The following is a 66,276-nucleotide window of genomic DNA, read 5'->3' as shown; positions in this document are numbered from 1 at the left end:
ATCTTCTTCTCCGAGGACTCATCTAAGAGAGTACAATGCTTGAAGCCAGGGACCATGTCTCCATCCTTGACTCCATCCTCCAGGATCTGTGCAGAGCGCCTCATTTAGCAGCCGTTTCACAAGCTGTCTACAACTACAGAAACACTAAAGTGAGTTAAGTATCTCATGGGCTTCAGAGACACCGTGCTAAGGAGCTGCAGGTGGAAAGGTGCTTGTAAAAGGGTAACACTTTTTACGGAGAAGGAAGTCTTTCCTTAATGAATAGATGGGATTTTGAGCAGCAGCAAAAATGGCAAAGATGTCATTGTACGGGCAGCGAAGTCAGAACACGTTCAGAGAGCAATGTCCATCAAAGTAAGAGGAATAATTAAAAGTATAATCATAACTTAGGTGGGTAACAAGAAAGGCCTGAACAAGAGCAGAAAAGGAAAGAAGGCAACAGATGTAAGAAAATCCAACCCCTGGTGAGCATCAGGCCAGCACTGGCAAGTCGAAAAGGCAAGAAATTCTACTTGGGAGGGTGGAAGGAGCTACGAACACAAGCAATTTGTAGGAAGCGAGTCACCTGCGAAGCTCTGCGCTGCCTTTTTGTCTACCACTAGGTTGAACATCCAACAGGAAGAGCAACTTTAAAAAAAAAATGGTTCAGGCTCTTAAATAAGTTAGACTTTAAAAATGTTTCATGATTCTACTTGGCCTCCCCTCCAAAAGTGGGGTGATTTATCGAGAAGAAAAGACAAGGGACTAGAAGATGTCTTTAGACCCATGAAGGAGAGACGAGAAGGGGAAACGGGCAGCGAGGCCAGGAGAGAGACCAGCGCAGAGTGTGATGCTCACTTCGTGTCTTGGCCTGACCTTGGAGAGTGGGTCCGGCGCCCCTTTGGTGTGACACTCATCCAGCATTGTGTGATCAGAGAGGGGTACACAAGGGAGCCACGCTGAAAAGAAGGACACCTTCGGCTACGTAGACAACTCTGCCTCTTTCCAATTATGTTCACACTCTTTCCTTTATTATTAATACTTTTTTTATAATTCTTGGGTAATGACCTTCCTGGTCCCACTTGACCTTGGGTTCCTTCTATCGACAGGGTTATGTTCCCACCTGGCCTACTCCGAACCTCAAGGCCTCTGATGACAAAAAAATTAGGTTTACATATATGAAGATACGAATTATCAAAAAAATAAAACAATGGGGTGTCTCTAAAGAACCCCTAAGAATAGAATATTTATGCCTCTGAGTGAGCACATGTGTGAATTGAATTTGCGAGACAATATAGGACAGTAGTTAAGTGCCTGAGCCCTACAGGCAGGTGGACCTTAGTTTGAAACCGAGCTCTGGCCCTCATTGGTTATGTAACCTTAATTGACAGCTCTCAACTTCAGTTTCTTGATCTGTAAAACAGGAGTAAATATGGTACCTACCTGTAATGAAGGTAGAGCATTTAGCCCTGTGCCTGGCACAGTAACAATGTAACTGATGGTAAAGCTTTTTTCTCACTGATTCTCAGTGTCTTTTATTCATTGTTGTCTGCTCTTCATGTACGGATTACGAGGTCCTAAAGAAGACTTGCATCTGACCTAAAATACAAGCCCTTCTTTTGGAAAATGATCTGTAGCGATACAGACTTTTCTTTTTATATATGGCTAAAGGCTATTCACTAATGAGCTATTAAGATTATTATAATGTTTACTAAATGTGATGCTTATATATTAAAATGAGCACATTCCTGAATTTTCTGATGACAAATCCAGTATTCTATTAATTTTATCTCTCATGGAGCATTTGACATCTTGCAAAGATCATGCATTCTATGCACAATGAATATTGGGTGTGTCTCTTTGTTATTTAAGATCTTTTTTGTCTTGTGTATTTTTCTCTTATACTGGGATATATATCTAGACTATTTTTTCCAGCTCTCGCTTGAGTTCGGTGTGGCTATGTGACTGAGTCTAGCCAAGGGGATGTGCTACATGCTACTCCCAGTCCTGGCTCATACGAACTTTCCATATGTGATCCTGCATGGTCTTTCCCCTTCCACTGACTCGATTCAGACAAGCATGATGACTGGCAGCCGCTGGAGCAGATGGCAGAGACAAAAGATGGAAGGAGTCTGGGACCCTGTATCACTTCTTGGAAGAGAGCCACCTGCTCTTCAGGATCACTCATTTTTGACCTTACTTAAGTGAGAAATAAAATTCTCTCTCTTTTGAGCCGCTATACATGTTGGGGTCTATTATTACAGCAGATGGCCTAACCTACTTAAAGCAGTTGGCATTTTGTAATTTGGTGGAAGGATACCACGATCTTAGTGTTGTTTTGAATCTGCTATGGTTTATGTTTTTTGGGAGAAGAGGAGTTGTTATAAATGTAAATTACTGTTAAATTAGCTTTCTTTTTATTTATATACCTATGTTCAATGGTGGACGAACCAGGCCATTTCTATACCATAAAAACCATGTTCTGATTTGAATAGTTGCTTTTTATTTAGAATTTTAAAAAATATTATTTAGGATATATCTACTTTTACCAATGACGTGCAACACAGAAATCGTAAGAACAAGTTAAAAAAAAACTAAGAATGTTCACAACATATTAGGTGAGGTCTGAGTTTGCAAGAACGAGTTTTTGTTACAATGATTAATATCAATATTATAAGTAAATTTGAGATACTAATGGCTTATAAGGCAATATCTAAAATAAAGATGTCCTCAACCCATGGATAAACAAACAGACTGCTTTTTGAAACTATATTTCTAATGACTAATATTTAAAAGCGCCATAGGAAAGAACATGATAATTCAAAATTTCTTCTATGGGTAAGTGGTTCCCACAAAATGGAATAATTTCTTCAAATTTGGAGGGAGGTAGGCTAAAGAATTGAGCAGAATACTTGAAAAGAAAGTACCAGAAACAAAAAAAGAAGTATACATGATATAAGGAAAATCAGTAGGGTTCTGTTAGAAGTCATAATGAATGAACTTTTACTTGAATAATCACATGGTTTATAATAAAAGCTTTTTTTAAAGGTTGTAATTACTGGCCATAACATATATTGTCCAACTCAAAATAAATGAAACTAAAGAGGTTTCTGAGCCTTTTATTTCAGAAATGGAACACATCATTGATTTTCACGTAACGGATTATTGTGAAAATAAATTACGAAATGGTCAGATGTGCTTCGCTTTCCATCTCTGAGCATCATTTTTGGAAAAGCTATTATTTATAGGAAAACATGACTAGTCTTCAGATGTGGAAAATATAGCTAAACGTAGTTTCTTGCATTACACATTTGTGTAAACAAAAATAAGCGGAACTCCATTACCCAGGTAAACCAGAGTGATAGCCTTTTCGACAGTGGTTGATCCCCTGCTGGGAACCCACGATCCTAGGAAGCAGGGACCATGTGCCTCAGTGACAATCAAAACACACTCCTCACTTCTCCTCTGGATCAATTGTTTCAGCTTTCCCTCCTTATCAAGCGAGGATAGTAAATCAATAAATCAAGGGAAAATCAATCAAATACTGCATGATTTGAGTTTTGACTTTGCTTCTTCTCTTTCTGCGAAGGCTTGAATGAAATTCTCCAAGCTCCAAGTAGAGTGTGCAGCCATGGCATGTGGCCTGAACCTGGGTGGCAGGTGTGTTCTGTCGACCTGGACAGCCATTGTTTTCTCAGGAGATTGTGGGGAGAAATCTGGACTGAGGCTTCTCTCAGAGCATGTACTGTTCTGTCACCAGGGGGCCAGCATCCTGCGTGGGCATGATCAAGTGAAGCTGTCGGAGGACTGCCATCCCCTTGCTGTGACGAGAAACTTCCTGCATTATTTCTTGTTTTACTCTCCCAAGGCTTAGCTACAGGTATGTACCTATCTGGCCCTTGTTGACATTTCGGTTTGTAACTCCCATGTAGAGGAATGGGGCTGGGGCAGGGTGGGAGTGATAAAAATATGAAGAAACAGAACAAAAATTTAAAAACTCTACAATTTAGATCTTCGTTCAAGAGAAAAAATGAGAATTGATGATGTCAGTACCACTTTAAAACAAATGCATTTATTTTAATGGATTTGATCATTCACAGCAGCTGGACTGAAAGACAAAAAAATAGCTTTTTAGTTGGCTTGGATTCCTTGCCAGACTGCATCTTTGTTGGATTTTCTTTTAATGATAAAAAGTACCAGATAAGGAGTCCTGAAACAAAGAAATAACAACTGTTAATTTACTATAAATCTGTTTATCCTTCTACCTAAACTATGTGTCATGGTCTTCCAGTCTTATTTAGTTAATCAAGGACAAATTGAAAAAGGTATACCTCTGGCTTGAAAATAATGATTTTGAAGTCTTCATGATGAATCTCTAAATTCTGAATTAAAATGTAGAAATCTTAAGTAGATAATAAATAAGCCAATGATTTATAAACCCTCTAAATAAACTCTTTGTAGTTCTTAATGTTGAAATAGCTGTATTTAGGTTTACGTTTCATACTCTTTATTTACACTGTTCTCTGCCGATCTCTCCGTTTTCATTAATTACCCCTAATGCTTCTTAAAATGATGGCATGACAGCCCTAAACGGAGTAAAAATAAAGTCTTTCAAATAAAAGCTGAGAATACAGGATATGTATGTATTGCATATTTTATGTTCTTTTCTTAACTATGACTATATAAGAACAACTGGGGATAAAAATACATTAAAAACAACAACAGTATTTTGATAGGACAGGATAAATATAATTAGCTCCTTAAGCTCATACTGTTCAATAAAAGAAAAAAAAATAGGATGAGACCATCATTTGAGAATTTTTGCTTTTTCCACTTAACTATCTTCTCTGTGCTCTTACCATTGGCGTATTTTGAAAGAAAAAAAACAGCTCAAAACAGTACAAAACAGCATCGACAGTGACTGCCTCCAGTGTGGCCTTTCTACCCATAGATGCTTGGGGCTCTAGTCAGGGCCTGTCTTCACCAGTTTTGGGAGAAGGTTTGGTTTGATTTAGGGAAATTTCAACTATCTTGGCCTGAAAAACTCTGCATTAGAAGAACAGCCCCTCCGGTCAGAAGTAGTCACTCCCTTCCATTTCTGGAAGAGAGAATTACCAAGATGGCAAAGGCCACACTCCTGGCCTTTTTGTGTTTTTCTTCCAATTGTTCGCTGTTTTGTTTCTGAATTGCCATGGACTGATTATTTGTGTATTTACTTATGTATACTCCTCCATGTTCAAGAAGAGTTAAGATGGTTAGACACATAACTTACTATGTATATTGCTAAAATTGTTCCATTTTATTATTATTTTAATATATGTTTAATTTACTTATTTAAATTAGTTTCAAACATACAGTATATTGATTAGACATCTCTATAGTTCATAAAACGACCCCCCCAATTGCTCCCTCCCTCCCCTGATCCCCCCCTACCTTGCCATCATATTAATGCTAACTGCCTTCCCTCTGCCATGCTCCCCATCCCTGTGAACCAACTATCAACTACTAATCTGTGTCTAATTTATAAGTTAAAGTTTCTTATAAGTATGTATGTACAGGAAAAAAACCACAGGATATACAGGGTTTGGTAGTATTTGCAGTTTCAGGCATCCGCTGGGGGCCTTGGAGGGTGTCCCCCACGGTTAAGGGGAGATGACTGGACTACAAGCCGAAGACTCTGATGGGCTGGCCGGAGGAGGAGAGTCCGCAAGGGGCTGTAGAAGCTACTCTCCACCGTTCATTCACACAACCAGATGTGTGACAGGAGGTGGGAAAGGGAACAAAACCCTAATGCTTTAAATATTGCTGCTTTTAAGGTGGAGGCTGAAACTAAATATTGAAAGGGGCCCCCTGAATATTTCTACCTTTCAATTATTCATGCGAGCTCGACCCAGCCAAAGGCCTGGGAAACTGGCAGCAAGCTGCACCCTAACTAGGCTGGAAGGATGAATGACGCCGGCGGAGGAGTTAGCTCTGGGTGTTTAAACTAAAAGGCAAACCATCCGTGCCCAGCCCAGCAGCCTGAGGGTTCTGGCCAGGGTCTTTTATAGCACCAGTGAGGCTGCAGCTTTGTGTCGCGAGCATCAGGCTCTGGAGCGGCTGGACATGAGGACTTTTCCTCTCCAGGACCCTGAAGGGACTACCAGCTCAGCGTGAGAGGGTACACAAAATGTCACCCTGTTGACATTAGTGACATTATACTCGTAATACTCAAATGCCACTGCGTGGCTCCAAGTACAATGTTTTACAGGGCCCTTTTCTACACCCTGTAAGCTGGAACTCTGCTCTCTCAGCCACTTCCGAGGAGTTTGGGAGCATGAAACAAGCTGTCCCTCGTGTTGGTGATAAGTACTGTCAAGATGAAGCAGAGCCAGTGAGGTCTGAGCTGCTGGCGTCCATTCAGACAGCAGGCTAAAGGGAAAGCCGTAGTCAAGCCCTTAGCCACTGTGGCAGCTGGTGTGAGTGAGAAACCAAAGGAGAGAAAGCTCTGCCCTCCCTCTCCCACCCCAGGAGATTTGAGGTCTGTATTTTCCCTCCCCCACCCCAAAAGCTGCTGGGTGAGAGTGGAGGGCGGGGATCAGCACAGTTGAGGAGATTGCCTCGCTGCCAAGGGAGCCCCCAATCAAAGGCCGTTTCATGGACCTGGGAGCCCGTGCTAGGGAGAGAGGTTACGGAGTTGGAGTGGAGAAAAGTGTCTTCAGGGTTATCCCTGTTCGGGGGGCTCAGCAGAGGTGCCCGAGGAGGGCCTTGGCTGAAGGTCTGTGATAGAGAGGCCTCCAGTGGAGGCCCCCCTGCGCCCGCAGTGCAGATGTGCATACGCGAGGCCCCCTGCAGGGGGAGGGGGAGGCGAGTCCTTGACCTCAAGTCCCTTAGCTTTTGCGGTGCCAAGTCCTCTGTGGGGAGGGCTCCCCTGTGAGGCTCACCAGGCGAAGCCTTTGCAATTGCTCCTGTTGGGCCTGAAAGGTCACACATGGGTTTTGGGCCCAGAGCCAGACTCCAGGTTCTCCCAGCTCAGCCACGAGCTGCTGCTCTGTGGGAAATGCCTGCTCGGTCCCGCTCCGGCCGCTCCTCCGGCATCAATGCTGGTTCTTCCCTGCCTGAGGGGAGTTGTCTCCTTGAGCTCTTGCTGCTCCTCCCCGCAGTCGACCCCCCGTACATTCCTCTGCACCCCTTGGGTAGGAAGAGTTCAAGTCTATTCCTTGGAAGGCCCCCTTTTCCTATGTAAAACACACGTAGTGTTGCAGATTAATATATGCGGACAAGGGGCCGCCAAATTCCGGAGTCTGCTCATCTAAGAAACATTGTAACATAGTTCTCCCTTATCCACGGGGATACCTTCCAAGACCCCCAGTGGATGCCTGAAACCAAGCATGGTACCGAATCCTATGTATATATTTTTTTTCTATACATACACACTTACGATAAAGTTTAATTCATAAATTAAGCATAAAAATAACTAAAAATAAAACAGAACAATACTAACAATATACCATAATAATAAGTGGATGTGTCTCTCTGTCAAACTGTCTTTCTGTACTATACTCACCCTTCTTGGGATGACGTGAGATGACGCAAGGCTCTGAGAAGAGATGAAGTGAGGTGAATGACGTCGGTGTTGGGACACGGCGTGAGGCTGCTGGCCTTCTGACGATGCGTCAGAGGAGGATCATCAGCCAGGACTTCAGCAGCATCGCCACGCTTGCTGTGACAGCTGGTCCGATAACCCAGACGGCCACTAATGGGCATGGAGTGTACACAGAGTGGACACACTGGACAAGGGGGTGATTTATGTCCCAGGAGGGATGGAGAGGACAGTGCGAGATTTCATCACACAACTCAGAATGGCACGAAATTTATAACTTATCAATGATTTATTTCTGGAATGTCCACTTACTAATTTCGGAACGTGGCTGTCCACAGGTAATGGTAACAGCAGGAAGTGAAACAGTGGACCCAGGGTGGGAGGTGGTGGCCGCTGTACCTGGTTTCTGTTCTGTCGCATCTCTGAAACTGCTCCCTCGAAGTCGATCAAATTTAGTGTCTTCTCAGTCTCTCCCCGTGTGCAAGCTGTGTGACTTTGGGCACGCTGAGCAACTTCTCTGAAGTTCACTTTTCTTCTCTGCCAAGTGAGAATAAAAATAACCTTTGTGGGTTTGTTGTGAGGATTTCGTGTGCATGTCTAAGAGCACCTGGAAAAAAGGCTGGCGAGGAGGAGGCGCCCAGTAAAGGTAGCGATGATCATGTGTACTATTACTAACATGATTAGTATGTTAATTGGTGGCGCGGCCGCTGTATCGCTTTCTTCCATTCTTTTATATTCACCAAGTGTAGGGATCCTCCAGGTTCCGCCATTAATCTGATTCTGCTTTCTCTGCGCACTCACTCTTTGGGCAATGTCTTCAACAATTTCCTAGGTGGCACCTTTTCTCTCTGTGTTGGTTGGATAGGAATCTCCATCCACTGAGCCTAATTTTTGCGTGTGCAGCTTAGCTGCCTGCTCCATGTCTCCACCCAAAAAGTCCAAAGCTAAATTCATTATTTTTTCCCCACATCCTAATAAACTCTCCCTCTGTTTTACTTTTCTCCGTTAACCAAAAAATTGTTATTCCTGTAACATGATCAAAACCCACATTCATTCGTTAATTTGTCTGATGTTATTCGGGCCCTGACAAAATCAGACAGCGTAATACCGAGTACCTCAAGGAACTTTGTAATACATTACAGTGATTCTCCAACTTTGCAGAGGGGGTAGAAAAACCGGTGGTATTTTTCTTTTTTCTTTTCTTTTCCTTTTTTTTTAAAGGCAGACTCTTGCACCCTACTCTAGACCTACTGAATTAGAATATTTAGGAGCAAGACCTGGGAATCTGTATTTTTTATTAAAGAATCTGCTTTAGTCTATGGCCATGTTACGCTGATCCCGTCTGATCTCGGAAATTAAGCAGGGTTGGGCCCCGTTAGTATTTGGATGGGAGGCCACCTAGGAAGACCAGGTGCTGCAGGTGTAAAAAAAAAGAAAAGGGATTGTAAGCTGAAAGGTCCTTGCAATCTGTGAGGTCAAACAATGGTTGCCTCGCCTGAAAAAGAAAAAATCTGCTTTGGATGTTTTGATATATAACAAGGTATGGGAACCTCTGATTTTCTGGAGAAGCTAAACAGACAAATAATTGGTTACAAGTACATGTAGTAATAACACTGTCAGATATCTATAGAAGTGGAAGAAGCATAAGGGAAGAACCACCTGAGCCTACCTGTGGGAAGTCTCACGTGGAAGGTACAGTATGGAGAGTAGAAAGAAATTCAAGGAACAGGATATAGCATGGGAATACAGGCAAGCTAAAGTGTTTGCAAATTCACAAGTAGTTCAGGACTAGTGGTGGATCGAAGTCAAGGGTTGTGATGTGCCAAGAATGCCGTGGGTAGCAAGAGACGGGTGGCAGCCTGAATGAGTGGTCTGCAGTGGCTTAAGTCACACCAGCGGTACTGGAGCTCAGACTGGCTTCCTTCGAATCCTGGCTCTATCCCTTACTTGACAGTTAAGGAATTTCGATTCTTCAGTTTCCTGAGCTGTACGAAATGGATGGCAGCAGTGCTTGCCACACAGGATGGTTCTGAGGATAAAGTAACACGTGAAGTGCTGAGAACGTGGTATTTGGTAACATTAGGTGTGACGACAGCCATCGGTGGCCATAGTGGGTGAGCACGTGGACGCTGGAGTCAGGCCATCTGGGGTGAAGTCCTGCTCCGCTCTTACCGACCGTGACTCTTCGGGCAGGTCTCTCCCACCCTCTATCCTTTACCACCCATATCTTACTGCTTGTGCCTATTCACACAAGTCATTTATAGCCTCGATCTCATTATCGAGTTTAACAAATATTTACTGAGCCCTTCATACAGACAAGACGGTATATCCTTCCCTTCCGTGTTTTTTTTTTTTAATGTACAAATAAAGGCAAATGCTTTAAGTTGAGATTTTAAAATATCCCAACATTTGTCCCAACTTTTCTTCCCAATCTCCTCTCCCACTCCTACTTTACTTATACTTTTAACCCAACAAAATCATGCTCTGTGTTTTAGTACCATCCAGCCTTTGCTCATTACAATATCCTATTACAGGAACACCCTCCCTAGGGGATATGTGTTGCTACCTTACCTGAGTATCCTTCAGAGCCCAGCTCAAATGCTAGGTCCTCCAGGAAGGCTTCCCTCGTCAGTCAACCCAGAATTGAACTAGAACCTCTATAACACCGTTCTAACCTCCATGAATGATGTCGTCACATAATGCTTTCATGAGAGTTATTTGCATCTATACTCATCATTCTATAACTCCTTGATAATAAAGCCTGGGTCTTATTCATTTTACATACTCTTCATATATATGCATAAACTGATGTATTCATTATCAGCTCTCTAGGATACCCTTCTGTATTAAGAACATGATAATCAAATTCGGAAGTTTTCTGCAGCTGACTTGGAAATTCTATCTGTATTTCACTTTTTCTCTAATCACATATTGTCTTCTCTTACTCGTTATTGCCATCTATTTTAAGACTAAATCTTCATAGTTTTCAGAGGAAAGGCGCTATTTAGGTATCTCCTAATTAAATGTGTGCTTTTTAGCTTTTAGAGAAGACAGGTGACTGGAAGGGTTTTGATGCTATTACATACTTAATAGGAAGTCATTATAAACAGTAACAACAACAGAATGTTCAAGAATTATGAAAACATCTGTGAACAAGAGGTAATTAAAGCAACCAAATGGATTAGAAAGCACCAGATCGTGACTTTTTGCAGAGAATTTGGTGCAAGTCTGAAGAAGTATACAAATTGAACCATCTGAAAATACATTTTTCTTCAAAATTGAAAGATAGCAATACAGGTATTTAAATTAAACCAAGAATGAATAAGCAACACACGGTGGCAACCATTTAAGCAGATAAAAGTTGTTTTGGTACAGTGCCTAGACACCTGAACAGAAAGATTGTTGAAATGATCATAGATTCATTACAGATTTAGCAGTTTATTACTGTGGAAATCCAATAGCAATGGTAATGAAATCAGCTTTATCACATACATAATAAGCAAATGTGGGAGTCAAGCTCACTTGACCTCATTAGAAATATGGATACAGATAGAAGTCTCTCTCTCTCTCTCTCTCTCTCCTTCTGCATTTTCTATAATAAACACGTTACACTACAATCAGAAAAAAATCAGAACAATTTCAACTCTAGCACTGCAGAAAACAAAAAAGCAAATGTAATTTGGAGGTGGTTACTCTTCGTTTTAGATTTACCCTTAATAAATGTTAGATGTTAATCGTTCAGGGACCCACAGAGTGGCACAGTGTTGAGACAGCAAATTAAAAGGGCAGGTACCTGCCTTAACTTCACCTTGCTGAGATTCTGACAGATGACTCCATTTCTGTATCCCTTACTCCAATCCTACCATTATTTTGGTTTGAATTTCTCCAGAACAATTTATATCCCTAAAATATTAATAAGTATATCAGTAAAGGTTCTGTTGTCATGGGTAAATGGAACTTACTCTGATCTCTGTGTTCACCTTCTAACTAGCTAGCACATTGCTAGGCATCAGGTACTCAATAGTTGGTAGGTAAATGAATGGTTTTCTCCTGCTCAACTGACTGAGTGAATGTACGAACAAAGATATATCTATATCAAGCCAAGTTTCTCCACAATACTGAAAGTTTGTGGCATTTCAGAATACAGCCTCGTAGTAAAAATTATAAGAAAGATTTGGTTAAAACCAGCTGCAGAAATTATATGGAAACCAGAAAAACCATCAAACAATTAATGGGTTAATGAGCTGATTTTAGGAAAAGTATAACAATTTGCTAAAATTATTATCTAGTTAATAAAAGTGCATGTAATAATTATTAATTCACAAGGGAAGAGTCAAGCTATATTTTTAAAACAATGATGCAATGAACTGATGTAAAGGAATGATAGGCTGCCACCAATATAGCCCATCGCCTCCACCTCTCATTTGCTAAAAACAACATTTGTTGATATCACTACTCCATTTCGCAGAAACATCTCAAAAATTGGGAAGCTGAGAAAAAGGCAAAAGGAGGAGTTTCACACAAAAGTGCGAATGCTTCCAGACGGGGTGTTCTTCCTTTTTGGCAAAAGCTCAGAGAACAGTTCAAGGTGGTAGGTGTTGGGGCCTGCAGGGTGCTCAAAAGTTGTCCACTGCAGCCTTTCATTCTGTGGATAAGGCTATTTCTGCCTGGAGAAGGCAATGTGCCAAAAGTCAAAGGAGAAGCCAGGGACACAGCTGCGGTCACTGCGGAGCCACACTCTCACTCCCAGCAGAAAGCTTTCCCTCCATCACCAAGCACGACCCCTGGGAAAACTGCTCAGGTTTTAGAGCTGCTGATGTTGAACTTGGGAAGAACCAGATCATTCCCGTTATAGCACCTGCAAAGTAACCAGAAGAGGCTCAAGATATAGACCAAAACATCCTGATTAAAACTTGGGGGACTGTCCTACCTCCTCGCACGTCTGGCCCTTTCTCCTGCATATTTACTCCTCTCGGTCCCAGCAAATTAGTCGCCAGGAGCCTAGCATGTCCCCACTCAGGGCATCTGCAGGGTTTGGTCCTTCATCTGAAAATACACCCTCCTTGGCCCTTTCTGGCTGACGCCACTGCTCTAGCTTCGTTCTAAGCGTTACTCTCTCAAAGAAAACTTCCCTGACCTACCTGACTGAGGGAAAGGTCTCCCTAGAAATCTCATTTAAAGCTATTATTGAAATAAATGACTTTACTATGTGTGGCAGTAGAGGACAGTATATTCTTTGGGTTCGCTTTGTATTAATCGTTTTATTGTTTACTTAATTTTTACTTTTATCAAAGTACATAGTAAAAAAAGTCAAAAGTTTCCACAAGACTTATGAAAAATGGCATCCTCTGTCCCTGGCCTCAGCTTCCCCATTTCATTTCTGCTCTCAGAGAAAACACTCTCAACTCTGCGCGCGCGCGTGTGTGTATGTATATTAAATCCATATTTCTTAATAACAAACTAATCCTGCTTTTTCTTGATTTTGAAAATTTAGCCATTGATTTCCTACTATGAGAAATGAGATTTTATCCACCTCATTCCATTCCTCTCTCACCCAGACACGATTCCTCTTCCCTCGTCTTCCCAGTGCATTCCTACCATAATTTCAGGTTAGGTGTTTTTGTTATTTTTATTTTGTAAATGTAACTCGCAGTGGAGCCACATGTTATAATGTTGTAACATTTTCTTTCTTAGATACCATATATTCATTTCATATAATTGTTGTGTTCTCTGATGTTAGTAATTGTCTTGTTTTCTCTTTGGCTTGATCTTTGAGGAACTTTTGCTAAGTTGTCTCTGAACTCTCCTGCATATGTGTCAGTTTCATCTGGTATGTGTGAGCACATCAGATGTTAGTTTCGTCTTTGGGGGACGGTTGTCCTCCCAGAACTGGTCATTTGCAAGCCAGAACTGGTCATTTGCAAGCTTACGCTGTCACTGTTGCCTGGGACTTCACTGTACCAGACCCTAGAATGCCCTCGTGCTCTGCTCCACTGTGGGGTCTCAGCTTTCAAGGTCTCTCTTTCAGAGTCCACAGATCAATCATCTGGACAACATCAAGATGAAGTAATATCAGTGACAAGAGCTACTGAGCCTCAAAGAATAAAGGCCTGTTTTTTTTTTTTTAATATCGAACATTTAATTGTATTTTGTGTTTTTAAAATCGTAATTGGTTTTTAATGCTATTTCATGTAAAATAAATTGTTCCTTTTAACATCTGTGAGTGACTATTTTCAGTTTTAATATATTGCCTTTCAAGAAGGTAGCAAGGGCAATTGAAGATATTATATGTTACATATATATATCGCAGTTAAATTATGCAGAAAAAAGTGCTTTTTCACTTTTGAAATTTCAGCTGTACGTAGAAAGGTTTGAGTAAAGCGGGTGACAGATTTGTAATGTGCTCAAGTGGAACAATTCATATGTTATTGTTTCTAAAATCAACAAGATGAAATCTGAAATGTTCAAGTAAGCACTTAAATACATGTAACTAGCAATCCCAAACAGAACCTTAGCCAAAATTTTTGTAAGATTGATAAGCTGATTCTAACAATTGTATAAAAATGCAGAGGATGAAGACTGGCAAAAACAACCCTAATAAAAAGAACAAAAAGAATCAGACTACCAGAAATCAAGACCTGTTATAAAGCTGTAGTAATCGAGACAGTGTGGTGTCTGTGCCTGGATAGACAAAGAGACCTGTACAGCAGAATGGGGAGTTCAGAATACATAAACACGTAGTCACCTGGTTTATGAAAAGGTGACCCTGAATTGCAGTCTTTCCAATAAATCGTGCTGGTGTAACTGGATATCCACATGGAAAAAAAAAGTCTCCTGACCCTTAGGTCATGTATCATACAAAAAAAAAAAAAAAAATCAATTCCAGTGGATTTAAAATCTAAATGTGAGAATAAAACAATAAAGCTCTTTTAAAAACCCACAGGAGGACATCTTTATAACTTTGGAGTAGGCAAAGATTTTTTTAAAACAATATGCATGAGAGTGCATTAAATAAAGGACTTTTGTTCATCAAAAGAAACTATTAAGAGAGTTCAAAGACAAACTACACATAGAAAAGAGATATTTACAATATGTATGTTTTAAAAGAAACACACCAATAAGAAAGAGACAATCAAATAAAAAAATGGCAGAAAGACTTGAATACGCACTTTACAAAAATATATTCTGATTACCAATAAGCACACGATAAGAAGATCAATATCATTATTAGGGTAATTAAAACCATAATGAGATTCCTATGCAAATCCACAAGAATGGCTACAAATGAAAAAGGCTTGCTGTTTGGTGAAGATGTGGAGAAATAGAAACCCTTGTGCATTGCTGGTGGGAATGTAAAATGGTACAGCTGCCATGGAAAATAATACAGTGGTAACTCAAAAAATTAAACATCGAATTACAATATGAGACAACCATTCCATTTCTGGGTATAAGCCTCAAAGAATTGAAAGCAAGGGCTTGAACAGGTATTTGCACACCAATGTTCCTAGCAGTATCGTTCAGAAAAGCCAAAAGATGGAAACAAGCAAAATGTCAATGAATAAATAGATAAACAAGTTATATGGTATACACCTACAATGCAATATTATTCAGCCTTAAAAAGGCATGAAAAATCTGATACATGCTACAACATGGATACACCTTAGAGACGTATGGTAAGTGAAATAAACCAAACGCAAAAGGACAAATATTATATTATTCCACTTACACGAGGTACCTAGAAGAGTCAAGTTCATGGAGAATGGAAAGTAGAATGGTGGTCGTCGGGGTTTGGGGGTTACCAGCATGGAGAGCAACCTTTTAAAACAGGTGCAGAGTTCCAGGTTAGGAAGATGAAGAAGTTCTAGAGACGGATGGTGGTGATGGGTGCACAAAAGGGTGAATGTGCTTATTGCTACTGAACTGTGGTACACTTAAAAATGGCTCGAATGGTAAATTTTACATTATGTATATTTTACCACAATAAAAAAATAAAGAGGCTGGTGGAGGAGGATGTGAAATGTGTAACTTCCAGTCTTTGCTGGTGGGTGCGTAAATTAATACAAATATTTCTGAAAACTCTTGTCAGTATCTACTGAAGCTGAGTATGCCTACCCTTGCCACCTGGGAATTTCATGCCTAGATGTATAGAGCCCATAGAAATTAGTACATATCTCAAAAACATGTACAGGACTGCTTGGCAATATAATTATTTCTAGCTAAACATGGAAACACCCAAATGTCCATCAATAGTACAACATAAATAAATTAAGATATATTGATCGTGACTGGCATTGTCATTTACAGGGTCTGGTGCAGAATGAAAATGCAGCTGCCTTGTTAAGAAATTATTAAGACTTTAGAGATGGCAATAGCAGAACATGAAACCAAGCAGGAAGCTATAATGGCACTGTGTTGGTGACATTCCCATGAAGCCTGCCCTGTTATTAATACACAGCAATACAAAGGAATGACCTATTGCTACATATAACAAATGGATGAATTTTGCAGATATACAGGGAGCAAAATAAGTCAGACACAAAAGAGAATACGCTATACAATTTCATTCATATGAAGATTAAGAATTGAGAAAATAATATACGATGATAGAATTTAGAGTGGCAGCTACTGCGGGGACATATTGAAAGGGAAGGGGTATGAGGGAGCTTCCTAGGGTGGTGGAAAGGTTCCATATCTTGATCAGGACTGTGGATACACAGATACGCATATGTGTAAAAACATAAATAACAATACTTAGAATATAAAAGCACCATATGGTGTGAGCTGCTCTGACTCTCCAGTCCTTTCATCCAGGCGTGGATCTGAATCTTGTGCTCGGACTCCTGTTTGGATGGATGTCATTGCATGGTCCCATGGCTCAGAGAGCAGCGGAAGAAGACCCTTCAAGCTCTCTAATTTATGGCCCCCGCATTCCCGTTGTTCACGACCAACACCCGCCATCCTGAGACGCTCCTCAGAGCCAGGGATAGCAGCAGTGCCAGTTCACATGCGACAGGTGCAGAAGTCTATCTAGGACACTTAGGTCATGAGCAAGAGTGCTTCATGTGACTAAATAGTCTATGTTGTAGTGTGCCATAGCTGTAGTTTGCCTTTGTTTTTGCAATACGGTATTTCAGAGGCCTTCCTTTTCCATTGCAATGTAATCGATAGGTTTACCATAAGGAAAGGAAAATATACATTTAGAAGGGAAACAATTTTTGTATTAAAAACAAAATAAAATTAGAACAAAATTTACTGTGGTACTAGAGGTCATTCAGTAAGCACATATTTTTAAAGGAAGTAAAATGGCATATACCCTTTTGACTAGTCTCTAGGCGTCTTAGATCATGATATACCTGCCTCATTAGATCTCATTAAAGAACCAAAATTAAGGTTTAGCCTGTAGAAGGAACTTACTCCTGATTCTGTCAAGAACAATTACATGTTTGCCCCAGAGAGGTGCACTGGGATAAAGTGCCAAGAGTTAGGAGCAGAAAAGTCCAGGTAACACAATCCTTCATCTTAAGGGCCTTTGGAAAGTTCGATTGGTAGCTCTCAGTGACAGGTATAAGTTGACAGCTTTATCACTTTTGTTCAGATAAGCTCAGTGCAGATTTCACCTTGATGTGTTCTTATTATCTCCGTACAGTATTCATGCCCGCTCATCCTATATCACTGTGAATATGTTTCTTCTCAATAAAATATAACTGCTAATTATTGAGTGACTTCTTTGTGGTTGGTATTTACATGATCTCACTTAATCATCAAATGAGCCATGTAAAGCAGGTTTCATCGACCCCATTTTAGAGCTGAGCCATTGAATTATTGGAACTGCAGTTTGCTGGCCACTGTTTTTATTCATAACCTCTTCTTGAAGACTTCTCTCATGTTCTGGCTCTCCCATGAGGATCTTATTTCCACTGCAGCCATTTCTCACATCCCATATATTCAAGGGTCTGGAGTAGGATTGCCAGATAAAATACAGGACTCCCAATTAGATTTTAATTTCAGATAAATAATGATTTTGTGTGTGTGTGTGTAAGTATGCCCATGTGATACTTGCAGTAATATTTAGTAATACTAAAAAGTTATCTGGTCTATGGCCATGCCACCCTGAACAAGCTCGATCCTGTCTGATCTCGGAAGCTAAGCAGGGTCGGTCCTGGTTAGTACTTGGATGGGAGACCACCTAGGAAGACCAGGTGCTATAGGCATAAAAAATAAAAAATAAGGGATTGTAAGCTGACAACATCCTTGCAATCTGTGAGGTCAACCAAGGGTTGCCTCGCCTAAAATAAAATAAGATAAAATAAAATAAAAATAAAAAAATAAAATAAAAGGTTATCTGAAATTCAAATTAAATTGGGCCTACTGTATTTTTGTGAAATCCGACAACCCTAGGTGAGCTAAGTGTCTCTCTGTGTGTTGTCTCCCCACACCATTTCTCCTTCCTTAGAACCTCTGGCAACTTTGAAAACACATGTCATCAGATTCCACTCTCTACTACCCACCCCTCCTCGCCGTTGTCTGTTACGCTTATGGTTACTTCTGTCAACTCACTAATCATTTCAGCACACGGTTCATTTTCTTCATCTGAATAATTATTTCCATTATACTTATATCCATGTAGATGATGCTTCAATACTCTTAATTCTGATTTCCTTTACCTTCTAATTTCAAACACTTTCTCTCCATCCCAATTCAAAAGGAGAAGAGTGTAGAGAGTTTTGTAGTGTTAAATAAGGTGGTTAGGAAGGCCTCACTGAGGAGATGACTTTGAAGGAAGCAAGAGACCCAGCTCTGTTGACATTTGAACAAAAGTTGTCCAGGAAGAGGAACTAGTAAGTGCAAAGGCCTTGAAGTAGATGCGTCCCAGGCTTGATTTGGAAAGTTTCTTGAGATCAGGGATCATATCTTATACTTGGTAGTGTTATTAATTGTGCCCAATAATATTTCCCAGGAATAACTGTAACATTTACAGAAGTATGACGATTCATAAAAGAGTAAAATAAGTGTTTAATAAATGAGAGGGGGCACATTGATAGAAGTTTATTAAAGATATCTAAAAATTAATTCCTGTCCTGTGCGAACTTTCAATCAAATGACAGCCTTTAGGATTCTGAACGATATGTAAACTAAAAGCATAAATTGAATAAGTAGTTAACATAATGTACGACCACAAAAGTGCATTTGAGAGGAGCAGTTTGAGGGGCACAACGAAAGTTTTACTAGGCTAGATATGCGAAGTATTTTCCCAAAGTTTTTACATTTTTCTCATTTGAATCCGGTCTTCCAAACATTACGGACTTAGAACAGTTTGTTCGCCTTACATCTTCTCTCCTACAAGCCAAATTTCTGCAGTTTTCATGACCTTTAGGTTTGTTTACTTTCAACTCTAAGAACCTTGAGAAATAGAGGTAGGGATAGTAAAGATTAGATTTCGTTTTTAGCTATTTCTTCAATAAAGCTTTATTGGGTGCCTGCCGAGTGAGAAAGCCCCAAACCGTAAAATTCTAGCGTCAAGAACAAAGCTCCACACGGTAAATATTTTGCAGGTTTCTGAAGAAGGTATGAATGAATAATAGAAGGAAGAGGCTAGTAGCTTCTCTGAGGCACCTGGATGGATACATGACTGAAGTATTGGAGCCAAATTTCCAATTTTGTTGAATAGTTCCTGGACTATCACACCGGGCGAGAACAAAGGGAAAATGCCCAAATACAACAATGACCATTAATAACCACATGACGCCGACGCGGCGGCTAATTCTGTCCGCACTAGGCTCCCGTAGTCCTCGCCGCCGTAAGTTGTTTACGTCGCGGCCGGTAGTGACGTCACGTGATTTGGAGCTCGCGGGAAGCCTTGTCTTCCCGTCTGGGTACCGGGCCGGCGCGCGCGCGGGACTTTCAAGCGTCGGATCCCGGGAGCTCGAGCCGATATGAGCCTCTGGGTGGACAAATACCGGCCCTGCTCCTTGGGACGGCTGGACTATCACAAGGAGCAGGCGGCCCAGCTGCGCAACCTGGTGAGTCTGCGGACGCGGCGCGGAGAGCAGGGGGCGGGGCGAGGCGGGAAGAGCGGCGGCCCCCAGCTCGCGGGGGTCGCGCCCCCGGGGGGCGGGGTGCGTGCCCCTGTCGCTTCAGAAGGTGACAGACGCCGTGGAAAGAAATAAAACAGGGAAGGGGCAAGAGTGTGCGGGCGAGGGTTGTGCTCGTAAAGAAGGAAAGGCCCACTAAGAATTGTTATCCGAGCCAAGTCTTGAATGAAGTGAGAAAGCCCTCGATAAATTTGGACGGAGTGAAACAGGCAGCGGGAACACCGAGTGCAGGATCCCTGAGGCAGGACTGCGCACAGACTTACAGGAGTCTCGGGGAGGCCGGTGTAGCTGGGTAATAGCGGGCCAGCGGGAAGAGTAATAGAAAACGGGGTGTATGGCGGGGCCTGGGTGCAGAGCCAGTAAATCCTATAGAGTGGGATGGGAAACCATTGGAGGGCTTGGAGTAGAGTAGGGACATCATCTGACTTTTTAACACACTTAAAGTTTTCTGGTATCATTATCACTTACGAGTAGGATATTGAGTTTATTAGTTTCTGATTCTGAAATAGGTTGTATTAGGTTTTCCTTGAGTTTAATTCCTTACGGAAGAATTGTCTCCTCCATCCTGATGCCTGTTTTTATGTTCTAGTTCCTAAAAGTGGCTAATGGCAATGTTTTATGAGAAGCAAATTGAATTTTGTAGAGAATGGAGAGGGAAGAAGGGTCTTGAGAAAAATCTAGCATCTGTGGAAGCCGTTTATCGACTCCTTTTAAGGACCTAAAAGTCCCATGTGCTGATGGAAGTGTTTTTGCTCAGCACTCTGGTCTTCCATTACCCACCATTTTCAGAACTACAGGTACTTTTAAGTACTTTTTTAAAAATGAAAAATAATGAAAAAGGGATTCCATCCTTTTATATGAAATTTATTACAAAAGTTGAGAGTGGTGTGAGATAGGTGTTTTTTTTCTCTTTAATTATTAGTATTCCATCTATGCTAATTTAAAATAAATCTATTACAGATATACACTTATAGACAAATTACATTTTCTCAATACCTTTCACTTCGATTTTCTTAGACATAGGATACATTTTATTTTACTTTCGATGGCTTTTTTTCAAAATAGAATGTGGAATACATGTTTTGTACAATTACTTAATATGTTGGTCTTATGTGTTAATAGATTTGCTTTGAACAAATGTTTGCCTGTTTGCTGTTGAATCTACTACTTAATGAAACTGAAACATTTAATTTTGATTTGAAGTTTTAAAAAAAGGCAGCAAATATTTGTGAAGTACATACTATTTTCCATGCACTGTATTAGGTGAATAGTTCCTTTCCTTGAGACTTTTTTTTCAGTGCCAGAGATAGATGAGTGTACAAAGTATTAAAATTTACAGTAATAAGCACTTCTGTTAAGGTACTTATTTCATTTTTTTCTTTAATTACTTTAAGAACTTTTGGTCCACGAGATACACCTGAGATGCAGACGTGTTCTCATCATCTTTATAGCCTTGGTATTACTGATTCCTAAAAAGGACTGATCATCAAACTCACCTGAGAAGCTTTTTGAACTCACACACACACTTGTACTGCAGTGCATCTCTGCCAGTGCCCTACTCCACCCCTTTGTTCTTGTAAGTGCACACACAGACAGGTTTCTAATTCTCTGTATTTGCACTTGCTGAAGGCTTTCTCTTGCTGACATAATGCCCCCCATCCGCTTTCCTAGTCAGGCTTCAACAAAGGATTGATGAGAAAATGGCTTATCAGACTCCAGCCTCCACACCCCTTGAGTGTGTTAATGCTGTCGTGTATTTTAACACTGACTTCGAGAGTATCCCCAGCAGGATCGAGGCCCAGGTGCCCAGAGTGGTATTTAAATTGATAATACATTTTGTCTTCCTTTCCTTGCAGAATTATCTGCAGAATTTTCCTTTACCTCCCAAATAAACCAAATACACTCAATTCTTATCAAAGGGACTATAGAAGACAGGCATTAATCTCAGTTATTGATTCATAATCTCATGGATGGGGTCCAGTTATCAATTAGTCTTTTAAGAAGTTCTCTAGGAGATTCTGACAGTCAGCCAGGTTTGGGAGTTCTTGCTTTCTAGCATATGGTGGTGTATTGCATTTACTATGCTAGGTGTATAATTATATAAAATTAATGCCAGGGAATAATCAACATTCCAGAGTTAATTTTAAAAACATCTGTTTATGTATACTCATATACACACACGTATTTGAAGTTTTACAGGCAGAGATGTAAAATATTGATACTTAAAAAGTAGTTTAATTCTACCTAGAACAGTTATGTGATTAGGGAAAATGCCTCGATCTTTTTTTTTCCAGGTGCAGTGTGGTGATTTTCCCCATCTGTTAGTTTATGGACCGTCAGGTGCTGGTAAAAAGACAAGAATTATGTGTATTCTACGTGAACTTTATGGTGTTGGAGTAGAAAAGCTGAGAATTGAACATCAGACCATCACAGTAAGCATTTCACTCTGAGGCCCATTCCAAATATTTATAGCACGGAATCTCAGTCCTCATCATCTGTGCGCACCCTCCCTCCCCCCACCCCACATTTCTGCCTCCTGTGTGATTTTAAGTGAGAATTTCACAGGTAATCCTGGTGCACAAGATTGAGAGCTACTGATTTATAGACTTAACTATTATAACCAGACCAAAGTCAGTTACATTTTAAAAGAAATATGAGCAACGGGAGATTCGAGATAAAATGAGAGTGGTTGGATTCATTTTAGATTACGTAGGAAACCAGTGGCTCAGCTGGAACTAGAACTCAAGTTTTTAAAATTCATTGTTTTCGGAGCAATAGTGGGTATAGAAAGAAAGGGATTGATTTGGAGGAAAATTTAAAATGTGGAATCAGGCTACTTATAAGGATTGGGCGGCTGACTGACTGGGAAAGAGGGCACGGAGCTCCAGGACGTTGAATGTTCTTGTGATCTTGCCCTGGCTGAGCTTCCAGCCTCATACCGAGCAGCGCACTTTCGTACTCTCCTCAGAGACCATGTTTAAGGTCTGCCTGGAATGCTTCCTCTCGGAGTGCCCTCCAACCCCATTAGAATTAATTTTTCCTCCTACAACTCAGTTTATACTTTTAAAGTACTTCATTTTGCCTTATAGTTATATTTTATTATAGTTATTTATATGTCTTCTCTTTTGACAAGATTGTATTTGTTTTTAATTATGTAGAGGACAAGGCATATTTATTTTCATATCTTTCATAGCCACTGGTATACTGTCTTGTACATATCAGACATTGAAAAAATGTACCCTGACTAGATGGATAATAGTGCTATTAATAAGAGGATAATTAGATTTTAGGCTAATGTCGAATACCTCGTATTTAGATGCATTGCTTATAAAATATGCAGGGACAGATTTAACAAAAAAAGTGTGGGATCTGTAGGAAGAAAACTAATATAAAAGCACAAAAACAACCGATCAAATGGAAAGATGCATCATGTTCTCAGATGGGTAGCTTAATATTTAAAAGTGTCTCTTCTCCCCCAAGTTATAGGATAAATTTCAGTGACATTCAGTTAAAATTCAACTTGTTTTTAATTGTATGAAATTATCTTAAAGTACATGTGAAAGAATACATTGCTGAGACTAGCTGAACTAATTATAAAAAAGGTTTGCGCAGTGGGACTTGTGTGAACAAGTGTTACATCATATTGTAAAGCTACTATAATCAAAATAATACTGTATAAGAATGGGAATAGGAATTAGATCAGTGGAACTGATAGGGAGTCCAGAAATAAGACTATTTCAAATCAATAGGAAAAGGATAAGTCAGCACAAAATGCCAACGAAGTTATCTACCAAGAAGAAAATAAAATTGAATCTATACGATGCCTAGTTTATAAAGATAAATTCCAGATGAAGTAAAGATTTAAATGTTAAAGAGAGACACTAAATGTCTTAGAATAAAATGCCTCAGACTATATAAATAGCCTATGTGTCAGGAATACCTTTTAATAGAAAACATGGACGCTATAGAAGAAAAGAAATAGATACCTGGATATATATAAATTTTAAAAGTTTGAACGAAGATAGCACAAAATCTATAGAAAAATGAATGATTGTCAAAAAATATTTGAAAGGAACATGTTAGGTAAAAGATTTTACAAATTGACAAAGGTGGAAGACAGCCTGTCAGAAATGGAATAAAATGTCACAGAAGAGAAACATGTAAAGATGTTGACCTTTCTGGTAGTTGAGGAGAAGCAGAGTACTATATGTACTCTTTAGGATATGTACTATCATATATATAATACACTACTTTACATATATCTCATGTATATTATAGTATGTATAATAAACTCATCAAATTGGCAACAATCAAAGGCATGTGAAACCTGCACATGGTGAATGTTGAGGAAGAATATTTGTTGCTAGTAGAAAACTGAATTGTTAGATTTTTTTTTTTGGAAAGCAGGCTGGTTATATGTATAGACACACATATTAAAGTTTTGAAAACATCCCCTTCAATCCAGCAGATTCTTTATTGGGAATCTATTTCATAGAAATGAGATGTGCATGAGACATATATACAAGGATGTTAACGGTGGAATTGTTTCAGACAGCAAAAAACATGAAACAAAATGCCCACCAGTATGACTAACTTGGGGAAATCCATGTTATAGGTTGCTATGCAACTCTAACACCCTATACCAGTGGTCTGAGAGGGATTGCCTAAATGCATTAAGTAGGAAAAGCAAAATGCAGGGAAATATATGTGATTGCCTCTTTTATTTTTTACAAGAAACACTAATGTTCTATATATGTATTTGCGTACTTATTTTTGTGTGTTATGGAGAAGGTTGGGAAAGGACGTGCAGATTGTGTACAAAGATAATCTGGTAATGGGATGATTCGGAAAATGTAATCACAAAACTATGTATAACCCAATTTATATAAAATCACAAAACTGTATGACCCAATTTATATAAAATCATATGTTTACACATTAAGAAAAGAACGGGGTTAATGAAGTTAAAACATTGATGGTGGTTCTGTATAACGTTTTATTTTAGTATGCATAAATTGTTGATGTAATTAAAACGGTGAAATACAGAACAGAGGAGAAATAGCCAATAAATAAGTGTTAAAAATGTTTTCTTTGTCCACAGACTCCATCTAAAAAGAAAATTGAAATTAGCACCATTGCAAGCAATTACCACCTTGAAGTTAATCCCAGGTAAGTTACTACTATATAGAAATAAGCATTTTTAGAATAGTGGTATTCAGACTTTTTAAAGAGTAGAACCTTTTCTTGGAATAAAATCATTTGTAGAAACACAGTATATAAAACAGTGCCCTGTGTGAAAGAGAGCCGAGAACCTTTCCGCTTTGCCTTCTTTCTGAGTCCCCCTCAGTCAAATAATTTTAATAATTAAATTTTCTACTGAGCTCAGTGCTTTATTTGAAGTGCATTACATAGTAAGTTTTTTAAAAAATATGTTGCCTCATTCAGAACTGATGAGCAAAGTATGTCTAAAAAGTTTGTAATATCTGGAATGAATATTTCACAAGGCGATTTGGGGTAACCATATCTTTGCCACTCCTTTGTTTCAATTTCTTGATTAGAGGGTATTATAATAGTCCACCAACCAACATCTGTCTTATCTATCATGAGATAACAAGGTTAGGATCTTGTTGGAGGCACATTGAACACTCATGTCATAGCAGATATATACTGCTTAAGTTAAATGGTGTAAAAATGATTGTATTGGGAGCAAAGTTGGGTAAGGCTTCAGGCTTCTCCGGGGCCCGATATGTTCTTGAAGGAGAACAGAATCGAGGACATCATCAGGCAAAGGCGCCTTTATGAGCACTGGCACAGAGACAAGAATGAACATCTGTTTTGAGACTGAGTGGGGTTGCAGGAAGAGAGTTACAAGGTAATATTTGGTGTAAAGCACCTTGTGAGAAGTTTTAAATGGTTTACTATATGTAGTCCTCAAAACAACCCTAACAAACAGATATTTTCCCTGAGTACGTCAAAGAAAATTAAGAGAAGTAAGGTTGGTGGGAAGGGTTTGATCATAAAAATAGAGAAAGCATTAGTTACATAGACAAAAGGAAAATATTTTGGGTTTTTAACTAGGAAATGAACATAAAAGACGCTAGGTGTATTGATCTAATAATAGTGAATTGAGAAAGACTTGATGACTGGGAGAATAATGTAAAAGCTGATTGCTTTGCCCTCTTTCTCATTGTGAGTTCCTCTATAGCAAGAACAGTCAATTAGAGATGAAGCTGATTGTTTTTCAGGTGTTCTAAATTGACATTCAGCCTAAATTAACCAGGTGACTTCTGTTGGTTTGTGAGGTGCGTGACTTAAATGCCAAAGCAGTAATGTGGACATTAAATAACAGATAATGCCAATAGTAAGTCAACAGCTTATCTTAAACTCCATTTGCTTATCGCATTCTCTTGCCGAGGGAATCAGCTCCATGCTCCTACTGGGAGCAGACTTGTCAAGGCTTGTCCTCTCTCAGACCTTTGAATTTTGATGATGGGAAAGAGGAATGGAGATTAAATTTGTGTTTCAAAGATTTGTTTTTATATTTTGAGTAATTATAGATAATTAAGAAATTAACTGTAACTAGGTATTAACTATAATTGGTACAGAAGTGTTAGAGTATTTAACAAACTTAATTATTAGTGCTCCTTTTAAATAACAGTAAACGTAAAAGAACATTTAGTGTTTTCAGTGATGTTAATTAAATTGTAATTGAGTATTGGAATATCGTATAATAACCCTAAAATATTTCTTCACTTTTAAAGTGTTGTGAATTATTAGGTGTTATTAATTTTGATTAAAATCTTAAGCATTGTCTTATAATAGATTAAGGGCATGATACTGTCAAGTTATTTATATATATTTATATATTATGTTTATATATATATACATATGTATTTACCATTATTTTTGTCTTGCATAGTGATGCTGGAAATAGCGACCGGGTAGTAATTCAGGAGATGTTGAAAACAGTGGCACAATCTCAGCAACTTGAAACAAATTCTCAAAGAGACTTTAAAGGTACATAGTAAAAAGATTTCTTTTTGTTAAGACACTCACATTGTAAGCAATGAGTATGAGAGCAAATATAGTGGGAAGTTATAAATTTCATCCATTTAGCAAATGTTAACTTCCTGTTCTTTGCCAAGCATTATGCTACATTTTTGAGGGGGTGGGTATCTAAAAGTGAATAAGAGAGGCATGATCTCTGTGCTTATAGGAGTTTGTTATCCAGTGCAATTGAATTTTGGCAGAAAGAAGATGTTGATGCCACCCATTTGTTGGAACTAGATGAATAATGAAAAACACTTTATTTAATAGAAATTACAGGATTGAAGAACAGCTATTCTTAGGACCAAAGTTATATGTTCGTTATCACATATTTGAATCAACAGGAAGATTAAAATCATCTATAATTTTACCATCCAGAGACAATTATTATAACACTTTCGTCATTACCTTCCAGCGTCATTTATATGCATATATATATATGTATGTATATATATGCACACATTCTTATAGAAGATTTTGTGATGATAAATATGCCAACACTTAATGCTTTTGATATATTTTGCCAAATTCTTCATCTGTAATAAGGTATAGGTTTATACAACCACCAGCAGTAATGGGGAATGCCCATTCCTTCCCAATGTTTGTCAGTGCTGCGGATAATTCTTTTTAATTTTTGTCAGTTTAAGCAGAGAAAATAAGTTGTGTTTTGTTTTTCTTTAGTAAGTGTAATAATTTTTCTTTGTTGCTCATTTTCATGTTTTGTGATTTGCTTACACTATTTCTTATCTTTCCTCAGTCTCCGTATTTCAACATAAATTTATATTTACCTATTTATTTTTGCTACTGTAAATGGAGTCTTCTATCATATTTACTTTGTTTACATATATGATACCTGTTGATGTTTATATCTTAATTTTATATCCTATATTATTAAATTCTCTTATTGTTTATAATAGTCTTCCTATTGTTTCTTTTGTGTTTTTCAGATATATATTCATATAATCTAACTGAGTTTTTTTCTCTTCTGATTTGTATGGCTTTAAATACTTTCTCTTGTTTAATTATGTTTGCCAGCAGCTCCAGTACAGTGTTTAATAGTAGAGAGAGTGGATGATGATGTTTTTATGACCAAAGCGAGAGCCTTAAGGTTTCCCCACAGTTAATTGCTGGATTTTGGCGTTTCTGGAGTAAACTTCACTTGGTCACAATGTGTTAATTTTTAAAATATGCTGCTGTTTTCTGCCTACCAGATTTATTTTTGTATCAGTGGTCTATAGTATCTTTTGTTTGATGCGATTTTTGTCATATTTCTGGATCAGCCTCCTTGTCTCTGTTTTTCCTGTTCTGTTCAGTTCGGATTCTGTTTCAGAGATGCTCCTTATTGTGCAGGGCACTTCCTTTTGTTATTTTCAGTCTGCTTTTCTGTCCACACCTACTGCGTCCTGGTTCCATTGCTCTTGACCATGGATTGAGCCCCATGGGTGCTGTTCTCAGGCCCTTGACGCTTCCCTGTGGGTTCCTGTGGGCGGTTTGGGGCTCTGTCCTAAAGGCCGTCAGAAACCCAGGGGATCCCGGCCACTTCCTCCCACACGTAGTTCTCACTTGCTCACACTTGGGATTCTTAGTTAAAACTTGTCACTTAGTTTTGGTATAAATGTTGTCCATGGGTCTTTGGTCTTAAAATCTCTGGTTCTGTCTGTCTGTATGGAAAAGATTCAAATGCAACAATGCTAGCGCTGCCATCTTCTGGAAATAATTTAATGTCATGAAAAATACAACAGTTGGATTCAGTTGCTACCTACATGTTATTGCTGAAACGCTTTAAGGCCAATCCTTGATTATTGCCAGGTGGAAACTTACTGTACAGGTGACCAGATAGCTTTATGCCTTGTTGGCTACATCGCTTGTGCCAGTTTTCGCCCAAAGTATATTCCTTAGAATGCTGTTTTAAGATGTTCCACAGATGTGCCTCTGGGATAAAATATTTTGGGGAAATATAGCACGGTACACCCATCTTGGTGATTTTTAGTGCATATAAATACAACAAAGCCTACAGTGAAGTCATTCTACAGCAAAGCAACCTCTTTCACTTCATTTAGCGTAGAGTTTCTTAGGCTTGTTTGATTTTAGAATTTTAAAAATAAAAAAATAAATGATCTTCATCATACCCACAACTTTTATAAGTCCTTGCCTAATGGAGGAGTAGTATTGAGGGATTATTTAGGATTTCACTCTGAATAATGAGGAGGAGGAGAAAGATATTCAGGTTTAAGTTTGTTTTGTTTCTCCTCGTCTCAGTGGTTTTATTGACAGAGGTTGACAAACTCACGAAAGATGCTCAACATGCCTTGCGCCGAACCATGGAAAAGTATATGTCCACCTGCAGATTGATCTTGTGTTGCAATTCTACATCTAAAGTGATACCACCTATTCGTAGTCGGTGCCTGGCAGTTCGTGTGCCTGCTCCCAGCATTGAAGATGTAAGTCATGTGCTGTCTTTGTCACTATAAAGACACAGTGAGGTGTGTCATTAATTCAGGAACAGCTGTGGTCTGAATGCGAATCATTAAAAGATGTACAAATCAATATATATAGTAGTAAATATCAGATACCAGTATATAGAAAGTATTCTTCTCTTTAAATCATCTTTTACTATAAACAAGTAGATATTGTAAATTTTACTAAACTAGGGAAGGGCTAGTTATTTAGTATCTTCTACCTCAACCTGATTTAATTGGCTTTGGAGGAGACTTGAGTATGGAAGAAATAGATTTTGCAAGGAAATGATGTGGGAATACCTACTCCCTAGGTAGGGGACCAAAGTTAGTGTGAAACAACATATGTATATATGTGTATATATGTATATTTGTCATTCTTAATAGCTATTAGTAAAACTACTGATTCTCAAAATAAGCAGCCTTCCTGTCAGTATTTGGGGCAATTTTATGCAAAGTAGGGATAATATGTGACATTGTATTAGTTGCAAAGTGGTAAAATACCTATATTTTAAATTTCACTTGTAAAAATTTGGGGAGTAATACAGTTAAAAGGGTCAATAAAGCAGGCAGGACTACTAGGGTACACCACTCCCACAGGCACTATTCATGTCTGGGTCCATGCAAATAATGTCCCTTGAGTTGTGCAGAATTCAGCCCATGTGGCTGGCTCTACTTGGCAGCTCTGCTCTTGCTACCGACCTGGGACCCTGTGTCTCCTCCAGCTGTCTTGAAGAGGCTGGCAGGCTTGGACCTGGGACTAGGTCTTCATCCAGTTGGAAGGCCGACTGCTTGCTCTTTCTGACAGCTAGGCTAGACCCCTGACTTCCTGCTAAAGGAGCATGTGGGTTAGGGTAGAATAGTGACCCTCCCCGCCCCCTCAAAAAAGACCTATAAAGATGTTATTAACAGAAATTGTCTCAATATGCTGTTTGACAGATGGCCCATTTTTGTTAATTATTTTATTTGTAGATTTGTCATGTGTTATCGTCTGTGTGCAAGAAGGAAGGTCTGACTCTTCCTCCACAGCTGGCTCATAGACTTGCAGAGAAGTCCTGCAGGAATCTCAGAAAAGCCCTCCTCATGTGTGAAGCCTGCAGAGTGCAGCAGTGAGTGAAAGGGGCAGTTAGCACAGAACACTTTCTGAAAAATAAGCACACTTCCATTCAATTTATCATGTTCTTTTTTTGTCGTGTAGATATCCTTTTACTGCAGATCAAGAGGTCCCTGAAACAGATTGGGAGGTGTATCTGAGGGAGACCGCCAATGCTATCGTCAGTCAGCAGACTCCACAAAGGTAACGGTGTAAAAGGTGACCATGAAAGTGGCCATCGAGGTAGTGTAGATACTGAGTTTCAGGTTAGCAGTTTTATACTAACACCTTGCAATTTAGAATAATTAAATCTTGACTCTAAAAGCTCAACTTTTTAAAGAAAAGGTAGGATTAATTTTAGAAATTTAGTGGTTCAGAAAAGGATGTGTGGTATCATGGCTTCTGTTAAGCTGTTCACATGTAAAGGTGGAACTTATAAATTAAAACATATCTTGGAGTTTTTAGTTTTTCTTTTAGGTTCTCAGGTGACTTAAAATTAATACATGGCATAATGTGTCTAGTTTTTTAATATTCAAAAGAACAATATATAACTTTGCAATTGATGCATCAAATGCTAGAAGGATACCAGACTGAGTCAGACTTCTAGTCTTCTACAGATTTTTAGGTGTGATGATAGGATCTGTTAAGAAGAATATTGTGTATACGTCGTCAGCATTTAGGAAGTGTTTGGAGGCACATTAGGTGCACGGTTGTTTCCATTTATTTCTATTGGATCGATTTAGTAGTGGCCATACTGAAAATATTTCAACCACTAGTTGTTTGATTTATGACAGCTTTGAGAAGGGCAGTCTGTTCTCCAAATGAAGAGTGACAGTCCGAAGGCCCACTACCTTTGGGAAGCCTGGGGAAGATTCCTTAGATTCCAGTCTCCTATTCTTATTGTTTGTCAGAACTAGAAACCATTTTTAGACTTAGAGAAAGTAGTTGATTGTTTTAGAAAACAAACAGTGCAGTCACGAAAATGTGAACTTCACTGGTTTATGTGAACATTATCATGAGAGGAATATCCCATATTCCTCCTCTTGGGTGATATATCTGATGAATTCCAATTTTTAGAAGAGACTCTTTAAAGGGATTATCACATATTCTTCTGGCTATCACACAGATAAGTGGAGGCAAATAGACATACGTAATGGGTACTTAGTATTCAAGGTTTGCTTTGAATTCCTATAATTCAATTATTTTGGTTGAAGAAATTAATAGTTTTAAAAAAGTGCCAAACATCATAAGTAGTCTTTTTGGAAAAGAAACCTTGACTTTAGAAAAAAATGTGCATTCTATTTTGGAAAATGTAGATCAGTGAAGAACTCTCAGCTTTTAAAGAGATAACATTCAAGCAGCATGCCTTACAGGTTTTGTTCTTTTATAAAATATTTCCACATTGAAGATGACTTTCTTGTTTTTCTTTCTGATTTTATAGAAAAACTGGTGGCAGTGGTAGAACTTTCCTGCTTTTAAGAGATTTAGTTACAGATGTTGAAATATTCAACAGTTATTAGTTGCATTCTTAATACTTAAGTTGTCCATTGCTCCTTAATTCTTCTAGCTGAGGCTACCCTTTCCTCCAATTTTCCACACAGGTTTTGGCAGTTCATAAATGAACTTGTTCCAGCAGAGGTGCTGCTGTTTCCAGTGGAAACTAACAGTTGTAGGGATTGATTGCATTGTACTGTGTAACAAGAAAATTCTCTCAATTCCAGAAATCCTTGGGGCTGGCCAAAAGTATTGGACGGACCGCTGTCATTCCGATCATTGCCACACAGTACCAAATGACTGCTTCTGATTTTTGACCTCTTAGTCTTGCCGTAATATTTACAGTCTCGATTTTTGTTTGTCTTAGGAAAGTCATAATTTTCTAATTTGAATAGCAGCTAACATTTAGCGGATAATTATTATGTCCGTTCTTATACTGTGTTATTTCAAGTCATATAACAGATCTATGAAGAAAGTATCATTACTCTATTTTGTAGATAAGAAAACTGATATTTGGGAGATTGTTGCTTATTCAGGGACATTCAATTAGTAAGAGGCAGTTCTAGAATACCATGTTTCTCTGACAGAAGAATTTGTACTCTTTATCAATTGTAACCCTCAAGAAATGATGACGCAAGCATAGTATATGTAGAGTATATTCATTTTTTAGAAACTGGGTTATATTAGAAATTACCTCAGACTAAGAAGAGATGCATGTAAACGTGCATGAAATAACATGGTATAATTACAGCACAGTGTATAGTTAAATATATCCTGAATCAACTTTTCAAAAATAAGGTGTATGCATAATTATTAAAATAACAATAATATTTGTCATATATGTTTCTTATGCTTTAATAATCAGGTTTATTTTTGAGATATACCACCACGTCCGAGAGGGATCAAGGGTTTTGGAGTCAGAACTGAATTAAAGTGCTGCCTCAATTACATGAGTTTTGGTAGAACCTTAACCTTTCTGAACTTCAAGTTCTTTTCAGTAAGAGAGAGCAGTGGTATTAGGAATAAATCGTGTACTGCAGTGAACTTCAAACAGTAATGAGTTAGAGAAGTGCCAGGTCAGACATTTGGACTTAGGAGTAAGACAGGTCTGTCTGTGTTTAAGTCAGGGCTCTGCTGTGCTCACCTTTGTCAGGTAACTTAAACTACCCAAGCCTTATTTTTTTCATCTGAAAAAACAGAGATAATGCCCACTCACAGATGGTGTGAGGACTGTTTTAAATCATTTGTTATAGTGTCTTGCACACAGCAGGTACTCAAAAAATGCTAGTTCTTTTTAAAATGTTTAGTAAGCTTTATTATGGCATAGCTTGATACTCCTCGATTTCCAGGAAAGGGGTTTGAACTTTTAAGAAATCTTTTATAATCACTTCCCTGATTAATCCGAAGTGTGGAACATCTCCAGTATTATTTTAGTAAAGATTCAGAACAGCTTTTTTTCTCCTTTATGGTAGGTTAAGTATATACATAGAGAGATAAAGGTACTTGTTTGATGTATATTTAGAATTTTAGTTGTCACTTTTTTTCTTACTGTTTTCAAATGTCTATTTCCCTCCTTCACTCCTTTCCCTCCCATAAGTGTTACGAGAAGGGTCTGGGGTTCGGGCCTCGGAGCCTGGAGTGTTCGTGTTTACTTAGGCAGCCTGGTCCGCTTCCTAGAACCTCTCGTGTTGCCCCTTTTATAACAGGACAGCTTTGCTTCCCCGAGTTGCTTTTTCACTTTGCAGTCTGGGCAGTAGCATTATATTATTATATCATCCTTATAGTCTTCTGTCACTTGTGTGATCGAGTGATCTTTAATCTTTTCATGACTGTTTTCTAGGTGTCCTAGGTATCATCTACTTGGAAAATAAATATGTTACTTGATATGTCATTAAAGTATATTAAAATCCGTGGTGTGAAATAAACTCAGCTGTCACTTTTCAATTCTTCATTTCTGTCTGGTACTTTCATGGTATTTCATTATGACTAATAACCCTGAATACAAATGTTGTCTGATTTCAATAGAATTCTGAACATTTTCTTTTAGAAAAATGAACTGAAATTAAGAAAAGCTTCTATGTATGTATCCTAAGTATGACAGGCTATTTAAGAAAATGTCTGTATTGCATTAATTTATAAAGTTAAACAGCATAGTAGGTACTTGGAAAATTACTTCTTTATCACAAAATATTAATTATTATGTTTTCTGTAGACTCCTTGAAGTTCGTGGAAGACTCTATGAGCTTTTGACTCATTGTATTCCTCCTGAAATAATAATGAAGGTAACTTGATTTCAGATCTTGAACCAAAATTTGGACTTTGGGTAGGTGATTACAGGGCTTCTGTATTACTAAGATAACGCTGTCACCTCTTTTATCCAGTTCATTCATTCAGTGGGTATATATTGAGCCTCTCCTGTATGATAGGAACCATTAGGAGAGTGTTGAAGAAGACAGGGGAGGGCCTACCTTCAAAGAAGTTACATTATAGTGGGGTGAAATGGGAAATAAAGAAGCAGGAGGATTTCAGAATGTCATGTGTTAAAAAGGACTAAGATGAAATGATAATAATGGAGGGGGGTGGCTAAGGAACAGCAGTAATAGCTTCTCTGAGGATTAACAGAAGGGAACCGTGTAGGTAGATAGCTGGGGAACAGGTATTTCAGACAGCAAGGTTCAGTGCAGGTGGGAATGAGGTTGAAGCTGGCAGAGTCTGGACTGTGGGATATTATAAGGCACAGCTTTAGAGTTGAACTAGCAGCTACCTAGCTAGCTAGCTAGATTGGTTGACTGTTAGATTTAGGGAATGCAGGGTTTTTTGTTTCTGTTTATTAAAATTATATTGTAATATTTACAAGAAAAAATTCGAGTGATCCCAAAAATAGAAAAGATAATCAAAGTCCACTCTTTCATTTCAATAAAGTTTGTAGCCAGTTTTAACAGACCTCTATTCTGTTCACATAGAAATAAGCCCATAAAAGAGAGAGCGTATGCGTGTTTAGTTTCGCAAACTGCATAGTGTTCTGCACTGTTTTCAGTCTACCTTGTAGCATGGTGATGTTTCATGACAGTACAGATTTACTTTATTCCTCTTTATGGTTAAATGGGATTTTTTGGTATATCACTTTTTTTTTTTTAACGTGAACACTATTGGAACTTTAGGTTGTCTATAATAGATTATTATTATTATTAATGTTGTAGTAAGCATCTTTATCCTTACATTTTTGCACCCTTGTACATTTAAATAGATATTTGGAATTTAGAATATGGTAGATAATTACCACAATTTTACATTAAAGAAAAGGTAAATCATTTTTTGACTTTTGGACGAAGACTGTCATTCCATATAAAAGAATTAAAGATTTCACAAATTAAAAAAAATACATATTTTACTTCACACTTCTTTTGCGAATGAGAGAAATAAAGCTTGTTTAGCTACTGTTTTTTTAAATAATTACTTTTTTAATTACCAGTTATCTTTCTTCAGGGCCTCCTGTCAGAACTTTTACATAATTGCGATGGACAACTGAAAGGAGAAGTAGCCCAGATGGCAGCTTACTATGAGCATCGCCTGCAGCTGGGCAGCAAGGCTATTTATCACTTGGAAGCATTTGTGGCCAAATTTATGGCACTTTATAAGAAGTTCATGGAGGACGGATTGGAAGGCATGATGTTCTGACACCTATCAGTAAATCTTCCTAATATTTCTCAGCATTTGCATTCAGTTTATTTTCGAAGAGCTGCAGGTAAAATAAACTTAACTTTACTTAAGCATGTCCTGTTTGTGTGTTTTTTTTAATATAATCTGTGCACCATTAATCATTCTCCTCTAAGTTAAAGAATTGCTCCTATTTCATTGAAGTATATATTTTGAAGAACACAACTAGAAATGTCAGAGTCCAGGAACATGATTTTATTTTAATAATTTGTTATCCAAGTGTGCAATGTTGAATCTTTCATTTTTTATTTAATCTCTCACCTGCTGAAGGAAATTTACACGCAATAGCATGGATATGGAAAAATTGCAGGCACCATTTCTATTGAAACTGCAAAATCCAATTTTTATTTCAGTGATTCAAATTTGGTATTGGGTTGGTTAGTAAGAAATAAGCATGTTTTCATTAAGTGTTTGAGACTCCTGAAGAATGGGCATTGTATAGTGCTGAAGCACAGGTATGCTGCTGTAGAAATTACTTTTTAAACAAGTGCACTAGTGTGTCATTTGTCTTGTCCTTTGGTACAAGACATTTTTTATTCAGATATTTGGTTCATGGAACAGAGGGTTTGCTTGACAAGTTTGTATGACAGGCTCTGAACAGTTTCTTTAATTTTGAGTGACAAAAGCAGGACTTAAAAACTACACCAGTAAGGTGAAATAAAAGAAGGTTTTAATTTTAAATAAGTTAAACTGCCTGTATAACGATATTAGAGGAACCTTTTGTAGCAGTTTGTGATAAACAATCAGGAAATGTTTAATTGGCAGACACAGCAGTACACACAAAAAAAAACCTAACACAGTTTTAGCCTTAAGGGAAACTTCAGGTAAGAGAAATGATGATTGCCTTTTTTGTTTTTGTTTTTTTTTGGTACTAGTCGTAGTACAACTGGCCGTCTCAGTCCTGGGAACCCCCATGTTGGGAGGAATATCGATTTTTAACAAAAGAAATAGGAAGGTGATATTTGGGAAAGCCAGGACTTTTAATTTGGAAAAAAAAGAAGTAGATAGAATGTGGTAACTATCTACATGTGTTTCAAATGATGTGCTTGGAGCATGAGTACCCTTATAATTTGCGTTTCTTTAGAGCAGTCCTCAGGGTGGACTCCTTGGATCAGCACCAGCATCACCTGGGAACGCAGAAAGGTACTCTCAGGTCTCATTCCAGACTTTCTGAATCAAACTATGAGGGTGAGCCTCAGTGGTCTCTGTCATGCCACCCCTCCAGGTGATTCTAATGTACACCTAAGTTTGAGAACCGCTGGTCTGGGGAACACAGACTTAATGGATATAGGTTAGAGAGAGATTTTAGTTCCATATAAAGAACTTCCTAACAGCAGCTATCTTAACAGCGGTGTGGGAAGCTTGAGATCTCCTTACAAGCAGGAAGCGTTTAGGTGGAGAATTGATGGCGAACGAAATGGTTCCTATATGCTTTGGGTCTATGTGTATAATTTGATTATAATCTTAACAACTAAGAGGTATTTTTTCTGTTCTATGAAATAGAGAAGTATAATTTATGCAGTACAACACAGACATTGTAAGTCTACATTTTGATTTTCAACAAATGTATTTAGTATAATTCAAATCAAAATAACAGATTCCATCACCCTAAAAATTCCTTTCATATCCTTTTGCTGTCGGTCCACCCCTACCGTGGCCCAAGTGAGTAATCTTTCTGTCATTAGAGGTTAGTATTACCTAGTCAAGAATTTAAATGGTGTCAAATACTGTATGGTCTTTTGTGCAGACTATATTCTCTCAGAATTATAATTGATATTCATCTATATTCATGTTTCACTAATTTAAAAAAATTTTACTATTCAGTATATGTTTGTATATACTTTTAAACCCATTCACTTGTTAATGGACCTTTGGGTTTCCAGGTGTTGGTTATTTTGAATAAAGATTCTCTGAATATTTCTGTATAAATCTTCACAGAGTAAATACAAAGGAATGGAATGATGACATAAGATAGATGTAAGTTTTAACATTGAGGAAGTTGCCAGTTTCCCACAGTGATTGTACTATTTTATATCCCACCAGCGATATCTGAGAGTGCTAGTTGTGCCTGTAAAATTAGTTCCATGGATTTTCTATCTTTTTTTCTTTATTAATCCCATTCTACTTTTGATTTAGTTCGCTTTTATTACTTTTAGACCATTCTTTCCTAATAGCATGTAGAATTACAAATATCACCCTGAATACTGACCTAGCTTCCTTCAACAAATGTTTATATCTTGTGTTTTCATTTCTGTTTAGTTCCAACTATTTTCTAATTTCACGTGTGATTTTCTTTTGTTGGCCAAATGATTACTTGGAAATATGTTGTTTAATTTCCAAATTAACTGAGATTTTCCAGATGTATTCTCTGTCGTTGATTTCTTATCATTTACTGAGGAATATTAAGATCTCCAACCGTAATTATGGATTTATGTAATTCAGATCTTTTGAGTTTGCAAACAGTTGGAAGCCCATTGTTACATATATGTTCAGGATTGTTATGTCTTCCAAATGAATTGACTCCTTTATCATTATGAATGCCTCTTTCTGGTAATATTCCTTGTTCTTAGCTTACTTTATCTGATATTAATGTAGCCACTCCAGCTTTCTTTTGATTAGAATTTGCGTGGTAGACATGTTGTAGCTAAGGTCTGCTAACAATGAATTCTCTTACTTTTGTCTCTTTGGGTTGTATCTATTTTGTCTTCATTTATAGAATTCTTGGTTGATTATTTATAATTTTTATTTTTTCCCCCCAGTACTTTAATATTTCTTTCTACTGCCTTATGGTGTCTCTTTTTGATGAGAAGCTGGCTAATCACTTTACCAGTTCCCTTTTACATGATATATCACTTACTGATATTTGCAGTATTTTCATTAGTTTTCTTTGGCTTTTAACTATGTGACTGTGCTGTGTCTAGCAGTCCTCTTTGTGTTTATCCTATTTGCTCTGTGTTTAGTTTCATGGATCAGATTTTATGAGTAGTTTTAGTATTATAATATCAGCATTTGGAAGTTTCTAGCCATTATTCAAAATTTATTTCTGACCTTTGTCTCCTTTGAGACCCCCATCACTCATATGCTAGAATGCTTGACATTGTTCTATTGGTCTCTGATACTCTGTTCATTTTTCTTCAGTCTTTTTTCTCTCTGTTCTTGGGATTGGATAGTTTGATTGAGAGATCTTCAAGTTCACTGATTTCTTCTGCCACTTCATATCTGGCATCTAATTTATTTTTCATTTTAGTGTTGGTACATTTTAACTCTACAATTTCCATTTTATATAGTTTGAATTTTTCTATTGCGATTTTCTATTTATTTTATTGTTAGCATGTTTTTATTTAATTCTTTGAACATATTTATAATATTTGCCTGGAAGTCTTTCTTGAATCCAGCATCTGGTCCCAGTCAGAGTCAGTCAGTTTCTGCAGACTGCTTTTTCCCTGTGTATCATACTTCTCCCCTCCGACCCTCCATCCCCTATGTTTGGTCATTTGTGGCTGAAAACTTTAATGTTAGATAATATGGCAACTTTGGATTCTCTTGTATTTCTAATTTTTTTAAATGTGTGTGTTTTTTTCATAGTTTACCTAGATTTAAACTGTGTGATTTGTTTTCCTTGCATTGTGCAGCTGCTGATGTTTCTGCTCAGTTATTATTTTCATCTGGCCATCCTCCTGTCTGCATAGTTTAGGAGTCAGCCAATGATTTGGGTAGAGTTTGAGCTATATGTGGGTTGAACATCCAAGATTGCAGCCCGTCTTGGTATCCCTTATTTTTCACTTTGCCAGTTCAGCAGTCAGGCGTGAGGAGCTTGTCTTAGCCTCTCTATGGCGCTTTCATGTCCAGCATCTCTCAGTTCAGTGTCCTGTTCATCTCTCAGTGTTCTCTTATGGTTTCCACTTGCATAGATACATTTTTCCACCCATCTACGTTTAGTCTGTGTGTCCTTAAAGCTGAAGTGGCCTTTTGTAGGCAGTATATTAGTCGGGTCTTGGTTTTTTTGTTTGTTTGTTTGTTTATCCTTTTTCATCCAGCCTCTCTGCCTTTTGACTGGAGAATTCAGTCCATTTACATTTACAGTAATTATTGACAGGTAAGGACTTAAATATCTTATCAATTGTTTTATGGCTAGTTTATAAGTTCCTCTCCTGCTTGCTTCCTTTGTGAGTTGTGCATTTGGTCCCTTGGCATGTCCCACAGCTTCCTCAAAGGCATTCCTATGTATAGATGCTGAATTTTTGTTGGGAACAGGGGTGACAAAAATAAGGGACGTCTTAAGTTGCCATGATGCAGACATCACTCCCCTTTGATTTTATGTTTTTATGATATAAATTAAAATTTGTTCCTAAGATTTGAAGTTTTACAATATACATCACAACAAAAACTCTTGTGGTTTTACTTAAGTGCTGTTTTATACTCTGAGATACATTGAAACTGAGTAATAGGAATTTAAATGTTATTTCCAGTTATAGCACTCTAAATCACAAAACACATTCCTTAAAAAGTAAAAGCAACTGTTGGTAGCAATTTTCCTGTCAAGTTCTCAAGAAAAACGGTTAAAATATATTTTTCAGATTGATGAACTTAATTTTACTAGCTCTTTATCCCTGGTTTCTTTCCTGTTTACAATTCCCATGGAAATTTGTAACATCCTGAGATTTTTTTTTTTTTTTTGTCAGTTTGGTCATGATGTGCAAGACTTAAAATAAATTACTTTCCTCTCCATAGCTTTGCAAAAATAATGGTGCCTACAAACTTAGCTCATGTCTAAATTAGAGTCTACTGCTGGTTACAAACACTATATGGTACCTTTGTGGCTTGGTACCTTCTGTGCCTGTTGCAGCTCTTTTGATTAGCTGATTGCATACCGAAGTTGTCATCATATACATAGCAGCATAAAAAACTTCAACTTCCCAAAGAGCAGTTGTGCAAAATAATCACTCACGATGGAGAGAATTCACACAGCCTTTCCAGAATAACATTAAGTACCTTTATGTGAGGCCCTGTGCTTGGTTTTTTCACAAACATTCTCTCATTTAATTCTAACAATCTTTGAGCTAGGCATTATTATCCTGTTTTGCAGATGAGGAAGCTGGATCCAGGCAGCTGAGCATGGGCTCCACTCTTAAGAAATTCACAGCCGCCAACCAAGAAATAGTCCCCTCGGTACTGCCTGGCAAACTTGGATTTCTCTGCTCAGGTCTTGACAATGCCTCTTTCAAAGCTTAATTTAGAGTAGGTAACCTTATCTCCTTACCAAAACTAACTATGTATTCATTCTGTATTACTATTTGTTCATTTGTATGTATCTCCTCCTATGTGCATTCATATTATTCTGCTGTAATAGAGAAGCTGTTCATCTCTGTTTTTAAAGTCTGATCTTTCCACCCGTGCCTTGGAGTTCACCAATTTTAGCCCGTCTCTGGATACCTTACAACGTCTGTTGTCTTTCCTATTTTCAGTCCCTTTGTCAAAACTGGATCCTTGCTTCGATTTTGACTTTCCTAATACCTTATTAAAGTTTCCAACAAACAGAAAATTGAAAAAAAAAAGTAAGTTACAGACTTCTGTACATTTTCCCCATATCTGTTAGCATGTATATCATTAACTAACCTTTTTAATAAAGCAAGAAAGATACATAATAGGCCTAAGGAAATAAAAGGATGGAGGAAATTCTTTTTATTAGCAGGTGAAGTGATTGTCTACCTAGAAAATCCTAAACAGTTCATTTAACGAGGATTTGTTGTGGCTGCTCTAGCCTTCTAGTTCTTCAATCTAGTAATACTGTAGCATTTCCATAAGAATTTTAGCAGCCCATCTTATTAACGCAGACTGGGGCCTGCCTTCAGGTTAAAAGTCCTAAAAAATGGCAAACTGTTGCAGTGCTTTTTTGCCTTCCAATTATTGACTCCCTTCAAGTTCCTGGCTTTTTTCTCTGCCAGTATTTGCTTTTATATTTCGTTCAAAGTTTATAGTTATTAGCCATACCAGAAGCAGACATTTCTTCTCATTGTTTATAAATATATTTCTCTTTTTTTTTTTAAAAAAAGGGGAGAGAGGCATTCATATAACCTGTCTTTCTATCTTGTAGGTTCACTTTTTATGTACTTCAAAACAATATTTTCTGTTCTTGTTGCCAATATTTTCTCCCTAAATCCATTTCAATCTGGTTTTCTTCTCATAGCTTTACAACCTGTCTATATAAATAGGTGTGTGTGTGTGTGTGTGTCTGTCTGTCTGTCTCTCTCTCTGTCTCTCCAGCCAATGAATTTCTGCTCTTTCCAATGAACTTTTTTACTTGTCTTTAGCAATATTTGTTACTCTTTCTCAAATTACTCTTTTTCTATGGCTTCCCCAAGTGAAATGCTCTCGTATATTTTCCTACTTTGGCTGCTTGCTTTATAGGCTTATTCTTACTGAACTATCAAATGTGGAATATGGCTTTATCCTTGATTCTTCCGCTCATAAGACTCCTTCGCTGACCTTATCCATGCTTCATCACCACTTAGTGGACGATGATTCCCTTTATGGGCACTCAGACATTTTCTGAATTTCAGACTTCGACATCTAAACACCTATCTGATGTTTATTCACATATACTTGAACGGCATCTGCAACCGAACGTCCCAAACTGAGCTTTTGACCTTCTCAGTTCCCAAGCAGATCTTTTCCAGTATTCCCTTTCTTCGTGTCATTCCTCCTATTGTTTTCCACGTTCTACAACTGTCAAAATTTTCTGTGGTTCCATCTAATTTTCTTTATAACCAGTTTAGTATGTATGTCTCGTTTTTCTGTCCCTTCCCCTTTTCCACTCTACACTGAGACAACTCCATTTTGGTTTTAAAATGATACAGAAACTCCTGATTCCTATGTCCAGATATTAGGTGTGTTTCCTAACGACCTCAGCCATTTTAATTTATCCAAATACAACCAGCTTTCCTTTTAAAACAGTTACACGTCTCAGCTGCTTGTCTTGGCACTGCTTTCTGTCTGCATACCTATCTAAAATTTTGGAGTGATTAGACCTGCCCCACTATTTTGATACAGTCAGTTGTCGAGTTCTGGTCATTTTCCTTCCTGTACGGCATTGCTGTCACCCACCCCTACTTCTATCAGGTGGCATATGTAGTTGCACCTGCCACTAAATAAGCGGTAACAGACAGATTGGACTCAGCGATAGGCCCACTCAGATGGTATGACAGAGTTTTTAAAAGTGTGGACATAATGTAAAACACAATTATTTATGTATAAAAAAACTACATACTCAGCAACATAAGTGATCTAGCAACTTATTTCTGTATGAGAGAGACAAAGAAATACATTTAGGTTCAGACCACTAGGTGCAAGTTCTGTCTGTTCAGAAAAATACGTATTGAACAGCTGACATGTGCCATGGTTTTTTTTTTTGTTTTGTTTTGTTTTTTCATGAAGACTCTGGGGGTACAATAGGACAAATAGGCATCACATTCCCTTGTGAAATTTATACTATACCATAAAGAGACGAATGGTAAATGATAGACATAAATCCTGTGCGTCAGGTATACTATAGAGGTGGAGAACTGGTTGGTTGTTTTACACGGGATGATCAGGGAAAGCCTCTAATAAGGGAACTAATCAGGCATAAGAGTATTCCAAGCAGAATAAAAGCATATACAAGATGTGAGGCAAGAAGGAACACGCCAGGGGAGTGAGTTGGGCAAAATGGAAAAGTAGGAAGAGATGATGTCAGAGATGCGTTGGGCTGGGCTAGGTGACAGGGTACTAGTGTGCTGGTAAATCTTTAACAGCTTGCTCTCTGGGAACAAGTAAATAAGAGGTTCCAATTTGCAGCAATTGCCATTTTTTCTACTTGAAATATTTGTTCGTGGCCAATTTCAAGCTACCAAGATGAGATCAACCAGTTCTCAAAAATTTCTGAAAATTTAACAGCTCTTGTGATCTGGCGTACATCTCCAGCACACCCATAGATGTAGGGTCTTACAGGCCATAATAAAGATTTTTTTATTTTTTTTTTAAAGTGAGAAAGCCAGTAGAGGGTTTCAGAGATGACACAATCAGGTTTATGTGTTAACAGAAACAATCTAGCTCCTGGGTTGAGAATGTTAATACCTGTCCATATAAACATTTGGCTGCAAACTCAAAAAAATTTTTTTGTTTACATAGTGTTTGCTTACACATTGCTTTATGTTGTTATTTGCCAATATTTAAAAATCTAGAAATATAAAAGTGAATTTCTCAATTTTTTTAGAAAATCAGAAGGTTGACTTTTTTCTTAGCGTTAATGCGGTGGAGTTGAGTGCCTTTCTTTTTTAGATAGAGTACACATTCTCCATTTTGGCACAGTTCTTACCACAAATTTTACATCCTTGAAGTTGAGTTTTAGCTGTCAGCCTATCTAACAAATAAAAAACTAATGCATTAGTTTTTTATTTGTTTTGGATTGCAGAGATGAGAAAAATGAACTGTTTCTTATAACAAACATCAAAAGTGGTGGCAAAATGAGAGGGAGAGAGGGCTGTGTAATTCAAGAAAAACTGAGCAAGCATATTCCTTTGCAGATGTGAAAAATACTTCGACGTGTAATAAAACGTCACTTTTAAAAGAGCATAACTTAATACATCTTTGTGAAACAAACCATAGCAAGAACTATGACAAGTATGAGAAAAGACAAATATTTTTTCGAAAACCGATGTAATGAAAAAACATCAAAATTTGATGAGGCTTTGATTTTAAATGGAATAAATTATGTTCTTATAAAATTAATTTTGCACTAAGTGAAAATTTGTCAGGATATCAAAATAATTTGCAAATGTCAATTTCATAAATTAGAAACAATAGAAATTGATTTAAAAACAAACATTAGCAAAAGTATGTCTAGACAGAAATATTGTTTTGAAAATATTGATTATAGGACGCGTCATAGTTGTGTTTTTTGTTAAAGATGACTAATGCCCAGATGCTTAAAATTTATCACTGATTAAGTTACATTTAATTGTATCAATGAGGATTTTAATGAAACCAAAGAATTTGTAAATATGCCGGCCATAAGTTACATTTCAAAGTATAATTTTATATTTTTAAAAATCTTGATAAGTTTAATATATAAACTGATCAAAATTAGACAATGTGATTTAGACAATTCTGCAGTAGTCGATGGTAATTTTTAATTTCTTTCTCCACAAAATAGATTCATTTACAAATAGAACTGATATCTATTTATTGCCTCATTTGGCATGACTTTCTTGGTAAAAGCCAAAACCCTTCATGGAATGAGAAATTAACACCATGAACTAGATAAACTCTTAAGGCTTGAACCATAGGTAGCATAATGCTTTGCTGATAAGTTGAGTGCCTGATACAGGTGTCTGCTGTCTTTTGAATTATTGAAAGAAATCAACTTTGTTCATGTCACCTAAGGGAAAAATGTGCTTATAATTTTTCCTTACTCCCTACCTCTCGCTTTGCAAAGATTAGATTCTTTAGTTGATAATACGGCACAACTAAATAGTGAATAATATTGTGTAAGGTCATTTTTAAAACACACACACATATGCTCTAATGCGCTTACTCCTACTGAAATTGAGTCTGTGGGAAATTATTTTGCAGGGAATAACCTGGCCTGCAATCTTATGGGGCATAAATTCCCAGACATTTAAGTAGCAGACCTAATTACGAACGCATTCCCCGAATAGAGTTGAAAGCTGACTTCTAAAATTAATATCAAATTTTATAAGAATGAATTAACATTGATATTGTGAACCATTTATATTCCATGAATGAGTTTTATTAGATTGCAATGCAGTATGGTTATGAAAACTAATATAAGATTACACTACAAGAGTCACACAAATATCTTGAGAAAAGTTATTCTCAATATAAAAACCAGTAAACAAAGATTTTAACTATATGTACACATATTGTTAGCCAGGAATGATTTTTTCCTAATGATGTTTCTGTCCTGTGAAGTCAGCTCTGTTAATGTCACTTTATTCATCTAGCTTCTGTAGAAATGTGTCTTATTCATCTAGCTTCTGTAGAAATGTGTCTTATTTGATTGTCAACTTTGAGAAGGATAAGTGAACCTGCTTGATTTAGCTCTTTCTTCCTGTGCGGAATGAGCCTGTGTGTTAAGTTCTAAATCTCGACTACCCAGACTGCTTACAACACCAGAGGTATGCCTGAGTCTAGCGCTGCTCCACCAAGCGTGCCATGTCCTGCAGCCCACAATCTCTCAGTAACAGGAGGTATTTGGATCTCTGACTTTTCTGATTTGCTCTTCTTATCAACTTGTTCTGAGTGTGCAATAAGGGTGCAATATTTATTGTGGAGGGGCCTTTGGAGATCCCCAAATTTGTTTTCTTCACTAAGAATATTGAGAAATAAAAATAAAAGGTAAAATTTGAAGGCAGAAAATTTGGGGAGATTTTTTATGCATTTAAGGGCCATAACTGTAGGTCTTAGACTTTAGTGTGGGGAAGAAACGTATTAGTTATAGAAACTTATTTTAGGCTAAACATATCTTTTATACTTTTGACTTTGAACTTCTGTAGCCTGGGAAAGAAGTTCTAGGTGTCATGAGCTATTTTGAACTTGACAGGCGACTTATTGAGCAAATGAGACACAACCCTTCAGCTGAACTTGACAGGCAACTTATTGAGCAAATAAGACACAACCCTTCAGCGGGCAGACTGCTTTTGCTGACATCACAGGCCTAGCTTTCCCTCAACTGAGGCAAAGATCCTATTGTAGAGAAGTTGTCCAAGTGTTTTAGGCATTGGCGATCAGAGACTATTGGCCACTGTTAAACTGCAGAGCAGCTCAGTTCTGCATGTGAGGTGCTTCCAAGCCTAGTTGGGTAATCTAGGTTGGGTATTCCAGGTGCTACACCTTTTGAGGATCAAGGAGGTTGCTGTGGAGGGACTGGCTGACCTTGAATTCATGGCAATTATGCCAACTTCCAGCAGTCACTCTTCCATCCTAGAGTCTCAAATTGGCTCTGTTAATATCATAAGTTCTAACCCTGACTTGATATCCGAATCCAAATTGTGGCTTCGCCATAGACTTATGTTAGATTTAATGAACGAGTAAAAATGTGAGCCCTTATCAGAAAGAAGCTTCCATCCCCTTATGCTAGAAAATAAACTGAATGATATTACAAACCCAAAGACTTAGAAGGAAACAACACTGCCCTATGCCTGGAACTGTGTGCCTCTAATGATCCCATTCGCTCGGGAACAAGGAGACGCGAGAGTGGTCTGAAGGGTGTACTTCAGTTTTACTGTCAAACCAGGAGCAGTGGGAGATTAGAAAATAAAGGTGAAACCGGAAGCAGATTTTTTTATTTATGTATTTTAAGGAAGAGTAAAGAGGTAAAAGGCATCTTGAAGATGAGGTTAGGTCTATCTGTAAAGGAAAAAGTTTCCCAGATTCTCACTGTTCTTAAAGCAGGAAAGATATACTTGTTACTAGATCAGGAATGATGATGGGGACCCAAACATAATGGAGAGCAAACGAGTGATTTCCCCCAAGAAAGGCCAGGTCGCTGAGGGATGACTTTTGAAAGCCACCCATCCTCACCTAGAGCCACTGGAGGAGCAGACCTGAAAGACTGGCACAGCTTTACCAAGTCACAAAAAATCTGGGCTGAAGTGACAGGAAACACATGTGAAACGTTCAAAGCACGTTTGAGGTTAAGTTTCTATGTGAAGTAGTCATCCCAGATGGAGAAACAGGCATTGCCTTTGTTCCGAGGGAACATTGTTACCTCAGTAAATACGTTTATGAAATGAGGATCCGAAAGGAAAGTTGAGGAAAGAGATGAAGAAATCCAAATGTGACCATCAGAAAAACAGGGAAGAATAACTCCTGGGCCAGGGGCACTAGCCATGTCTAGAGTAAGGTAGACAAAATGTGATTAATGAAGCGAGAGCTTGTTGATTTCTTCTCTATTGTTATAAATCCCAGAGTAGTTATAAAAATAACCATCTGGGCCAGAGAAAGTAAGGTAAATGGAAATGAGACACTCGGGTCCAGCGAGCATCTTACATGATTAGAGAAGGGAAGGGACCGCTTCAAAGAGTAAATTATTAAGAAGCTTGAATAGCCTTCCTGAAAGGAATCAGTAGCAGAGGGAAATTAAATGTCAGTGGTACATCTTGGTACTTCAGAAAAAGAGGTAGCGGGGAACATAAAAACTTCGGACCTTGGGATGTTTGAAACTGGCTCTGTAAGGGCTTCAGAATCGCTCAGTGCAGGAATCTGTGGAGGGTGAGTCTTCGGCTTAAATTGGGAATGAAGGAGAATTTCTCCTAGAGGGTGGGTTTCGTGGGCCAAGCAATCTCAGCATTGAAGGCAGCGAGACAGCCACTGTGACACAGGACCAAAGTGCCTGTTCCTGAGATGTGGTGCCATTGAGTCACAGACAGAGCCTGTCCTCAGGGTACTAGTAGGGGCCCAGGGCTCGATGGGAAAATAAATGTGTGAGGAAGCAGAAATGCCTCAGATGACACTGCGCGAGGGTGTAGGAAGCATAGATGGATGTTTTTTTTTTTTCCTCACAAGAATGTAAATGTAAAGAAATGTAAATGTTAAATCTGTAGTCTCAAAATAACTTTTTGTTGGGAAGATTTTCCTGTTTTGGCTTAAGTAAGCGGGTCATGGAATCTAGACAATTGGTCTCGAATGACAGACTTTTTGCTGAAATTGAATCCAGAAATATTTTCTTTTTCTCTCAGATGTCATTGGATTTCTCTTTGGGTCTTGGTAGCTCTTATTCTGGGAATGTAATTTTGCCTGCACTAGTTGAATGGCTTTCTAAATTAGGCGGATCTGAAGAGGGCCTGTGATATTTCCATGTGTCCTGTTAACTCTGAATTCTTCAGAGGGGAGGCTCTTGAGAGATGTGGCGTTGAATTCCCATGACTTCTGAGGCTTTGGAAGCTCCAAACACGTTCTAGAGAGAGATGCCGCGGTAGCTCCTCAACGTGAAACTCCGTTTATAACAAACAGAACATACATCCTCACATGCTGAGAGCATACTTGGCAGAGTGTGGCATGTCATCTGTCTGTCTCTGATTCCTGGCACTTTTGACAAGCTGTTTTCTTTCCCTGGGATCCTCTTCCCTTTTGTTACCTACTAATTCTGTGGGGCTCTTTGTCACTATTACTTGGCCTTGAAGCGTAGGTTAGGATCCCTGCCTCGTCGTAGTGGCCATAGTAATTTGTTGTAACAACTTCTCCACTGTCAGTCTTAGTCGGAAGTGGGTGAAGATGGGAAGTAGCCACATCTGTTTTGTCCTCTGCTGTAACCTTAATGTCTAGTACAGTGCCTAGAAAATAATAGATGCTCAGTAAATTTGATGAAGGAATAAATGGGCATAAAGGTAAATGAATGAACCCAGCTGAAAGGGCCTTCAAGTTCTCTTTGCTACAGAGATGTTAAGCGTAGTATTGATTATGCAGAGGTGACAGATTTGGGCGTGCAGAAGTGTAATCACTGTTCTCCAACGGAAAGTGACGCCGAGCCCCTTGTTTTACTTGGAGATTTAATCTTAGGCATTTCTGGGTAAACTCAGTCAAAATATGATTTTCTCAGTCAATTCAGGACTCCCCCTTCTGAGACCGCATTGCAGTTGTGAGGAGTTACATCACCTCAAGACATGGACAGGAGAGGCACCTGGGCTGCCTCGTGCCCAGGCCAGCGTCTGACGAGATGCTCTGCTCCATTCGGGTCCTGGGCTCCAGGACTTTTCCAGGGTGGCATCTGCTGAGGCACCTGGGTTCCCTTTGGTCTCTGCTTGTATTCTCTATTGGCCCCCCTTTTGCCTTTGGTACATCTCAATCCAGGGGATGTGATGAAGGTGCGAGCTCTCTTTCAAAGAGGCACAGGCAAAATTAAGCTGTTCCCCAGTCCACACTGGGGCCACAGGAAACCGGAGCTTCCTCAGGGGCCTCCATATAGACATCTTCATGCCACCACCTCTGCTCATTGTCACCTTGCTATGGTGAAGTCACCTTGCTAAGGCTTACCTTTTGCTTAGTCTCTGGTCGGGAAGTGGGGCACTGGTCTCCTCTCTGCTCAGATCCCCAAAAGTATTCTTCGCCCTCACCCCTTCACAAGAATGTTGGCCCTGGTGATGACGGCCAGAGGGCAGGATCTCTTTTAGACCCACACTATCTAACTCCATACTCTCCTCTCGTATCTCCTCTCTCTCCCTTCTAAGTGTTTAATCCCTTCTAAATTTCTTTGGCTAATTTCACATGCTCTCAAGTTTATCGTTTATGGTATAAATGAAATGCCACAAATACATAATGATTTGATTTGATACTCAAAGGCAGGCTTTTGAGACCCAAATATAACTTTTACTTAGCCTTTGCTGCGAGTTTCAAAAGTCACTTTAAAGCTCTTTTCACCTGCTCTCTCATCCTTTCCCTGAGGCAAAGGCTAAATTACTAAAAGACAAGGTTCATGGAGCAAAATAAGAGCTTTGAAGAAAAAGAATAGATGGGTTAATAATAAGCCTACCCGATATATTTATAATAGGGACAAGTGATAATCACTCTAAATGCTCCACGATGATAGAATAGTTAAATAATATTATAATGGAAAGTATAAAATTATTGACTATTTTGAACTATTTTTAATAACATCAAAATAATTTTAATGAGTGAAAAGAACAATATATAAAAGTGACTATACAGAGGTCACAACTTTATACAAATAGAGGAAAGTCATAGGAAAAGGAGTATAATTTTAGCGTTGATTGGGTAACAGGACTGGATAATTTCTGTCTTCTACATTTTCTGATTTTTCTCTCTAAGAAACAAGGAAATCAAGGGGACAATAATATGGGAGAGGAGGACAGAAGTCCACGGTTTGCAGTTGGGCCTGGGGGCTGCCATCAAATCCCTGCTCAGATGCACGTAGATTTTGCTCTCTGCCACTGTACAAACGCATTTTAAGACAAATCGTACATTGTAGAGCTCTACAGATTTGAATTAGTTATTGTATTTCTCCTTAATTGTCCCCTTTGCAAACTAGATGCTCCCAGTCCTGCAAACATTCATCCGGTGGCTTGGCCCACAGCCTCCTTGTCCTTCTGGTTGCTTGTGTCTGGATGTGCTTCCGCTTGTCCCTCAGCTTCTTTAGTGACACTCGACTCCATCTGTGTTCCAGGCGGCTCTGAGCATGGAGACACTGCTTGTTCTTTCCCTCCAGGCTAAATCGAGGAGGGAAGGAAGAAAAAGGACACGTGTTATGTTCCTCTTTGTGGCATGATTCCCCTGGCCTGATCTCCAGTCAGGGGGGCGGGTTACTTTGGCAACAACCATTTCATGTCCCTTTAAATAACTTCCTCCTGCTTAGCGATCCTTCGTTTTCACAAAATAAACAAGCCTTGCAGTGATTTCTTAAAGTAGCTCAATCGTTTTTTTCTCTCTCTCGTTATTTAGGAGACATATTTGAACAAATCGCCTATTTAAAAGCGTATTGCCAAACGAATGAAACATACCGGGCAAAGGCTACGTGTTAATTTTAAGAGTTGTTAGAGCTGTGATAATAACCTTGATGTTAATGTGACATTGAATTAATAATGTCAGTAAAGTGATCTCTTTTTTAACAAGCATATTAATTGTTGGTGATGGCAGGATGGCTTAGCCAAGGGAAGAATTATGACATTTTCATGTTTGAAATCTCATGCAGAATCATTGCAGTTCATCGCTATGGAGGCAATTCATTTTGTAAGGACAAACACAACTCCACTTAGAAGCTCCAAAAATGAGTTTTCACTTAACAGTCTCTTGCTAACTCCAGCTGTGCCATACTCAAGTACTGCAGCCAGTTACAGCTGGTGATCTTTGCAGTAGAAGTAACTCTGAAAATGTAAGAAGTTGTTTCTATGAGTAATAGGCTTTAACAAACATTAAGTTTTACTTTAGGCATAGAAAGGCACCTACAAAAATATGCTTTTTGCTATTTCATATGTTATAATATGATAAAGTTGTCCACAGAGTTATTGAGAAATTGCTAGCAAACAGTGTAATAGATTTATTTAGTTCTACATGTCTCATCTTTAGTGATTTTAAGGTGAAGAATTTATCCTTTCAATTAATCAAATCGCTCATGTCTCCATTCAGTCAGCATTTTCTCCCTGTTGTTTGGCTGATTTCCTTTACTGAGGAGTTAGGTCTGGTAATTAAATCCAATCTTAGCAAAGTTATTTTAGGCAGTTTGTCTAGGTTCTATGCAAAATGGAATCCTTCAGGGACAGAGAATTAACATGTGAAGTACCATCGCGGTGAAATAGATTTAACAGTTAGTTTTGAAAGAAGAGCTTAGAGACTTCCTTTGACTTGTCTCAGCATTCATGTCTTTATGTATCTTTTCCCATTTATAACTCCCATCCATCATAATTAGATGTGTTCCCATATTTTTTGCTGATTTTCTACATCAATTAGCTGCTTTCGTCAGTGATTTTATATGTCAGTATGTCTCCCACTGATTCATACATACACATATACACATTTCAAAATACTTAAAAAAATGAGACCCAAGTGTAAAAAGTTACAAAAATGTACATATACATATATAACACACATAATACTTACATATTTATTTCTAACATTCTATATTTATGTATATATCAGTGTACATATTTTGATAGATCTTCTATAGTTGTGTCGTAATTTCTGAATATTTTGATCTGATCTCTCGCAACTGGCAATTTAAATGTCCTGATATAGAGGGAGTAGGAAAAACAGAGTTGCTGTTTTGAATTCACCTCTCAGGTCATCTTATTTAGTCCTTTCTTCAAGTTTCCAGCTGCACAATTTCATCATAGAATGGAATTTACAAATCGCCTCCCAATACTGTCAGATTCTATTATTTATAATAAATTCTTACATGACTTTTCAAGAAAGGTTGTGAAAATGACTTTCTAGACGTCCTTAAGGATAGCGTTTCCTACAGAAAACTTGGGTTTGTCAGTTAGTTGGTTTCGATTTTGTATCTAGCAGTATTTAGAATGATGTTCCTTCCAGTCACAAAATCCTTTTACTGACAGATTATTTTTTGTCACAGTTTTATAGCCACATTACTGTGGACTGAAGGTTTGTGTGCCCCCAAAGTTTCATACGTCGAAACCTAATCCTGAGAATAATATTTGGGGGTGGGGCCTTTGGGAGGTGAATAGGTCATGAGAGTGGGACCCTCAGGAATGGGATTAGAGCCCTTGTAAAGATATCTCCCTCAAGAAGACTGCCCTCTGTGAACCAGTGAGTGAGTCCTCACTGGACACCGAATCTGTTGGCACTTTGTTCTTGGACTTTCCAGGCTTCTGAACTGTGGGCGATAAATTTCTGTTATTTATAAGCACCCAGTCTGTGGTGTTTTGTTTGAGCAGCCCAAGTGGACTAAGTCACACATTGGTGATCTATTGCTAAAAAGATATATGTATATATGCATAATACACATATACAGATATGAATCTCGAACACAAAATCAGGTAGTTAAAAAATGACTTCGTTGTTTTATAACTGAGTTTAAGTTCTGTTCAGTTAGCAGATGTTACATCTCTACCGATTTAACACCCTTCTCCTCCCCAATCCAGGTCGTGTCCACAGGAGGAGAGACGGGGCTGAGAGAAGGTAGAGTGGCTTTTTGAATTTCAGGCACTGAGAAGGGTCATATGCTGTGTGGGTCTTTGTCATCCGACCACTCTGGCGTCAGCTGAGATTCTCGTTTCCAATGGTCTTGGATCATTTCACCCAGGTAATTGCCGTGTCTTCCTTGTTCCAGCCCTAAGGATGCTCTCGGCCACTGAGGGCCTGCCAGGGCAGTCACCTCTTCCGTGCTGTCTGCTGCTCTGAAATGCCGTTTAGAGCAATGAAATCATTCTCTTGTTTGACATGGAATGTGTACCCAGGCCCTTCAGAGACCAGCTAAATCTCTTGTCTGAAATGTCCCACCCCACTGCCATATCTGTTCTTCCCATATGCTCGGGTTGGGGTCACTGGGATCTTGCCAATTGTCGTGGTTCTACTGAGCACAGGGCAAAAGATTCCCCTGGCTCCAAGTCTCCCAAACATGTATCCAGGCGTTTTTGTCATTTCTCCCCTTTTTCATCCCTGTGACTTAGGAAAGGAGATGGCAGAGCATGGGATACCCTCTCAAGGACATTACCAGCATCTAATCGTTGCATCTTCTCCCCTCAGTTCTTGGGTCTGTACCTGGTCCAGCTGAGTCAGGAGGATTGGGTGTTGTGAGATGGAGAGTAGGGGTTTTAAAAAGCCAGTTAATAGAATTTTGAGCCAGGTCTACCTCACCTGAGGTCCAGTGCATTTCTGAACATGGTTATTTACCTAGCTCCTGTAAGTTTAGATGTGTGTGTGTGTAAAGATAAATATACATATATGCAGTCAGGATAGGGATCCTGGGTAATTGGCAGATACCGTCACTAGTTTTCTGATTCCTGAAGGAAGGACTATTATGTAGGAAGGGCTAACTAGAAGTTAAGCTACAGTAAACCAAACGAGGCCATGGTCGATGCCCATGGAATTCACTGAACGTATATCTTCATCATTAGAAACAGTTAGCTTTACAGAAGGGTGCAATGGGCTATGCGATACTCACTTTTAGTGCCAATACCTTGCGAAGTTGGATACTGTTTTAGAGAATTCAGAATTCTCTGAAGCAGCAACTGAAATATGGTGCTCCTTCTTCCATAGTCAGAACGTGCATGTCCGGGATGATGAGGTGGAAGCGGGTGGATCCGCTACGTGGTGCAGCTAATGACCCACTTAGAAACCTGCTTTCTGTCCGTGTGACTCCAGATCCTGTTAGTTTAGTAATTTTAGTACCCCAGCAAGAAGTGCGTCTTCCGGAGAGCCTAACAATAGATTTCAGTTGAATTGGAAACTCAGTTTGACCGTTTTAGACCATTCATGCTTCTGAGAGAACAGAAGGAAAGGAGGATCCTGGTGGTAACTGGAATGACGGATTCTGACTCCCGAGAAGAAATGGGGTTTCATTTCCTCAGAAGAGACAGATGAGTGTAGGTAATTCCCCGGGCGGAATCCCGTTATCACATATTGAGCAGCAAAAGTTAAATTTTGTGTCCTCCGTGTGGTTAAAGACCCCACGCCAGTTCCAATGCTGACTGAAGATGAAGCGGAAACGAACTGTGGGATCGAGGGAGAAATCGTGACTGTCAACTACGTCCCGTGACCAGTTTCCCTTTCTTGCCACGTCATGTTGTAGATTTGCATATTTTAACTAATTTTCTTTTTCTTTCCTACCTCTTTTCACGCCATTTTAAAATAAGTTTTGTTGATTAACTTTATATTTCAGGTCACAGGCTGCCGAATATTGATCCAGTATGTAACAGAAATAGAGGGCCTACAAGGACATTGCTCAGAGATCTTAGGCTTTGACCTGGGGCAGTAACTGGCAAGGCTGAGGGGCTGCCTTCCTTTGTCAGCACAGGCTGAGAATATCTTGATTGTTTGAGAAGCATTGCCTTATACCAGCAAGAAGTACTTTCGAGTGGAGACTATATGTAGATGTCAGGAAGGAAGAGTACTAGACTGTGCTAGACCTCTGCTATTTATTAATTGACTACCCAGCATCCCAACCCCCTTCTATTTGTGGGAAGTCCTCCAGAGTGTGAATCTTGGTGGAAGGGAGGCCTCACTTCCCGTTACAGCAACTGAAATGGCCAGACGCTTCTCACTCGCCCCAGTGCTGGGGTCTGTATGCCCCCATTACCTAGGCTTGAGCGTTCCAGCATTCCTGCGAGAATGGCACAAAATCACAGAGCCACTGAAAAATGCTTCCTGGTGTACTGTGGTGATTTCGCTGAGCTCAGCAATGGCAGTGGTTAGTGCCGCGGTTCTAGAGGAAAGGACATGCAAAGTCTGCTGGTGGCAACACCGAGTTGCTGGTGGCGGTAACGGGGGGTGGCATCCTGACAGAGCGTTCCTGTTCCCTGTCGTTCACTCTGCTCTGGTCCTGCCCATTTCCTCAGCCCGAGCTCTCCAGCCTTTCTGTTGATTGAGTTAACAACATGTATTCTCTCAATAAGTGTCTTTCTACTTCATTAAGTTAGTGATATTTGGTCTCCATTGTTTGCAACCGAGAGTCTTGACCTTTATAAGACTGATTCATATATAGCATTTGATTTCTATCTAGGGACAGTGAGCCACAAAAGAAAAAGAAAAAAAAAGCTACATGAAAAATACTGCAGATTTTTTTATTTGTATGATTGTCGTTTTCTTTACTTATCTACTTTTTCATAGAAAATGGAAAATAGAAAAAAAAGGTAGAATAACTTCCACTAGTAGATAAACACTTCTCAGGGAGATCAATATTTATCTATAAAGAAGGATATAATTGAATTTCTCTTGTGCCTGCACCTGCGAAGTTCTGCCTTTTTGCCTCCAGTGTGGGTTATTTGCCCTTCTCTTCTTCAGTTAGTTCTGCCGCTGGTTGGAGCCGGCCTGCAGGTGCAGGAGAAGGTAAAGGGAATGCTTCAGATCCCGAAAGATTTCATTATTGTCTGGCCTTCAGGGGGAGCATCACAAAGATTAGGCCCTTCCACCCTGTGAAGGTTAATCTCCTAGCATGTCTCTTGTATATGCTAAATAATTTCTACAGGGTAACATCACACTTTAGAAGTCCCCCATTTCATCATCGAAGTTTTCAGAGGCTGCAGATTCTTCAAGATAATCGATATAGAAAAACCTGATCCTCTACAACACTGAGAGAAAGGGGTATACACATCTAACTTTCTGTTACCTTTTTGTTTGCTGGCTTCACAAAGGGAGAGAAGAATTCTTTGTCGAGTTGACAAAATCGTGAGCATTCTTGTGTCAGCATTGCTAGGTACATGGAATCTGGTTCTTAAACGAATACTTGGCATGTTTTGTTTCCTATTTTGATTTGGTGAAAATGTCCTCACAAAATCTGGCAGGTGGAGCACAATTAACAGCTCAGTTTCAGATTGAAAGAATCCTTCACACAGGGCTCCTGAAGGGCGAAGCATGGACCGCATGAGCTTAGCTCACTTCTGTCTGTTCTGAAGAAGATGAAAGACAGATAAAACAGTGGGGTTCCTTTAATCCGTTGAATCTTCTTTTGTGTACCTAGGATGGGGGGGTGGTGTGAAGAGGAATCTATGTTGTTGGAAAATTCAAGTCACATGACATCTCAAAGACTGGCAAAATAAGAAATAGCTGACATCACATTTCTAAAAATACCACCTTCCGCAACGGCTACCTAAAAGCAGAAAGGTTGTAGAGGTGGAAAAATGACTCTTAGTTCAGGGAAGGCATCCCTGTTCAACAGTCTGTCAGGAAGAGACAGGTGGGGCTGGCTCACCATCTGGGGTGAGGGCTGGTGCAGAGCTTTTATTAAAATTGCTGCACAGGAGTGGAGAAAATAAACACTCAGTGGGTGTAGTGGAACTGCCAGACCATATGTTTGGCCAGAACTAAGAAGCTCCTTCTCCAAAATAAATCTACCTGAGGCAGGCACGAGGTTTTTTTGTTTTTTGTTTTTTTGTTGTTGATGTTTTTTCTAAATCTTGGGTACTATGCAAACACATCCTGAAGTTTAGAAATACAGTTTATATGCCACTGTGTCTTCAGTGCCAATTTCTAGGATTTATGATCTGGCTGTAGAGTCGCTTGAGGTGTGGAATGGCAGGGAAAATGTAAACCGACTTTAGAATATTATCGGGAAGACAAAGAGGATGTCGATTTAAGTGACTCTGTACACTTAGCACTGCGGCCATCATGGACTCTCAGAGTAGAAGGGACTGCAGTGACCCAGAGCTAAACCCTATGGTGTATTGGTGCATGTAGTTCCTGAGAGATAATGCGACTTGTTTACGGTCCCACAGCTAGTAGTGGCAAACTTCAAACCAGAGCCAAAGTCTTCTGACCCTGACCCCTCGGCCCTGTTTCACTAGAGAGCAAAGCTTCCCATCTGTATTAGTTTCCTATGGTTGCTGTAACAAATTGCCACAAACTTTGTGGCTTAAAAAAGAAAACATTTATCATCTTGCTGTTCCGTTGGTCAGAAGTCCAAAACCAGTCTCACGGGGCTGGAGTCAGGCCGTCAGGGGGCTGGGCCCTTCGGAGGTTGAGGGAGAATCTGCTTCTATGCCTTTTCTGGCTTCTAGAGGCTGCCTGCGTTCCTGGGCTTGGGGCCTCTCGCTCGCATCCTTCTGACTTCTATTACTGACTCTGACCCTCCTGCCTCCCTCATGTAAGGACACTGTGATGACAAGCCCCAGCCGGACAACCCGAAGTCCATTTTCCCATGTGAGGGCCCATCTTCAGAGGTTCCAGCGATGAGGACGTGGACATCTTCGGAGGCATCATTCTGCCTGCTGCTCCATTCTACCATTCCTTATCCCCTCCCCAGTCCACTGAAACCAAACAAGACAGAAGGCAGAGATCTACCTGGGCTCAAAGCTATGCAGTAAAACTGAGAACATCGGGTGGCTCTCTTCACTTGACACAGCACGTTTGCCTCTGTCAGCTTCTCTGACCCCATAAGTAGCAAGGTCAAAGTCACTCTTTGACAGGTTAGTAAAAGAGGGAACGGTTAAGAGCTTTGTGCAGTTTAGATTGGTTCTTAAGGCGTACCTGCTGTATAGCAAGAAGTAAGTAACTGCACTCAGTAATTATAATAGTATTCAAAGTTCTTAGGTTTTTTCATTTTTCATTTTTTGTTAATATTCACAGCAGGTGGCTTTGTTCCTTCAATCATTTTTTCCTCTTTTCTGTAATGCAAGAGATAAGAGAACATTTGCCTAATACTGTTTGTTTGTTTGACTTCGTGTCCTTGGGCTGTGCCAGTGGGGAGAACATGTGGTAAAGAAAACTTATTCATAATCCTAAATGTATTCTATGAGGGGCTGTATCAAGACAGGGAGATTCTTGTTACCAAAGACAGTCAGGTGAGGAGCTGTGGGAGAGGAGGCCTCATTGGAGACACACCTAGTTCATCACCTTGCACAGCTCAGTCATGTCAGCTCTTCACAGACAGACTGATCCTGTCACTCTCTGAATTTCTTTCTTGTAGAATGATTGGAGAGGGAATCAAAATATTTATGGTTTACATGAACCTTATCAATCTCCTGATATTCTGAACAACTGGCTTTATATTTTTATTAAAAACTAATACAGTAAGCACCCCATACATGCTTGCAAAGCTTTGAATGAATGAATCTCATCACTGGTTGATTGACTGTGCCTGAAAAATAAATGGAGAATGCTTTCGATTGGGTTTGTTTGCTTCCTCTACATTCAGCGATGACTTAAAGAGTCATTTAACTTTTAAACAGCTGTAGACCTGTGATGAGAAAAGTGCTATAATTGGTTTGCTTAGCAGACAAAATTGAGGGAAATATTTTGCTGAACTTGATAGAGCCTTCAATGGTGTTCGAAGACAGCCACAAAGTCCTTTACGTCATTCCGATGTCTCAGGGACCAACTCCTTACATCCAGGCTACTGACACGGGAGGGGCTGTTGCTGATTTTAGGGGGTGTTGTGGAACCCAAGGACAATTGCTGAGTCAGAGCTAACACACGTTGGAGCCCCAACTGTGTCTCAGGCTTTTTCAAATCTATTACTTCATTAAATTCTCTCCGCAACTTGGTGAAATAGGTGTTGCTCCCATTTTACAGATTAGGAGACTTTGAAGGAGATTAGCGACCTGGTAAAGAGAAAGACCCAAGTATTCCTGAGTGCTTTGTGTCTCGCTCCCAATCCAGTGCTGTGTGACTGGTTTATCATGATGCCAGAAATTCCCATTAGGTGAAAAGGTTGAGAGAACATCCATGGAGTGTCTGAAAAGAAGAGAGTCCATAAATTTAATACATCTTCTGAAGAAGGATTTAAGATGACGAAGAAACAGAACGCAAAGTTTTAATTTCTGGTTTCGTAAAGATACCGAAAGCAGGAGCTGTGGAGTTGAGCATCCTGAATCTCGGTCCACCATTTACTCACCATGGGGCTTTGACGAGGACCCTTAGCCCTCCTTTGCTCTGTGCCCTCATCCCTTAACATGGGATTAATGATAACGCCTTCTTACAGGTGGCGGTGATTGGGAGGGTAAGTAGGGTCCGCCACGTCAATCCAGTTTATGGCACACAGGAAGTACTTCAGTAAGTGCTACTGATAATTATTTGGGAGAAGTCAAAGCCTTTTTTTTCAATTTTTTATTCTTTTAAATCAGAGCTAGTCTACCTTTAAGCCCCATTCTTCTTTAGATGGCCCAAGATTCTGAAGTTTTAGGTTATCATTTTCAGAATGAATACCCTTGTCTGTCAAATTTTAATGTGTTTGTATCTAAAAATTTTTACTTTAATTCTAATTTCTCTGTAGAACTTTAATGTCATCGGTGTTGTACTTCGACATTTTCAAAGGACCCCATTTGGGACATTGCTTTAATTTGTGTGCCACCACCCTCTTTTGGGCCATTCGATCTTAGAGAAGTTACATACTGTGAACCTGAGAAGAAATATATCTGCCCAAAAAGGACTTCTCGTAGTTAACTGAGCCTAAATCCATAACGAGAGTCTAGTTGCCATGGCTACTAGAGGCCTGTCACACACTCTGCATTTCACAGAAAGCCACAGACTGAGCTTTCAATCTCCAGCACAATGCTCCTGCCTTCTGAGCCAAGCATTATAAGGCAGTTCCTGGTTTTGTCTTTCAACCAATGCCGGGAGACCTGCCTTCATGATTATATTGTCATTTGCATATATACCAGCCCATCAGAACTACTCCATAATGACCAATCAAAATAGACAATACCAACCATTCCAGACTATGAGATTTGGACCAATGAAAACTGTACCACTATGGATAGATACCTCATTTGCATACAATTGGACCAACTGGGAATCTAGTGGGATCTTTCTTTATAAAAGGTGACCTCCCCTTTGTCTTGGAGGAACACACTTTCTGTTTCCACCAGAAGCTGCATTTCCCCTGGTTGCAAACTTTTCACCCGAATAAAGTTCTTCCTACCTCAGATTAGGAATTTTTATGGACAGTACTTATTGTGATATGTCCATAATTTTTAAAAAGGCCATCATTTTATTCCGTAGATACACTAACTAAATATTGCTTAATTATTAACAAACCCAAAACGGGTTTAGTAGAGGCACCAGGCCAGCATCAGGGGTTTTGGGTTCTGGCCTGGTATTGCTATTCGCTATCTGGGTGCCTTCTGTCTGAAATACCTGCTCTCTCCTTCCATCTGAAGTGCTATGGTTCTAAGAAGGTTTTGAATCAGACCGAGAATGATTCAGTCCACAAGGAGACATGTGCTTTGGTTAACCTAGTGAAGTCATTTGCTTCAAAAATGGAAGCAGACAAAGTAACTTGCATCTGCTGGTTCGTCCGGTTTGTCTGCTTTGGGTGTTCCTTCACTTCTGTTTACAATTTTACTCTCAGGTTTATTCCTGTTCAAATATTTCTCCTGCTTTGTGTCAACTAAAGTAGGAAATATTGACCTCACAAGTGGGATCTGACATTTACTTTCATTTCCTCCAGTGCGTGGAGCAAGGAACGTGAGCACTCACCTGTGCTTTTGATATTGAAAACACAGCAGGGGATTATGAATTACTGGAGTCTTTGAAAAGGCCACAAGATGGGGATGTTACTCCACAAACTTCGATCTTTTGTTCATTCTACAAATAATTATTGAGTGCCTACTATGTGTTAGGCATTTTGCCAGACCCTGGGGTTGTGGCAATGACTAAAACAGACCTTGCCTGATGGAGTTTCTGGTCTCATGGAAAAGATAGATGTTTGAATGTGGATTGTGTAGTCTACTTAGTATTGTGACAGAAATGCAGGGGGCTGTCGTTATGCATGGTAGCGACCCTAAAAGCAATTTGAGAAGGTCCGGTTGTAGCTCTTGGAAGGTTTTCTGGAGAAAACAATGTCTAAACTGAGACCTGCAGAATATTACTTAGGAGCAGAGTTCTGATCTAGACAGAAGAATGGCTGCTCGGAGGCCAAACAGGAAGATGAACTTGGTTCTTGGAAGAGATTGGAAAATGTCAAATTATGGTTGAAGCATAGGAGTAGAGAGTGGTGAGAGACAAGCTTCGGCCACATCGTGAAGGGACTTGAGCGCCATGTACGATCTTCAGGCAATGGGAAAGCAGTTTCTCTCATGCTGGTTTGCCCACCTGGAAGGACTTTCGAACCTTCTTCTAATTGGCACAATCTTTCTGAGGTCTAAATGTACACACTGTATTCTCTAGGAAATGGTCCCTGGTCCACCAAATGTAGGTTAGGAGCCTCCCCTGTGGGCTCCATTGCATGTTAGATGTTCTCTACACATCATCGATGAAGAGATAATCATTGTTAATGGATAGGGCTTAGACTCAGCTGACTGAGATTTGAGTTCTACCTCCCATGCTTTCTAGTAAGTTTCCGGCATCAGATTCCTGATTCAGAAAATGAGGCTAATAATAGAAGCCTTCTCATAGGGTTTTGTGAAACAACTTAAAAGTGCTTAACATATTCCCTGGTACATGTTATATATTGAATAAATTTTAGCTATTGATATCAATGATTCTAAATGTTAGCCGTTGATGGCCATTATCCTGGAATCTAGTTTCTTAATCACTTGTATGCTTTACCTGTTATCTCCGAAGATTCTTGAGGACAGGGACCATTACTTATTTCACTGTTAAAGCTTCAGCTTCTGCCCTCATTCCTGGAGCAAAGGAAGTGCTCAATCAATAGTTATCCAACGAATGAGGATATCCACTGTATTACTCAAGATGAATCTGTGTCACATTTACAGCTATTGACTCTAAGATGATACAATTGAAAACTGTAGTGAAGCTTCTTTGTGATGTCTCCCATTAGGAAATGGGGTCTCAGGGCAGGAAACATGTCTGATTCAGGCTTTTTAAATCCTTATTTTATTTTTCCAAGTTTTCGTTGGCCATCCTTTCTTTAAACTATGTCCGTTGCTTTCTGAATTTAATGAGTGGTTTTATAAAATTAATTTAACCTTAAAAACTTTAACTCAACGAAAGTATTCATATTTTTATATTAACCCTTTTTAGGCAATGTAGACATATATTCAGTAGCATATAAATTTGCTTTTATTCGAATTTTAAATTTAGCTATAGTTTACTTAATATAATTAGTTAAACACTTGCAAACAATGTGACTAGTGATTCATTTCAGAATTTCTAATATATGTGATGGTGCTGAGCTGACTTCTAAAAGGATATACATTTCTTGATAGTTGAAAGAGCATCAGATTATAAGCCTAGACATCTAGATTCTACTCTCAGATTCTATTCTAACCTTACACAAACTTTGAAACCTTTTGAAAACCTTTGTTTCCTCTCTAAACTTGGCCAGATTGAGCTGGATTTTAGCTAAGGTTTTCTCTGAGTTTCCAAATCCCGTGATTCGATATCTTTCTGTTCAGATGATGAACCAATGATCTTCTGGCAAAATAGACTAATGTGTATATAATGCAGTGGGTCGAAAACAGGCATTAATTTCTTGTTTCAATGTAGCGCTTTCATGCTTTTCTGGGCAGTGGGGCACGATAGCTGAAAGCTGGTATTGCTAGCTTACTTATGATTACTAAATTAGGCTAAGTGCTTTACATGCATTATCAAATTGGATTCCATTGTAACTCAATGAAATGGGTACTATTGTTAGCCCTATTTAACTATGAGGAGGCAAGATTCAGAGAGGTTCTTTTAGCCAATGTCATACAGCTAGTACTTAGCAAAGTAAGTAGTAGTGGTAGTGACAGGCTGATTCGAGAGCCCACTCTCTTAGCCATTATGCTGCATTGGCTGCTGCTTATAGAGGGTCTGCAATGTTCAAGCACTGTGAGAAGCAATCCACAGGCATTGTTTCATTAAATGCTCACAACACTCCTGTGGAGTAATTCTCATTAAGTGTATTTATTTTATTTGTAAGAAGAACTAGAAATTATAGGACGCAGTCATAGCAGGGGGAAAGGAAGCTCATAAACAAACAGGAAGAACCTGAGGCCTTATGTGGCATTCGTTTAAGGAATGTAAATACCACTTTAAGGCTATAACTTTCTTCCGACTTTGACTGTTTTTTTAGGATCTACACAGTAACTGCTATTTTGTCTGAAATTCTTTTATCCCGGCTAAATAGAAAATAAAAAGTTAAATTACAGCTTCCGCCCTCAAGAATCTCAGGTTTATGGTCCACTCAGGACTGTAAGGTCTTGGCGAATTAGTAACATCTGAGTCTCAGTTTTCTCATCTATAAAATGAGCATAATTCCTACCTTGTAGGGCTGTTATGATTATTAGAGACAATGTATGCAAAGCGAGAAGAATGTCTAGAATATAGAAGATGCTCAATAAATAAGTGCACTTATTTTTATATTATTATATATTATTATTGTTTCCTTTCTGACTCGATTTTAAACTCCTTGACATCAAGAGGTATGTCTTCTCACAGTGATTTTCAGATAGCAAGTATGAAAAAAAAATTTAAATGGCCTAATTGAAGTGATGCCTTGTGGTTTTGAATCCTTTTCATTGACTGGATTGGTTAGCAGGGATCCATTAGAGTTTAGATGAAAACCAATGACAACAGTGGAGGCTTTGGAAATGGTTATAGTGCATGGACCAGAGTCGTAGACACAGGAGGGAGAATTGTAAGGATTTGGTGACAAAGTGGGAATGACAAGGATGGAAAAGTGGGGTGGAGCCTCTGGATAGCTGAGCTTTCCAGCTTGAATGGATGGGTCAGGAAAAATGTGAGAAGGAGCAGGTTTGGAGTGGACAAAGGTCTGAATAGTTCAGTTTGGGACATGTTGTTTTGAGCTATGTGGTAGGCAGCTAGACCCATGGGTCTGAAAAGGCAGCATATTGAGAGTCTCAGAGGCTCTTGGAGTGGGCACAGGAAGTTCAGAACTCTTGGTAAATAGATTAAGAATAGATTTCCTGAAAATACTAAGAAACTGCCTATAATTTCCTTAGCAACTTAATGCGATTACCTGGTATCTGCTTTCTTCTACCATCTATCAATCCACTTTCCATTCTTTTTCTTTCTTTCTTTCTTTTTTTTTTTGTTGTTGTTGGCCTTTCCTGCTTTTCTCAATTCCATATTACATTTAACATTGGCCTTTAAAGTCTCAAAATAAATAATGTGGAAGTCACAGAAGGGGATGAGTATGTGAGTGTTTGGAAAGTTTCGGAGTAGTTTCTCAGCCCTCGTTAAATCCTAATTTGTGAGTGAATCATATGAGAGTTCTGGGCTGTATTTTAGCACCATTCCCTACCACCAATTTCCTCCCATCTCAAATGCCCTAGACCCATTTTTCCATTTTGATAGTAACAGTCAACGTTTTATTGGCTTCTTTGTCTCAAGACATTGAATTTTTAAAAAATAACAACATGGAAAATAAAATCTCATCTGAGAACATGTAATCTCAGTAATTTGACACAACAGGACAATTATCTTACCGCTATTATAAATAGAATTGTGCATACGTTTCAAGTGTTCTTAACTGTGATATCTTTCCTTGTCCTTTTCATGAAGCAAAATAGATTAGCTAATTTTACCCTCAAGGCCAAGAACTCCAGTGTCAATTGCAGACAACCACACAGCATTAGCAGCTCTGCGCGTAGAGGCTTAGCTAACCTCCTCTGGCTGACCTTCCATTCCCTCCCGTGAAGTTCAGGGTCAAGTGGACAATTAGAAAGCCTCAGTATCTTACGAAAAAAAATCTTCTGAGAGCCAAAGTACCGCTAATTCTTTCAGAATCTGCTTCCCTGCAATGACCATAAAAGACATACAAATAAAATTAAATTACTAAGTAAAAGTTACATCAATTATATTGAATTTTAGAAACCATCTATATTAGGTTTCTACTGCTACTGTAACAAATTACCACAAACTTAGAGGCTTAAAACAACACAAATTCCTCATCTTATAATTCTGGCAGTTAGTTCAAAATCATTATAAGCAAGTTAAAATCAAGACATTGGCAAGGCTGCATTCCTTTTTGGAGGCTCTGTGGGTGAATTTGTTTTTGGACCTTTTTCAGATTCTAGAGGCACCTGCCTTGGCCTGTGGCCCCTTCTGTCATCAGAGCTACGGCAGCCAGTCAAGCCTTCCTCCTTCTGCCTCGCTGTGACTGTGACTCCTCTTCCTCCTTCCTCCAATTTTAAGGACCCTGTGATTCCATTGGGCCCACCTGGATAATCCAGAATAATCACCTCATCCCAAGGTCAGCTGATTAGCAGACTTTAATTCTATCTGCTACTCCAATTCCGACCTTCCATGTAACATAATATTCATAATTTCTGGGGATTAGGCTTGGGCATTTGGCACAGGCTGGGGTGAGGGAGGGGAGCTGTTCTGCCTGCCATATTATTCTTAACCATATTAAACAGATAACGTGGTATATTAATAGCATAATCATAAAATTTGACATGTTCACATAAAAGACATCGGGATTCTAATATCGTTGGATTCCACATGATTGTTCTGAAAATAACCTAATTGATGTTACTGTCCTCATTTTGGACATCAGGGGCTCATCCGAGACATGGAAGGCTGAATGTGTTAAGATAATTGATTGAGAGAGGCAGGCAAAGTCAGGGAAGACAAATTATTGAGTCATTGTGTGTTAGACAACACTGTACATTTGAGCTTTCTGAGATGATGGAAATATTCTCTATCCACAGCGTCCAGCCCAATCGCCATTAGCCACATGTAGCTATTGAGCCTTGGAAATGTGGCTAGAATAACTGGGGAACTAAA

The 66,276-nt window shown here is 38.9% G+C and overlaps 1 protein-coding gene and 1 pseudogene across 5 annotated transcripts; both read left to right on the top strand.

Moving 5' to 3' along the window:
• Positions 1-17,653: 17,653 nt before the first annotated feature.
• On the top strand, positions 17,654-17,772 carry LOC120610735 (uncharacterized; annotated as a pseudogene).
• A 1,625-nt stretch (positions 17,773-19,397) lies between these two features.
• On the top strand, positions 19,398-35,516 carry RFC3 (replication factor C subunit 3). Of its 5 annotated transcripts, none has more exons than XM_039873027.1 (10): positions 19,446-19,581; positions 21,048-21,229; positions 21,948-22,085; positions 24,755-24,822; positions 26,573-26,670; positions 28,960-29,141; positions 30,129-30,265; positions 30,355-30,453; positions 33,956-34,025; positions 35,230-35,516. In XM_039873027.1, exons 3-10 carry the CDS (start codon positions 22,017-22,019, stop codon positions 35,419-35,421), a joined length of 915 nt encoding a protein of 304 aa, XP_039728961.1. In that variant the 5' UTR covers positions 19,446-19,581; positions 21,048-21,229; positions 21,948-22,016; the 3' UTR covers positions 35,422-35,516. The 5 variants fall into 5 exon arrangements, with proteins under 5 accessions (XP_039728959.1, XP_039728961.1, XP_039728960.1 ...); XM_039873026.1 differs by lacking the exon at positions 21,048-21,229 and adding an exon at positions 20,243-20,450; XM_039873028.1 differs by lacking the exon at positions 19,446-19,581 and adding an exon at positions 20,291-20,450.
• Positions 35,517-66,276: the final 30,760 nt, after the last annotated feature.

Source organism: Pteropus medius, unplaced genomic scaffold (genome assembly GCF_902729225.1).
Source record: "Pteropus medius unplaced genomic scaffold, Ma_sr-lr_union100, whole genome shotgun sequence".
NCBI lineage: Eukaryota > Metazoa > Chordata > Mammalia > Chiroptera > Pteropodidae > Pteropus > Pteropus medius.
Note: the sequence above shows the minus strand (reverse complement) of the source record. Positions and strands in the feature narration are given on the sequence as shown.

Excerpts from the sequence above, each read along its gene's own strand:
- RFC3 (XM_039873025.1), top strand. The coding sequence starts at position 19,495 with ATGAGCCTCTGGGTGGACAAATACCGGCCCTGCTCCTTGGGACGGCTG. Across the intron at positions 22,086-24,754 it reads TTGAACATCAGACCATCACA|ACTCCATCTAAAAAGAAAAT; the intron begins GTAAGCATTTCA and ends CTTTGTCCACAG. Across the intron at positions 30,266-30,354 it reads GAAGCCTGCAGAGTGCAGCA|ATATCCTTTTACTGCAGATC; the intron begins GTGAGTGAAAGG and ends TTTGTCGTGTAG.